Here is a 72089-nt window from a genome sequence, read left to right as displayed (position 1 = left end):
TCTTCCGGACTTTTCTAGAACCTTCTAGAACCTTCCATAGAACCTTCCGCGACATTTTAATTCACATAAAATGACATCCTATATATGAATCTTATTCTCCGGACCATTCCGGAACTCCTCGTGATGTCCGGGATTTCATCCGGGACTCCGAACAAATATTCGAACTCCATTCCATATTCAAGTACTACCATTTCAACATCCAACTTTAAGTGTGTCACCCTACGGTTCGTGAACTATGCGGACATGGTTGAGTACTCACTCCGACCAATAACCAATAGCGGGATCTGGAGATCCATAATGGCTCCCACATATTCAACGATGACTTTAGTGATCGAATGAACCATTCACATACAATACCAATTCCCTTTGTCTCGCGATATTTTACTTGTCCGAGGTTTGATCTTCGGTATCACCCTATACCTTGTTCAACCTTGTCTCCTGACAAGTACTCTTTACTCGTACCGTGGTATGTGGTCTCTTATGAACTCATTCATATGCTTGCAAGACATTAGACGACATTCCACCGAGAGGGCCCAGAGTATATCTATCCGTCATCGGGATGGACAAATCCCACTGTTGATCCATATGCCTCAACTCGTACTTTCCGGATACTTAATCCCACCTTTATAACCACCCATTTACGTAGTGGTGTTTGGTGTAATCAAAGTACCTTTCCGGTATAAGTGATTTACATGATCTCATGGTCATAAGGACTAGGTAACTATGTATCGAAAGCTTATAGCAAATAACTTAATGACGAGATCTTATGCTACGCTTAATTGGGTGTGTCCATTACATCATTCATACAATGACATAACCTTGTTATTAATAACTGTTATCACCAGAATTTGACCGAGTCAGAGGTGGGCCGCGATCAAGATGGATTTGAAGAATATACATGGAAGAAATACGTGAATTGGCCTGTTATGCAAAGTTTGGGCTAGTTGGCCCGTGTATCTGTAATATAGTAGGATACGTGTCGGTTAGGTAGAGTTTGTCTCGTGCACGGTGGGGATTATTCCCACGTTAGAAAGTCCCCTGGACTATAAATATGTATCTAGGGTTTATGAAATAAACAACAACCATCGTTCAACACAAATCAATCTAGGCGCATCGCCAACTCCTTCGTCTCGAGGGTTTCTTCCGGGTAAGCATCATGCTGCCTAGATCGCATCTTGCGATCTAGGCAGTACAAGTTTATTCGTTACCATGCGTTGCTCGTACTGAAGCCTTTTTGATGGCGAGCAACGTAGTTATCTTAGATGTGTTAGGGTTAGCATTGTTCTTCGTATCATATGCTGTCGTAGTGCAACCCTTATACATCTAGCCGCCCTTACACCTGTCTTAGGTGTAGGGGCGGCACCCCGCTTGATCATTATTTAGTAGATCTGATCCGTTACGGTTGCTCCTTGTTCTTCAAGGATTAGTTTAATATCTGCAATAGTTAGGCCTTACAAAGGGTTGGAGGATCCAGCGACGCGTAGGGTGTAGTTTGCTAGCCCTAGACAGGATGTTCCGGGGATCAACCTCGTGTTGGTTTTTAGGCCTTGTCTAGGACCGGCTTACGATCACCGTACGTGACCGCGAGGCCCAATCGTGAGTAGGATGATCCGATTATGCGGTGAAAACCCTAAATCGTCGTAGATCGCTTTAGCTTTATCTTGATCAAGCAGGACCACCATATATTCGTACACCTCGTACGAATCATGGGTGGATCGGCTCTTTGAGCCGATTCACAGGATAACCTGAGAGCCGATCGAGGCTCGTATTTAATGTTTACGTGTATGCCATGCAGGAAACTAAGCGAGGCATCTCCATCACCTTCCTGACCAGGTATAGGTCAGGTGGCACGCCCTTGCACCAGCATCGGACGTGTGTGCCGGAGGCTTTGCGGGCCGTCGCTCGGAGGGACCAGGGCCAGCCGTAGCCCTAAGTTGTTCCCGGCTCTACTGTGTTGCCCGTCGTTGCTCGCCGGTGGGTTTCTGACCGCAACACATTCTGGCACGCCCGGTGGGACGATCTTCGACATCAACCACATCGCCATCTACATCCGAGATGGCGGACGGCACTCCAGTCACGTACGAGGATCTGACCGACGAACTCAAGAAGAGGTATGACGATGTCAAAACGATCCTCGAAGCCAACCTCATCGGCTCTTTTCGCAGAACCCACTCACATGGTATTCACTGAACGGCTTGGGCCTCTCCCATCCAAGAACAAGCAAGCTGACTTCTCTCAGGAAGAAGACCTCGAGGGGATAAAAGATAACTGTGAAAGAGAAGAGGACAGATGCCACCGGCCAAGGTGGTGCCCGGATGGACTCAGCCGTTCCCAAAGACGTAGGGTTCAGCGACGACGTGGTTTAGAGGAAGCTGAAAGTTAATACCTGCACGCGCTAAGGAAGACGCGGCCTGATCTGGCCGCAAAAGTTCGACGAACCCTGGATGAAGAGGGTCGACCACAAAAGGGGAGTATGGCGCCCCAAACGAAGGAAAGCCGGTGATGAGACATCGGCTGGCACAACGAGATGTAAGCCTCTTTTGAGCAATACAATCAGAACAGGGGGCAATTCCAGCAATCACCCCGTATTATCCTTGCCATACGCTTCGCCTGCGTTCAGCGTCGATCTAACAGGTGACGGAAGGCTGGGGTATGGGTTTACATCGGCTTGCGAGTTCAGGGAAATCGGCATTAGTCCTGACTGCAGAGCCGATGTTCAGGTATAATCCTACCGATAACCGCAGAGCCGATATCTGCAGTAACCTGACAGATTCGGCTCGGGGGGCACATGATCAGGTAGACAGACGCATGGGCAATAAAATATTAGGAGCCGATGGAAAATCGGCCAGTAGAAAAAAAATGCAGCAAGTACAGCCGAAGCAGATTCATCGACTTCGGAAGATCAAGTTCAGCGAAACATTTGCTTTGGAAGGCCCTACTGAAGGCCCTACTGAAGAAACGCGCCGAGGGCGTGAAGGGCGTCAACACGGATGCGATCTACCTCGGCGATCTCAGCCTCGTCGTCCTCGTCTTTACCCGTCACCAGCTGACTGCTCAGGGTACGAATTTCAGCCAGATCGGTCTTCAGATCGGCTGTGAGGCCTTTTGCTTCATCTTGAGAATGGGCAATAAGGGCTTCCTTGTCTTGGATAAGCTGCTTGGTCACCCTGACCCTCTCTTCAAGGCTCTCCAGCTCCTTGCGCAGGGTCTCGAGTTCGGCGCGACTGGCAGAAGTGTCCGTCTTGGCGTCCAAAGCAGCCTTCTTCTCGTTGAGCCGTTGACACTTTTCCGCAATATCGGCTCTCAATGGAAGCTGGGTGTGGCGAAGAGTAATCCTTTGTCGAGCCGATTGCACCCTTGACTTGAAGACCGACAGAGTAACAGCTGGCCAGAGCCTCACTTGCAGTGTCATAGGGAGATGGGGCTGGATATCTTCGAGGATTCCTTTGACTTCCTCGGAATTTTCAATTAGGGTCTCAATTGAGGAAGAGAGAAAATCCTTGAGACGCTGGAGTGGACCGTGGACCGTGCTAGGACTCGGCTCTCCACTTGCTTTGGAAGTAGTTGGTGCGATGGATTCCGGATCGAACGTCAGCAAGCTCGAGAGATCACAACCCTGACAGGGCAAACAAAGCGAGTTTAGCATACGACGAAGGAGGTGATAGAGCCAAGGAAAGGGGTATACCTCTCCCAAGGTAGGAGGAGCAGCCGATGTAGTGATGATCGGCTTTTCTGTGGACTTGGCTAGGTCAGCCACTTGGTCAGCCGCGATCGTCGAGGTGGCTAGGTCTAGGGTGGCGGACGGCATCAGTACCTCCTCTACGTCTCCGCTAGAGGTTTCTTCGGTCTGCAGGAGGAAGTGGTTAGCCGATCCAAGACAATGGATTAGCATGAAGTGTGACCGGGAGATAATTACATTTGAGACCTCCTGGCTTGATGGAGAAGCTCGTGGGTTTTTGCGAGCCCTTTTGACGCATCGACGCTTCGTGCGGGACCCCGATTTGGTCGGAGCTTGGGGAGCAGGAGGCTCGGGGATCGACCTTTTCTTAGAAGCCGGCGCTGGTGAAGCCGTCTGGCTCTGGGTGGTGGACCTCTCGGAATTGCTCGAGCTCGAGTCCCCCTGGCTGGTTTCTGCGGCTACGCTGGAGGTTTCTTCGGTGGAAGTCTGTAGAAAAGAATACGAGCGTGTTGTAAAGGACTGGGAAAGCGGATAAATGTGGACAGGGCACGAACCAACTTACGTGCATGCTTTCTTGGGCAGGAGCTTTGCGCTTCAGGGTCTTCCTGGCAGCCACCTTCCTCACTGCCGTCCTCGCCTGAGTCGAGGCTCGGGGGGCAACTGGCCCCGAAGATGCTCTACTCTTGGGAGCCGATTTCGGTGAAATCGGCTGACTCTGCATTATGACTTTCTTCAGGGGTGGTGAGCTCTGGCAGAAGAGAACCACTGGTGCCGGAGGGAGGAATACGAAGGGGGAGCCATCGGCTTGCGTGGGAGCCGGGCCATCTTCTTGATGCCAGGAGATGGAGTCAGGTGACAGACGATCACCATAAGCTGTTAAAAGGAATGTTTAAGTAATGGTACCTGGTCTGCAGGGATGTCATACTCGGCATCAAGTTGTCTCAGCAGCGGTCCTAGAGCCCTTCTGAAGACATGGGTCTTCCACATGGACCACCAAGTCTCGAAACCATCGGTAGTGAAGGAGAAACGGAGGTCGTGGGGAATTGGAATGGCCAAAGCATCAAAGAAGGTATAACACCTTTGGCCAGTAAGGATGTCAGGCAGTTCAGCTCTGCTTGCTGTCAGGTGGTGTAAGAAGAAGTGTGGAGGCACCTGCCCGAGACCAAGCTGTCGGGCTACCACTACCGGTTGGTAACACTCATAACCGGGCTTGATGATTCGGTTCGAGGTACTCATGCCAACAGGGAGGAAGCAAGGACGAATCATGATAGAATACAGATGCTGGGTGCTAGCGTCATCGGCAAAGTCATCCAATCGAAAGGAGACTGGGTTTTCAAAGTTCGCCGATTCAGTATAAGGAAAGAACAGGGGGTTGTCCAAACCTTGGAAGAAAATCTTGAACCACCCTGCTGCTTCCTTAGGGATCAGCTGCTGCACGGGAGACCATACAAAGCTTGGCCATAGCTGGTGCATCGGATATCCTTTCCATTAACATGCGGAAAGGTGCGGGTGGTCAAAGGTGGGAAGTCTGGGATCTGGTTGGAAGTATAGCTGGGCCCTGGCTTGAATAAACCTCCGGGGGCCGCCGGTTTAAGCTTGTCTTTTGAGAGAACGGTTGTGAGACATCAGTTGAAGAGATCGATAGACCTCTCCAAGAAACAGTTTGCCTAGGCCAAGTTGGGTGCCTTTAGCAAGTTCATAGGCCAGGGAAAGGTAATTCTTGGTAGGGGCGAGTGATGGGCCACAGAATATGAAGTGCTCTAACCAGAAGTTCAGGAAGGCTGTGTGTTCTCTCTCTGTCACGGGGCCTTTGTTTTTCATATAACGATTGAGATAGGCACCCCAGCTGGTACACTCTTTTTTAGAGGAAAGAGTGAAAGGGACTTTCGGCAGTTTGAATGCAGAAGGGCTTGGGGATGCAATGTCCAGGCCTGTGATCATGGCCACATCCAGCAGGGTCGGTGTCATAGGGCCATGGCCAAACATGAAGCAGTTCAGTGCATCAGACCAGAAGTAGCCGATGGTTTTCAGAATATTTTCATTCTTCTCAAGGGGAGACAATGATAATGACAAGGCGTCGGCTATCCCTATGGTTTCCCAGGTGGCATAATGGATTTTGGATACTCTATTGTACCATGCCACCCAACCCTCAGGAGGATTAGGCCAGGCTCGCAGGCAGTCGGCCCAGGAAGTCAGATCTAAGTTCTGATTCACGAAGGGGATTCTGTTAGCTTCGCATGAAATTAAGAGGGCGGGACTCTCGGAAGAACGAGGACCGAGGCACATAGAATTTGCGAGAGAAGGATGTGGCAGTAGGATGTCTGAAACCTAAATTAATAGCGGAACAAAACATTAATTCAGGTATTTGCTATTAATCCTATGTCGATTCGAATGGCGAGAGGAGGTTAAGGATTACCTTCAGACCAGAGACCATGGCGTTGGTATTGGATGATTCCGCCATTGGATGCGCTGTAGAAGTTGGGGGCGGCGCGGTCGAGATCTGGGATGCAGGTGGTCGTGAGTTGGAACTGCTCAGGCGGCGATTTGGGGATCTGAGTTTGCTTTCTCAGACGGAGGTCGCAGGTTACCGTTTGGAGGGGCGGCTAGGTCGACCTTACTCATGTTTTTATGGTAGATACTGGTGCGATGCCATCGGCTCTTTTGGGAGATCGTTTGACTTTGACTATCGGCAAAAAAGTTGATTGGAAGTACTTCTTCATTAATAAAAGGAGGGGTTTTTACAATGAAGAGCCGGTTGCTCAAGGAAAGAGGAACAAAAGAAGAGCCGATTGCTCGCGTACTACTGAGCCTATGTTATTAATCCTCACTGCCCTCGTCGTCGGCGTCGTAGCTGCCGCCGGCGCTGCTGCCGGAGAACTCCTCGTCGCTGCTGCCCCAGCCTTCGACCGGAGCTTCTTCCTCTTCGTCATCATCGTCATCTTCACTGTCCGGCCAAGCACGGAGGCGCTTCGCCGGCGGGTACCCAGCGGAGGAGGAGGAATCGTCTTCCTCCTCTTCTTCCTCTACCTCCTCGTCTTCCTCTTCCTCCTCCTTATCGGAGGAAGTGGGGTTCCTCCATGAGTGGAGGTCATCCTCTCTTTCGCTCTCCAGTTCCCCTTCAATGAGGAACTGGAGGTCGCCCTCCCCATCAGTCGGGGGCATGTCGCCATCTGACATGAAGTCAAAGTCCCACTCGGGCTCCGACATCGGCTCGCTCGAGGAAGAAGATTGGAAAGAGAGGCCGGAGGAGACGGAGGAAGAAGAAGACATTACTACAGGGAAAGAGGGCTTTTCGGTGCCGATAGCTAGAACGGAGGAGAGGGATAAAAAGCGAGTCAGTCGGCACAGTTAAATAAGGAGGAGCCTGATGGAGATTTAATGCCATTGCAGTTTCCAAGGAAGTGGTGCTAAAGCTATCAAATTTTGCAGAGAAGTTGAGAAGACAAGGCATCATGATGAAGGATATTGCGATGGTTCTGCTCTGCCACGACATGACCTGACGAAGGAAAAGCAGAGTGATTTTGGAATTATCAATTCCAAAACCAGGGGGGCATGTGTTATCACCAGAATTTGACCGAGTCAGAGGTGGGCCGCGATCAAGATGGATTTGAAGAATATACATGGAAGAAATACGTGAATCGGCCTGTTATGCAAAGTTTGGGCTAGTTGGCCCGTGTATCTGTAATATAGTAGGATACGTGTCGGTTAGGTAGAGTTTGTCTCGTGCACGGTGGGGATTATTCCCACGTTAGAAAGTCCCCTGGACTATAAATATGTATCTAGGGTTTATGAAATAAACAACAACCATCGTTCAACACAAATCAATCTAGGCGCATCGCCAACTCCTTCGTCTCGAGGGTTTCTTCCGGGTAAGCATCATGCTGCCTAGATCGCATCTTGCGATCTAGGCAGTACAAGTTTATTCGTTACCATGCGTTGCTCGTACTGAAGCCTTTTTGATGGCGAGCAACGTAGTTATCTTAGATGTGTTAGGGTTAGCATTGTTCTTCGTATCATATGCTGTCGTAGTGCAACCCTTATACATCTAGCCGCCCTTACACCTGTCTTAGGTGTAGGGGCGGCACCCCGCTTGATCATTATTTAGTAGATCCGATCCGTTACGGTTGCTCCTTGTTCTTCAAGGATTAGTTTAATATCTGCAATAGTTAGGCCTTACAAAGGGTTGGAGGATCCAGCGACGCGTAGGGTGTAGTTTGCTAGCCCTAGATAGGATGTTCCGGGGATCAACCTCGTGTTGGTTTTTAGGCCTTGTCTAGGACCGGCTTACGATCACCGTACGTGACCGCGAGGCCCAATCGTGAGTAGGATGATCCGATTATGCGGTGAAAACCCTAAATCGTCGTAGATCGCTTTAGCTTTATCTTGATCAAGCAGGACCACCATATATTCGTATACCTCGTACGAATCATGGGTGGATCGGCTCTTTGAGCCGATTCACAGGATAACCTGAGAGCCGATCGAGGCTCGTATTTAATGTTTACGTGTATGCCATGCAGGAAACTAAGCGAGGCATCTCCATCACCTTCCTGACCAGGTATAGGTCAGGTGGCACGCCCTTGCACCAGCATCGGACGTGCGTGCCGGAGGCTTTGCGGGCCGTCGCTCGGAGGGACCAGGGCCAGCCGCAACCCTAAGTTGTTCCCGGCTCTACTGTGTTGCCCGTCGTTGCTCGCCGGTGGGTTTCTGACCGCAACAATAACATCCAATGTTCATGATTATGAAACTAATCATCCATTAATCAACAAGCTAGTTTAAGAGGCATACTAGGGACTTCTTGTTTGTCTATATATCACACATGTACTAATGTTTCGGTTAATACAATTATAGCATGATATATAAACATTTATCATAAACATAAAGATATAAATAATAACCACTTTATTATTGCCTCTAGGGCATATCTCCTTCAGTCTCCCACTTGCACTAGAGTCAATAATCTAGATTACATTGTAATATACCTAACACCCATGGCATTCTGGTGTTGGTCATGCTTTGCCCTAGGGAGAGCTTTAGTCAACGGATCTGCTACATTCAGATCAGTGTGTACTTTGCAAATCTTTACTTCTCCATCTTCGATGTACTCGCGAATCGAGTGGTAACACAGCTTGATATGCTTCAGCCTCTTGTGTGACCTTGGCTCTTGTGCATTGGCGATGGCACCCATGTTATCACAGTAAATGATTAATGGGTCCAATGCACTAGGAACCACACCGAGCTCTACAATGAACCTCTTCATCCATACCGCTTCTGATGAAGCCTCTGAAGCCGCTATGTACTCTGATTCTGTTGAAGACTTCGCCACCGTGCACTGCTTCGAGCTTGCCCAGCTTACTGCAGCACCATTCAATATAAACACGTACCCATCGTGACTTAGAGTCATCAGGATCAGTGTTCCAACTTGCATCGGTGTAACCGTTTACAACGAGCTCTTGGTCACCTCCATAACAAAGAAACATATCCTTAGTTCTTTTCAAGTACTTCAGGATATTCTTGACCGCTGTCCAGTGTTCCATTCCTGGATCACTTTGATATCTGCTAGTCAAACTAACAGCATGTGCTATATCCGGTCTAGTACATAGCATGGCATACATGATAGATCCTACTGCCGAGGCATAGGGGATATTACTCATCCTTTCTCTTTCTTCTGCCGTAGCCGGTCCTTGAGTCTTACTCAATACCTTGCCTGGTAACATAGGTAAGAACCCTTTCTTACTTTCGTCCATTCTAAACTTCTTTAGAATCTTGTCCAGATATGTACTCTGTGATAACCCTATTAGGCATCTTGATCTATCTCTATAAATCTTGATGCCTAATATATATGATGCTTCACCAAGGTCTTTCATTGAAAAACTATTATTCAAATAACCTTTAACACTGCTTAATAGTTCTATATCATTCCCGATCAACAAAGTCCATACTTTGTTATCATACATGGATCCCATTTTGGATTTCATGGCTTCTTGCCATTTGTTGGAATCTGGGCTCATCATCGCTTCTTCATACGTCGCAGGGTCCTCATCATTGTTATCCACAATCATGACATTTAGACAAGGATCATACCAATCAGGAGTGGTACGTTCCCTTGTCGATCTGCGAGGTTCGATAGTTTCCTCGTTCGAAGTTTCATGATCATTATCATTAGCTTCCTCTGCTGTTGCGGTGTAGGCGGTACAGTACAACTTCCGATCTTTGCGCTACTACGATCAACGAGTATAGATTCATCAATCTCATCGAGTTCTACTTTTCTTCCAGTCACTTCTTTAGTGAGAAATTCTTTCTCAAGAAAGGTTCCGTTCTTAGCAACAAAGATTTTGCCTTCGGATTTGTGATAGAAAGTGTACCCTATAGTTTCCTTAGGGTATCCTATGAAGACGCATTTCTCCGCTTTGGGTTCTACCTTGTCCGGTTGTAACTTCTTTACATAGGCTTCGCAACCCCAAACTTTCAGGAACGACAGCTTAGGTTTCTTATTAAACCATAATTCATACGGTGTCGTTTCTACGGATTTTGATGGTGCTCTATTTAAAGTGAATGCGGCTGTCTCTAATGCATAACTCCAAAATGATAACGGCAAATCAGTAAGAGACATCATAGAACGAACCATATCTAAGAGAGTTCGATTACGACGTTCGGACACACCGTTACGTTGAGGTGTTCCCGGCGGTGTCAATTGTGAAAGTATTCCGCATTTCTTTAAATGCATGCCAAACTCATAACTCAGATATTCACCTCCATGATCAGATCGTAGAAATTTGATCTTCTTGTTACGTTGATTTTCTACTTCACTTTGGAATTCCTTAAACTTCTCGAAAGTTTCGGATTTATGTTTCATGAAATAGATATACCCATATCTACTCAGATCATCTGTGAAGGTTAGAACATAACGATAACCACCGCGCGATGCTACGCTCATTGGTCCGCACACATCGGTATGTATGATTTCCAATAAGTCAGTAGCTCGCTCCATTATACCAGAAAATGGAGTCTTTGTCATTTTTCCCATTAGACATGCTTCGCATCTATCAAGTGACTCAAAGTCAACTGATTCAAGTAATCCATCAGTATGGAGTTTCTTCATGCGTTTCACTCCAATATGACCAAGGCAGCGATTACCACATATAAGTAGAATTATCATTCAATTTAATTCGCTTAGCATCAATGTTATGTATATGCGTATCACTACTATCGAGATGTAACAGAAATAAGCCATTCTTTTGTGGTGCTCGACCATAAAAGATATTATTCATAAAAATAGAACAACCATTATTCTCAGACTTGAATGAATAACCGTCTTGCATTAAACAAGATCCAGATATAATGTTCATGCTCAACGCAGGTACATAATAGCAATTATTTAGGCTTAAAACTAATCCCGAAGGTAGATGTAGAGGAAGTGTGCCGACTGCGATCACATTGACCTTGGATCCGTTTCCAACGCGCATCGTCACTTCATCTTTCAGCAGTTGTCGTTTATTCTTTAGTTCCTATTTCGAGTTACAAATATGAGCAACCGAACCAGTATCAAATACCCAGGTACTAGAACGAGAACCAGTGAAATGAACATCTATAACATGTATATCAGATATACCTTCTTTCTTCTTCTTGACAAGGCCGCTCTTCAGATCAGCCAGATACTTGGAGCAATTACGCTTCCAGTGTCCCTTCTCCTTGCAGTAATAGCACTCAGCATCAGGCTTAGGGCCGTTCTTAGGTTTCACAGGAGGTGTGGCAGCTTTCTTGCCACCCTTCTTGAATTTTCCCTTAGACTTGCCCTGTTTCTTGAAACTGGTGGTCTTGTTGACCATCAACACTTGGTGCTCTTTCTTGATCTCAATCTCAGCAGCTTTTAGCATGCCAAAGAGTTCAGGTAACTCCTTGTTCATGTTCTGCATATTGTAGTTCATCACGAAGTTCTTGTAACTTGGTGGCAGTGATTGAAGGACACGATTAATCCCCAGTCTGTTAGGAATCACTATTCCCAAGTCACTGAGTTTCTTCGCATGCCCGGTCATGGCGAGCATGTGCTCACTAACGGAGCTGCCTTCTTCCATCATGCAGCTGAAGAAATGTTTCGATGCTTCATAGCATTCCACGACCGCATGAGTCTCGAATATAGCTTTCAGCTCATTCATCAACTCATGAGGATCGTGGTGCTCAAAACGTTTTTGAAGATCGGATTCCAGACTGCACAGGATGGCACACTGAACTTGAGAGTACCGAGTTTTCCGAGTAGCGTAAACCGCTTTTACTTCATCGGTTTCAGTTTCTGCAGGAGGGTCACCTAGCGGTGTATCAAGCACATATTGCAGATTTCCGCCAGAGAGGAAGATCCTCACATGACGGAACCAGTCGGTGAAGTTGCTACCGTTGCTCTTAAGTTTCTCTATCTCTAGGAACTGATTAAAATTGATTGGGGACGCCATCTCTACAACATATATTTGCAAAAGTTTAGACTAAGTTTATGACAAATTGAGTTCAAATTTTAATTCAACATAATTAAAAATCTAGGTGAACTCCCACTCAAAACAATATCCCTCGCATTGTCTTAGTGATCACACGAACCAAATCCACCGCACCTAAACCCGATCATCACGAGAAAAGGTGTGATTTCAATGGCGAACACTCAAAGTGTTCATCATATCAACCATATGATTCATGCTCTACCTTTCGGTATCACGTGTTCCGAGACCATGTCTGTACATGCTAGGCTCGTCAAGGCCACCTTAGTATCCGCATGTGCAAAACTGTCTTGCACCCGTTGTATGCACTTATTGAATCTATCACACCCGATCATCACGAGATGCTTCGAAACGACAAGACTTGGTAACGATGCTACTAAGGATGAACACTTTATTATCTTGAGATTTTAGTGAGAGATCATCTTATAATGCTACCGTCGCGATCTAAGCAAAATAAGATGCATAAAAGGATTAACATCACATGCAGTTCATATGTGATATGATATGGCCCTTTTGTCTTTGCGCCTTTGATCTTCATCTCCAAAGCACGGACATGATCTCCATCATCTTCGGGCATGATCTCCATCATCGTCGGCGTAGCGTCAAGGTCAATGGCACCGTCTTCATGATTGTCCTCCATGTAGCAACTATTACAACTACTTTGAAATACTACTCAACATGAAATTTAAAGACAACCATAAGGCTCCTTCCGGTTGCCACAATACAATAATGATCATCTCATACATATTCATCATCACATTATGGCCATATCACATCACCAAACCCTGCAAAAACAAGTTAGACGTCTCTAATTTGGTTTGCATATTTTACGTGGTTTAGGGTTTTCGAGAGAGATCTAATCTACCTACGAACATGAACCACAACGTTGATACTAATGTTTTCAATAGAAGAGTAAATTGAATCTTCACTATAGTAGGAGAGACAGACACCCGCAAAGCCTCTTATGCAATACAAGTTGCATGTCGAACGAGGAACAAGTCTCATGAACGCGGTCATGTAAAGTTAGTCCGAGCCGCTTCATCCCACTATGCCACAAAGATGCAAAGTACTCAAACTAAAGATAACAAGAGCATCAACGCCCACAAACCATTGTGTTCTACTCGTGCAACCATCTATGCATAGACACGGCTCTGATACCACTGTAGGATAACGTTGCATAGAAAACAAAAATTTTCCTACCGCGAACACGCAATCCAAGCCAAGATGCAATCTAGAAGACGGTAGCAACGAGGGGGTATCGAGTCTCACCCTTGAAGAGATTCCAAAGCCTACAAGAGGAGGCTCTTGTTGCTGCGGTAGACGTTCACTTGCGCTTGCAAAAGCGCGTAGAAGATCTTGATCACGATCGGTTCCGGCGCCACGAACGGGCAGCACCTCCGTACTCGGTCACACGTTCGGTTGTTGATGAAGACGACGTCCACCTCCCGTTCCAGCGGGCAGCGGAAGTAGTAGCTCCTCTTGAACCCGACAGCACGATGGCGTGGTGTCGGTGGTAGTGGAGAAGTCCGGCGGAGCTTCGCTAAAGCTACGCGGGAGTTATGGAGGAGAGGGGGCGGCTAGGGTTTGGGAGGGGGTGGCCGGCCACTTCAAGGGAGGCGGCCAGCTTGTGGTCTTGGGGTGGCCGGCTCCCTCCCTTGGCCCCTCATTATATAGGTGGATCCCCAAGTGTTGGTGTCCAAGTCTTCGAATAAGACCCGAACCAAAAACCTTCCATAAGAGGGGCAAACCTAGCCAAGCTAGGACTCCCACCAAAGGTGGGAGTTCCACCTCCCATATGGGGGGGTGGCCGGCCCCCTAAGGGGGAGTCCACTTGGGACTCCTCCCCCACTAGGGTTGGCCGGCCATGGAGGTGGAGTCCCATGTGGACTCCACCTTCCTTGGTGGTTTCTTCCGGACTTTTCTAGAACCTTCTAGAACCTTCCATAGAACCTTCCGCGACATTTTAATTCACATAAAATGACATCCTATATATGAATCTTATTCTCCGGACCATTCCGGAACTCCTCGTGATGTCCGGGATTTCATCCGGGACTCCGAACAAATATTCGAACTCCATTCCATATTCAAGTACTACCATTTCAACATCCAACTTTAAGTGTGTCACCCTACGGTTCGTGAACTATGCGGACATGGTTGAGTACTCACTCCGACCAATAACCAATAGCGGGATCTGGAGATCCATAATGGCTCCCACATATTCAACGATGACTTTAGTGATCGAATGAACCATTCACATACAATACCAATTCCCTTTGTCTCGCGATATTTTACTTGTCCGAGGTTTGATCTTCGGTATCACTCTATACCTTGTTCAACCTCGTCTCCTGACAAGTACTCTTTACTCGTACCGTGGTATGTGGTCTCTTATGAACTCATTCATATGCTTGCAAGACATTAGACGACATTCCACCGAGAGGGCCCAGAGTATATCTATCCGTCATCGGGATGGACAAATCCCACTGTTGATCCATATGCCTCAACTCATACTTTCCGGATACTTAATTCCACCTTTATAACCACCCATTTACGCAGTGGTGTTTGGTGTAATCAAAGTACCTTTCCGGTATAAGTGATTTACATGATCTCATGGTTATAAGGACTAGGTAACTATGTATCGAAAGCTTATAGCAAATAACTTAATGACGAGATCTTATGCTACGCTTAATTGGGTGTGTCCATTACATCATTCATACAATGACATAACCTTGTTATTAATAACATCCAATGTTCATGATTATGAAACTAATCATCCATTAATCAACAAGCTAGTTTAAGAGGCATACTAGGGACTTCTTGTTTGTCTACATATCACACATGTACTAATGTTTCGGTTAATACAATTATAGCATGATATATAAAAATTTATCATAAACATAAAGATATAAATAATAACCACTTTATTATTGCCTCTAGGGCATATCTCCTTCAGTTTTGCTCACGGGAGAGGTTTTAGTCAACGGATCTGACACGCTCAGAAACATATGTATTTTGTAATTCATTTGCGTCTCAACGCATCACTCATTTCCAAATGATTCGGCATTAAATATGTTTGGTCTTCTGGTGGAACCTTAATTCCGCGGTCTGAAATATGTCACTAATATTGTCACACACAATATAGCTTCAAAGTTCTGACTCTGTCGGAACTACACCAAGTTCTCAAAGAATCTCTTGACTTTAACATCCTTTGTCATTGTCAAAACAATGACATACTCTGCATTCTTTTGTAGAATACGTCACAATATTTAGAACTCTTCTAAATCTAGCATAGTCAACTTCTATCTCATTGTGCTACCTTTTAAACAACACTTAGCCTAATTGAGATTAAAATTTATTTTTATATGCGACCAAACTAATATCGGTGCAACACATTACATCGATTTGTTTGTCATTACACCATATAAAATTATATATATATCCTTGGATCTTCTAAAGTACTCAAGGATATTCCTACTGTTTGTCCAATAATCATCACATGAATTATTCTGGTATATGCTCCTAACTCTTTAGAGCACAGGACATCTGATTTTGTACATATTCTTCGTGATCTAAAATCACTCATGTGTTTTTACTCATCGAGTGTCAAATACACTCAAGTCTTGTTAAACCTTCACATGAAAAGAACACCTTCTTAATATTTCTATATTGAACTACTTCAATATCCATTGTATGTACTTTGACTTAAACTTATTATGTATTCCAATCTATCTTCATAGATCTTGACACTAAATATGTTTCAGTCCATATTCTTTCATTGAAGTTAATTTCTCAATGAAACCTTTTAATCAAGTATATAATTACATCATTTATAACCAACTATATGTCATCTACATAAAGTATTATAAATATGTCTCAGCGCTCCCACTTAATTTCTTGCAAATGCAAGCCTCTTCATCATCTCTGATGAAATCAAAAAAACTCTTTGATTATTTCATCTGGTGAAGATTCCAACTCCGTGATACTCACTTCATCCAATTGAAGTTTGTATACCTATCTAGTATTCCATGGCCAGCAAAACTCTTGGTTGTATCTTTGTATACACCTTTAATACACACTTCTGATAAGTAATGTATTTTGCCATCCTACTAACATATCTCATAAAAGAAATATGTAGTGATTACTAGAATAATCCACATAGACTATAAGAATTGCTACGGAAGATCTAATCTTATCGTAGTCAACTCTTTGAACTTTGTTGTAAACAACTTTTCGACAAGTCGAGCTTCTTCAAGGATATTTCATCCAAGTCCATCAATTTTATAGATCCATTTACTTTCAAAAATTATTCATCTATCTTGGATTTCATGGCGTATAGCCATTTTAACGGAGTCAGGGCCCATCATAACTTCTTTGTTTGTAGTTTGGTTTATCATTGTTCAAAATCAATCCTTTGTCCACAAATCATTTATTTGATCACAAAGTAAACCATACCTACAAGGTTCAATATGTACTTCGATCTCCATGGCTAAAACACTTTGTAGTCATTGGAGCCATGATCGTCGTGGCCGCTTCCGGAACCATTTCCGATGCTGCGCTACTCTGATCATTATGCTCAGGTTCATAAACCTTATCAAGTTCTATTGTCCTCCCACTCAAATATTTCGCTAGAAACAATTTCTCAGAAATAAGAAACATTGACAAAAACTTTTTTCATTGTCTCGTGGGAAGAATTCCCAATCAAATTTCTGGGATAACCAACAAAGACTTTTATCCGATTTTGGTTGTAAACTTATTTACTTATGATATATATACCAAAATTTAAGAAAAGACTATCAGGGTTTATACCCATGCCATAACTCGTATGGTGTCATTTCAACGGATCATGATGATGCTCTATTTAGTGTAAAAGCGGTAGTCACTAAAGCATAATCCACAAAAATATAATGGCATCAATATTTTATCTCATCATTGATCCAACAAGGTTTGGATACATCTCTTGGATACTTCATCATCACTATGATACTCCAAGAAACGTGAGTTGTAGAACAATTTCATAACTCTCTTAGATGTTCGCTAAAAACTCGTAATTCAAATATTTCCACCATGATCCAATCATATATATTTGGCTTTTCTATTACGATGATTTCCACTTCATGCTGAAATTTATTTGAATCCATTCAAATGTTTCAAATTTCTTCCTTATCGAATATATCCACATATATATACTCAATTCATTGCTGAAAGTTTTCATGAAGTAGAAGAATCTCCCGCACACAACTATGCCCAGTGAACCACATACATCATCATGTATTTTTCCACTAAGTTAGTTGCCCGTTCAACTCTTGGCCTATGAACGGTATTTCAGTCATTTACTTTTAGAAAAGATTTTGCAAGCGCCAAACGATTCAAAAATCAAATGACTCCAAAAAATCCATTTGCATGGATTTCCTTCATGCGTTCCTTTCCAACATGACCTAAATGGCGGTTCCACAAATAAGTGGAATTCAAATCATTTGCCTAATGGCATTTTAGCGTCAGTGTTATGTATGTGTGTTTCACCATTAAGATTTATAATAACTTATCCATCGTACATGGATTAATGTCATAATTTGAACAACTCATTGTTTTCATTTGACCAGAGCAAAATAACAATTATTAAGTTCTTTATTATAAATTCTAAGGGCTAGATAGAATGCCAACAACGAACATAATAACACTTATTTTTGTTCCAGACGTGCATTCCTATCATATTCCTTGTCAGTCACTTAGGCTATTGTATTCTTGTATTGCATTGTTTTTGTATGACACTTCATACCAACCAATATGGTACTAATACCCAAGAATTTTTATTGTGTGACCAAACAAGGAATACATCCATAACATGTATATCTTTTATATACACCTGAGCTGGACTTTCTAGTCTTTTCTTTTCTTTCTGCCAAAATATCTTTTGTAGTTTCTCTTTTAGCTTTCCTCATTATTCAGAAAAACACTTTAACATCATTAACTTCTAGGTTTGTTGGTCAAATACCAATAACCTTGAGGTTCTTACTTTGAAGTTGATCATCATATGACAAGTGTTTCAGATTTCACTATTAGTAACTTTGTAATATGATGAACAATTTCACTCATAATTTTATCCATCATATCATGACGACTTTCCGAGACCATGTCTGTACATGCTAGGCTCGTAAAGTTTTAACCTTGGTATTTGCATGTGCAAATCTAGCTTGCACCCGTTGTATGCACACGTAGAATCTATCACACCCGATCATCACGTGATGCTTCGAAACGACGAGTCTTAGCAACGGTGCATATTAAGGATGGTCATTTCATGGATATGTGAATATCGTTAGTGCCCCAATAGTTGGAGGATTGTGACACCTGGCGTCTTCAATCTTCATACATTCCCATAAAACTTATGAGTTTATGTAGTCTCACCAAATTATATTCTATCATCTTGCAATAAGGTTTTAGATATCACATATATCTCATACCTTGATTATTTCTGAAAACTAAATTTTCAGCTCCTTACTTTTCAAACAGATTTGAACTTCAAGTTTCACGGAGACAAGATAACTTTAGGTACTAATTGAAACCATAGCTCATTGAATCAACAATATGAGGTTTACTAAAAGTTTGCAATATGACTTAATTAATCCTTGATTCTTTAACAATACGGTACCAATCCGTAAAGTTTCTTATCAGATTTTAACAGTATTTCTATCTCAATTACAAGACTAGCGCATAGTAGTAAACGGATGCCAATACTATAAAATTAATTCAAAATACTACTCAGACTATGTTTATGATAATTAGTTCATGTTTTAATCTAATTACTAATGAACTCCCACTTAATACAACATCCCTCATAGTTGTTAAGTGGTACACGATCCACATCCACTACACCAAAAACCGATCATCACGTGAGATGATGTAGCTTCAATGGTGAACATCAACATGTTGATCATATCATCCATATGACTCGTGTTCAACCTTTCGGTTTCCGTTGTCCCGAGGCCATGTCTGTACATGCTAGGCTCGTCAAGCAAACCCAAGTATTCCGCGTGTGCAACATTGCTTACACCCGTTGTATGTGAACGTTGAGTCTATCACATCCGATCATCACGAGATGCTTCGAAACGACGAACTGTTACAACGGTGCATACGAGGGGAGAACACTTTATTATCTTGATATTAATGTGAGGGATCATCTTATAATGCTACCGTCACGTTCTAAGCAAAATAAGATGCATAAAGGATTAACATCACATGCAGTTCATATGTGATATGATATGGCCCTTTTGTCTTTGTGCCTTTGATCTTCATCTCCAAAGCACGGACATGATCTCCATCATCAACGGGCATGATCTCCATCATCGTCGGCGTGGCGTCAAGGTCCATGGCGCCGTCTTCATGGTTGTTCACCTCATGTAGCAACTATTACAACTACTTTGAAATACTACTCAACATGAAATTTAAAGACAACCATAAGGCTCCTGCCGGTTGCCACAATCACTGTTCAAAAAATCGTCCGAATCAACGATTAATCGCCCAATTAATCCCTATTCAGTGGTCACCGATTAGCCGATAAATTCATTTATCGTTCGATTAACTCATTTATCGCCCGATTAATTGTCCGATTTGCCTATTAATCGCTAATCGTCAGCCGACCGAGTTGAACCCGATAAGAGATTTTCTCAACATTGGCCACAATACAATAATTATCATCTCATACATATTCATCATCACATCATGGCCATATCACATCACCAAACCCTGCAAAAACAAGTTAGACGTCTCCAATTTGGTTTGCATATTTTACGTGGTTTAGGGTTTTCGAGTGAGATCTAATCTACCTACGAACATGAACCACAACGGTGATACTAGTGTTGTCAATAGAAGAGTAAATTGGATCTTCACTATAGTAGGAGAGACAGACACCCGCAAAGCCTCTTATGCAATACAAGTTGCATGTCGAACGAGGAGCAAGTCTCATGAACGCGGTCATGTAAAGTTAGCCCGAGCCGCTTCATCCCACTATGCCACAAAGATGCAAAGTACTCAAACTAAAGACAACATAAGCATCAACGCCCACAATAACCATTGTGTTCTACTCGTGAAACCATCTATGCATAGACACGGCTCTGATACCACTGTAGGGATTCGTTGCATAGAAAACAAAAAAATTCCTACCGCGAGAACGCAATCCAAGCCAAGATGCAATCTAGAAGACGGGAGCAACAAGGGGATGATCAAGACTCACCCTTGAAGATTTCCAAAGCCTATAAGAGTAGGCTCTTATTGCTGCGGTAGACGATCACTTGCCGCTTGCAAAAGCGCGTAGAAGATCTTGATCACGGTGCCACGATCGGGCAGCACCTCTGTACTCGGTCACACGTTCGGTGTTGATGAAGACGACGTCCTTCTCCCCGTTCCAGCGGGCAGCGGAAGTAGTAGATCCTCCTCGGAATCCCGGCAGCACGACGGCGTGGTGGCGGTGTTGATGGAGAACTCCGGCAGGGCTTCGCCTAAGCGTATGCGGGAGTTGTATGTGGAGGAGGGGTGCTAGGGTTTGGGGAGTGTCAACACCCGGATTTTTAAGTCCGGATGCCTATTATGTCATACATCGCAATCCCAGGAAATTGTTGTTGCGAGGCATAATAGTTAAGTATCACAGTCATCATTCATTACAAACCATAATGTCTTACAAATTGGAATCACATGATCCATATTACACGAATAGTTGATCTAATGATCAACGAACAAACACAAGTTCATAGCGGAAGCGTAAGATACAAGGACTCTCTAGTCCACATGCCAACGCTTGACGTTAGAAGCTCCTAGTTGTGGTAGACGTCCTGCTGATCGTCATCCTCGTACTGCTGCTCGGCTTCATATTCTGGCCATTTGAATAGCCAGGGACAAAGCCGTGAGTACTTTAAGTACTCGCAATCTAATACTAAAGTAAGTACTAACATTACTATTGAGAGTGTTCTAAGCTCTAAGTTTATTTGCATAAAGCCAATTTCAGTTGATAAACCTTTTCGTAAACAACTCCTCATGCTGCTAACTAACTCAAGTGGGAACATTAGTGTCATTCCCACAACTCTGTGGTGTTTCAAATAAACAAGTCACCATTCACCATTCATTTCATCAACATGTTCAAAATCTAACACTGGAAACTGTATGGCCTTTCCAACCATCCGTAACCGTGGACACGGCTATTCGAATAGATTTACACTCTGCAGAGGTTGCACACTTGTGCCACAACATTTGATTTCATCCGTCGGGATTAACCCGAATCATCGTAACACAGTACGCGGATCATCAACCATAACCTTTCATTTACTAATCCTAGTATGAGCACCTCTCCCCATGAGCTTGGCCTCCCAGTGAAGACCAACTGTCAACCTGGGAACTGCACAGGGCTTGGCCGTACAATTCACTTCAATTCACATCATTTCTCAACAACGGAGGCAGCCTTGGCATAACCCCTATGATGTGTGTTCAGAGGGAACCCATACTAAGATACATAAACTTCTAGTTAAGCCCTTACCCATAATCAGGTATTGTGGGGGTACTCAAGAATTGGAAAGGTATCGCATCCAAACCAATATTAGTTTTTAATCAAAAATCACTATCTTCTCTTGGTCATATTCACCTTCAAAATCTTTCAATGGAAATGATTCATCATTCCAAGGTTTTCAACATCATCATTTCATAAACACATGTTCCCATCTAGAGTAGTCATTTTTAATTTAGCACTAGCATCTAGGTATGAGGGGTGCTAAGTACTTTGCTTTGCTTCTAGGCTAACCTTGATACTCTTGTACTAATCCAATACTAATCAAGTGAATCATAAATCAAAAGTACTTTGATAAAACAAAAGTAAATAAAGCTTGTACAGTAAAACTGGGAAATAGGATCATAAGCATGAAGTAAATGGGGTAATGCCTTGCTCATGGTGAGCTTTGCACTTTGCAAGAGTATTATCTTGCCTTGGTTGGGGAATTGGTCAAAGTGGTCTTCTTCTTCTTGGAAGTAGACCTCCTCCTCCTCCTGGTACTCCTCGGTACTAGCGTCTAAAATACGAATACGGGGTACACAATCATCATACCAAACTAATTTACTAAACTAGGCACACTTATGAGCTACACACTTTAAACTAGCATCATACATTAATATTGAGTTGGTGGGTGTGTTCTTCTTATCATTTTAAGTAAAATAATTTCCTCTCATTATCTTATTAAGATTTAATTTCTCTTATGCATAATATGTGACCTAGTGTAATATCCCAGGTTTAGAGGCTATAAAATGAGAGAACACCAAAGTGTGCATTGCATTCATGCATAGAAAATCCGGGGAATTTTCGCGCTTTCAAATAAAACTTACCACAGTAACTGAAGTTTCACTTGACTTGCTGGAATTGAAGTAGATCATCAAGTCAAGCGCTATAAACTTCAATGTGATCTTTGCTAAAACCTTATTTTGGGTAGAGATGATTTGATATGTGGTTTAGATCAAATGGAGTTAGCTTTAAAGCAACACATTCATTAAGAATCAAATCTTAACTTATTAACACTTAAAAGTTAGCAACTACCTTTGGGTGTAAATTAATTCACTTCTAAACTTATTACCAAATAAAGTAAACCACAGGGTCTAAAGTGCATAAAAGCCACACATTCTTATTTAAATCATAACTTAATAAGTACATGGAATATCATAAAACTAAATCCGTTTACATTACGAATTATAGTTCAAACTATTTGAATAAAACTAACTATGAGTATTTTGAAACTCATATGATCATGCCTTGATGAAAGCAAACCCAACTATCCAAATTTGAGGAATAACCTTCAACCTTGATCTTTTGATCAATATTATAATATAAATCCAATCCAATATGATATAGTGACTCATCCACAATAATAAAACCATCCACAAGATATTTAGTAACAAATGCCACTTGGCTATCCAAAAATAAATCATATGAGAGGATAATGATCTTGCCACATAGGATGAAAATATCTACATGACTTGCTTTCCAAGCTATGCCACCTCATGCTCAAAGGATTGCTATGGATGAGGGCATGACACCCAAGCACCTTAGTCATTTAACCAACACAAGAGTCACCACCTATGTGTCATGATGCTAGAGCTTGCCCAAGCCTATAAATAGAGCCACACCCTTCATCCATTTGCTCATCAAGTACCATGATACATGGGAACAAACACATAGAGCCACTCCATGTGAATTAGCTAGGATCAAGATGAAGAAGCTAGGAGGTGGAGGCATACCACAAGATGTAGGTTTATCAGATTTCCTGAAGAACAAGCTTCAGAAGATACCAAGGTAGAATCACTAGGCAAACCATGTATTTAGAGGATCATAACATCATATCTTGAGTAGGACCTTAGGCTATTACAAGACATTTAGAAGTGAGAGAGATTATAGATGCTAACCATAGCCATGTCTATCCTAGAGAATTTTAGAGTAGTATTACATCTTACTTGTTTAAACCAACCTTTAATCTTGTAGATGAGAGCCATGTTCCATTAGTGAAACATAACCCAAGCTTATGCCCATATCCTAATTCTAGTTGTGTATCATATTGGTGATCACTACTTAAACCCTAAACTACATGTGAATTCCAACCCATGGATTACTTTGGATTATAATTAGAACCATGCCATACCTCATGCCTATTTTATACTTCAATTAGTAAAGCATCACTAAAGCTCTAAACCTTTTCACATATGATCCAATCCACATAAAATAATATGTTCTAACTTGTGTATCATGGATCACAAGTATAAACCAAGCCATAGATACTTAGAACTAAATACCATGTGGTGAGTAGAGTGAACCAATATTCAATTCTATTTTGCTTCCCAAGTACTTGTTTTGGATACCAAATGAAATAGTAGTTTATAAAACAGAATCACCACAAGAGCAATTGAATTAATCATGAGGAATATAGGATTCATCCTAAATAATTTAAGTCAAAGCTGGATTGATGATTATAGAGGTTATATCACCACTCTTCTTAAACCCTAAGAACTATCATACACATAAAATCATAAACCAATCCCATTTACTTTACCATTTGTTAAATCCTAGCCATAATTAATTTATATGTGAATGATCACTATGGTTAAGCACTAGAAAAATAGAATGTGTTAACCATGCACATGTTCTTAATTTCAAAGCATTTTTACAGATTTGATTCTAATTAAAAAGGCAATTGAGATGAACCCTAAGATCATATCTATTTTAAATTTTTAATACACCTCATAAGAACCCCAAGTTAATCATACATTAGTTACACCACAAAACTATGCAGTAAGTAATAGTATTAAGTTATCTTGATACTCAAATAATTTAGAACCTACAAAAAGAAACTAAATTCAAATTTGGATTCAAATAACAAAACACAAAACAGAAAATATAAATAGAAAAATTTGAAAAGAGAAAGAGAGGGAAACCTACCTGTGCAGCCCAGCAGCTGAGCCCAAGACCAACCCACACCACGGCCCAGGAGCAGTCCAGCCCGAACCAAATACCGTTTCAGTCGCTTTAATATTCGTGCGAAGAGGAAATACTCGTCGTCGTCGTCTCCGAGCACCACAGCGCGGTGAAGCCAGTAGGCCACGACCTCGTCGACGATAAGGACGCCGCCGGACGTTGCCAGACACTCAGAACCACACCCAACCTCTCTCGCGTCCGAGCTTATCCGCGGACGAGGAGATCCTTGCCAGCTAGAAGTTTCCAGAGACCGCCACCTCTCCGACCATGGCCGTCACCGTGTCGAGGCCACAGGGCTTCCCTTGGCCTATAAATAGGAGGAAGACATCGCCGTGCACTCCTTGTTCACCTCCACCACTCCATTGTTGCTCAGACACCTTCCATCTCTCACACACATCCACTCTCTGTCGCCGGAGTCGAAGACGAAGCCGACGGAGGAGGCCACCCTAGCCTCCGACGCGTGGTCCAGGAGGAGCGCCTGGACTCAAGGAGCATCTTGGAGGAGCCCAGCATCCAGGGGAACCGTGTGGAGGATCAATTTCCTTGTTCCCTTCTGCAGCACATCGTCGGGAGATCTCCAATCGCCGCCGTCTCCGTCAACCATCGCCGGAGCCGACCACACCTTGAGCTTCAGGGTGAGCATACGCGTCTATAGCACATACTCTCGCTTCCTGGCATCGCCTGTAGCCCTAGTTCGCATGTTGGCCGGAGTAGCACCACCGCAGCACCCATCGCCGACGATGCTCCGGTGATCCCCTCGCTAAACCATCATCACCATTCGATTCGCCTCGTTGTACTCGTTCAGTAGAGCCTAGCCGCGCATCTCGGGAGGCCGTAAATCGGCGGCGCCACTAGCTACTGACCGCCGGCGTTTAACCGCCGGTGAGGTCAAGGGTCCTGGTCAACTTTGACCGGTCCTCGCTTGCGTGGCAGCCGACGTGGAGACAAGCCCCACCAGTCAGTGTCTAGGGCTAGATCTGTCCCGGTACATTTAGCATTTGTTATTTAATTTAAAAACCAGTAAATTGCTGAAACTTTGTAAAACCATGTAAAATCCATTTCAACTCAGAAAAATATAAATAATATATCAAAATGCTCACAAAAATAAACTCTATTCAAATAAAATATAAAACAAAAATGTGTGTCAAAATAAAAATTCACTTATTTTTTAACCTTATTAATTATGCCATTTCAATTATTTAAAATACAACTTGAATTCAATAACTAGTAAAGTTATAAAAATTAAATTTTAACTATTCAGTAACTAAGTAAAATGTTAGGATTAATTTTATTTACCATATTTGCATTAACTTAATTATTAGTAGTAATTCATAAACCCTAATTGCAAATTACTATTTCCTACCTTCTTTAAATAGCAATAACTCAAGAAAATATTATAAGCCAATATTATTTTGGTAAATCAAAACTTATTTACTTAAACATCTTTAGTGAACAAGTTAATTATTTTAAACCCTAATAACAATTATTAAACCCTGATTCTTAATTAAACTAAAATAGGAGTTACTCTAATTATTAAGTCTTGTGAAGATTAATAAAATGCCAAACCATTACTAATTATGCTTCAAAGTAATTAGTTACCACACTTATATTTCCAATCATCATTTTAGGAGATGTACCATAATACAGAAACCCTAGTTTCAATTTAGTAAGACATTGATCTCATTATTTCAGGTGTTCATCCCTAGTAGTTGCAAACCTAAGGTTTTAATCCATGTGATCATTACACTTTAGAAGCAACTCTAAAACCCTAATTTTGTGTCACATGTGATCATGTGAGATTCACTTAACATATAGAACCCTAATAAGCAACAATTGAATGCATGCTTATGATCCACTAGCATAAAAACCAAGTCACATGAGATTATCATTTCATGTCCCTATTCTTAATTAAAACCTATATGATCCACTAGTGCCACATAGATGTAAACCCTAACTTGATACCACATGTTAGCACCATTGATCACCACTCCTATATACCATACCATTAAGATCAACCTCAATCATCAAACCCTAGTATAACTATAATGATAAACCCTAGTACCAACCTTGTGTAGCAATTCACATCACATGCCCCTATTCCACTAAACCCTACTTAGGAAATGATAAGCCATTTAGCTTAGAAGCAATTAGATATTACTTAGTGAAGCAATGGTGAAACCATAGTAAACCCTAATAGCTAATTTATAGAACCATCTTGATAACCATCCTTTGATATGATGCTTAGAAGAAACCATAGCAATAAACCTACCAATACTTGCTATACAGAAACCCATTCCAAGTTAAGAACCAACTAGTTCCTATTAGTGAAACTAAATGAACTCAATGGTAAACCCTAGAGTTACATAGCACCTATTCTTATTTAACCTGTTCTTCAAAAGTTATTCATATTCTTATTTAACCTGTTCTTCAAAAGTTATTCTTTTGAAGTACAAATGTCAATCAAACCTTAGAAGCCTTAATCCTTATTTGAAATACTCCTTATTTCTTAAACACCATGTTCTTCAAAAGTTATTCTTTTGAAGTATAGTATAAGTAATCATCAACCATGTTCTGTAGAACTTAAAATTGACAACTGTTCTTTACATATTATTCCATCACCATTCTTTATGTCTATGATTGTTATGATGTCTTATATCACTTGGTTATGATGCTAATATAACCAAACCCTAATAAGAACCTTGTTTGAGAACCATTCTAAAAGTGCAACCAACCCTAAAGAAATCTTTACAACTCATACATCCTTAATCATCGACGTTAAGTTACGCTCGGGACGATTGCATCTCATACTATGCATTATAGCATCTTTGCCAGTTCTTTAAACATTGTCCTTACCGGACGATGATGGTATTTCAGCATTTGGAGTTCTCACGTATCGAAGCTTTTGCCTGCATAATCTTGCAGTCAAGAAAGGCAAGTTCATCGCTTGCTCATGTCATTTGATTATTTGTATCAAACTATATGCAAAGTACTATACTTATCACTCATGCATTGAAAAGCAAAGTATTATTTTACAATTATGAATATGACTATGTGGTGGGCAATGGAACCATGGTATGTGTTGATATGGTGGAGGTTCCATTGCATGGGTACTACTCATCTAGGACTAAGTACCAATGCCGTCCAGTGATTCTAGCGCCGTACATATCGCGTTATCCATAAGATCTATAATGGCTCTGGGGAAGTCAGCTGTATCTTTTCCCTTCTGCACGCCAACGGATCGGAGAGCCGGTGGGGTGTTGGAGGCACTACCGCAATAGGTTGGGAAATCCTTTTAAATCCCCATCCATTAGTGATGATAAGCTCTACGATCTATGATGGATTGTCCGGAGTACACCATGAGTAAAGCCGTATTATCGGGGGAAGTCTACTGGAGGTGTACGGTTGGACAAAAGGGTGGGTTTGCAGGGTCGCGGAGAAGGCAGTGATTGGCTTGGATCTTATACTGGGCCTCACACCAAAGGAAGTGTGGACGGGGACATACTCTCGGCCGGCAACATGGTTAAGATCTCTTGTGGGGTAAAGTAATGCACCTCTGCAGAGGGTATCAAGAATTGTGACTGTCACTCCCTGTTCCAGGAAGGGAACTGCGAACGCGGCAGGAAAGGAACTCCACGAAGTTCTGTTCAACCTGTGAAGACTGACGGGCATAGTTTTCAGAATAAAATAAACCTTTTGAAGAAATGTTTACAAAAACTTGCATTGGCCTATGACTTTCTGGTCTATGGCTGTAGCTAGTGCATGATACACATATTTCCTAATATGAACTTGCTGAGTACGCTCGTACTCATTCTATCTCGTTTGAACCCCCTTCTTAGAGCAATGCACCGAAGGAGAAACTACCGTGGAACTCGAAGACAAAGGAGTCAACTGCAACGAGATGAAGAATCCAATCAAAGAAGTCAATGGAGTCAACTTCTGCATCAGCTATAATGGAAACCTAGACTAGTAATAGAAGGGAACCTTTCCCTAATCCTAGCACCTAAGTAGCTAGATTTCTATAGCAAGCCAAGTAGCTCTTGAACTTGAGTTAGCAATAAGATAGATTACGAGTCGTTCTTCTGGAGCTTTATTTGAAGTTTTACCTCACTGTAAAGTAGGAGGTTGTGTTGATCTTATGTAAACAGCTCGTGTGTACTTCTATAGACATACCTTGGACTCGCATATGTTTCTGTTGTACCACTCTGAGAGATGTAATATGGGTGGAACGGTGTTTCACTTGTGTTATGTCAACGACTTGTGAACTACACCATGCAGTGGTACGCTGGGTCACCACAGCTGGTATCAGAGCAAATGCTTTGACCCTAGGATTAAAACCCTTTAAAGGAGACCTATAGGTTTTGGTAGTGTCTATAGGAAGTGTTTTAGCTAAGCCAACTATGCTAAACCAACTATTCTTTTGACTTGAGATGGGTATTCACTTGAGAATAATCCTGACACACTTGAGTCAATCTTTCTTATCTATCTTTCTTAAGTAAAGTTAGTTAGTAATATGGCTTCATTCTAAATAACTAGAACACCATTGAAGCTTAAGATAATGTGTGGTAGTAGACCACAGTTGGTATACAACACATGGTAGTCCAAAGAGAGGATACAACCATAAGGAAGATATCCTATTGGAAGAAGTATACCAATGCAAGTTATAGTTAAGTAAGAGTCATTTAAAATGTCAAATGACTGATGTTAAGTAAGGGAGATAAGTTATATAAGGTAGTATATACCTATGATGAGTCAATCATAGGAGGTAAGGAAGAGTGGTAGGAGTCATATAAGTCTACTTTTCATGGTAAAGTTGATAATCATATATGATTCACTTGAGAATCATGATGTGATGGAGTAGAACATCATAAGTACGATAACAGAAGTATGATGAGGAGTAGGATTTAAGGAATAGTTCGAAAGCTTAGGCCTTAAAATCCTAATAACTGTACCAAGTATGTTAGAACCATAGTCCTTAATTTGAAGAAGGCTTATTTAGAGCATATCACATAGAGAAATCCTAGAGTTATATGTGGTATATTCTAAACAATCATGTGTTTAGGATAAACATGTTAGAACTAATTGTATTATAGGAAGTAGTCCTCAATAGCACATATAAATGGTATCCTATTTTGTTAGTACTTCCAAAGAAAACTAGGTTAACTCCAACTATCCTAGGCCATTTTGTTTCAAGTTTGCCTCATTGCAAATATGCAATTAAGATAAATGTTGAGACCACTAGTAGAAATTCACGTATTGTGCTAAGTATCACAACCTAAACCTATCTTATGTGGTGTTATATACTACACATCTGATCCTGATATTTAGGGATGTCTTACCCAATTATTATATTCAGGCATATAAGGATGTGTATTATAAGCACAAAGCTGGATTTTCTTGGATTTTCTTGAATCTTCATTGATTGACTAGATCCATACATGAAGTTTGACTTTGATATGCAAATGCATGTTGCAATATCAAGCTCTTACTTGATGTTATAGGTCTAGAGGGTAAAGGTATTCGTGTGAGGAAGTGACGAATTATGAAGATTTTTGGAAGACAAGATGAAGGTTCACTTGAAGAAGGAAGTAAAATTGTGGGAAGCAACCACAATACTCTAAAGGAAAGACCAATCAAAACTCACTTTTATCCTTAATCAAGGAGTACTTCAATATGGAAGTACCATGGAAGGGAGAAAAATAGTGAATATGGAGCAGAAGAAGTAGAGCTGTATTCATTCTGGAAGAAGGGAATGCAAGTGAAGTCACTTACAATACTATTTTTATAGTGTCAACAAGTGGTTATCTCGCAAAACAAAACTAGAAGAAGGAAAATAGACAAGTGAAGTCGCAGCTAGCATCATATGACCGCAGCTGATATAGGATAACCATGAAGAGAAAGAATGTGAAATGAGGTATATCTTAACTAAAAATATGTAAGTAGCCACAGCTAGTAGGTAGATATTGCCTAAAACCATAACATAGCCACAGCTGCAGCTGGTACCAGATAGCTCACAGCCTGAACATTTCTTTACCCTAAAAGAAAGGGGGATTCCGCAGCTAGTATTTCACAGCTGGTATCTCGTAGTTGGTAAATATTTAGTCGGAGGATTCATAATGGATACCCACAACTGTGTGGATACACCGCAAAGAATTCTTCGTGAGACTTTAGAAAGGTACAAAATATAAACCAGACTTAAACCAACTACCTAACCTTGGAGTTTAATGATTAGAAGAAAGGAAGTTGGAAGATCATTAGTAAACTCCAAGGGGGAGAGGAAGGCTGAATGAGAAGTATTAAGATATAATATCTGGAGAATGATGTACCAAGAAGAAGGTCTGAATTGAGAGGAAGTCCGATCTTATTTTTATATAAGATTGTTGGGAACTACCCATATAAAAGTACTCTCAGGAGGTTGTCAGACCAGAAGCCGAGGTTCATATCTCGAGGAAGTAAGAGTTAGACCTTAACTTGAGTGGGTAATTGTAATTACTCGAAACCAAGAGAGCTCAAGTAAGTCTAAGATAATGAAGTTGGATGAAGAAGATGTCGAAGGACATGCAAAGCTTAAGAAGGCTTAAGACCGAAGGGTTTGACCAAACCAAAACTAATGTACAGTAGAAAGATTCCTTTCATGGAACCTAAAGAAACCAAAAGGAAGATAACTAGTATAAACTAGAAGCCATGATGGGATGGACTAAATGAGTCTAATCCATTCGTAGGACTAAACAACTAGGACCATGCCTATTATAAATACCTTACTAGGTACCATCACTTTCGTTATGGTAGTAAGGGACAACAATACCTTACTTTAAACAAATCCTTTAGAATTAAGGTTTGGACACCGCAGCTGGATTATCGCAGCTGGTAGAACCAAGTTTTAAGTACCCAAATAGGAAGATGTCACCACAGCCATTAGTAAAGCCCATTAACACAATAAGATGTCCTAATCCAAGAATCTTTGGATAGTAAGCCTATAAGCTTAGAGTGTTGGAAGAAATCATAGAATAGAAGGCAGTATCAGTGCCAGACATCAGAAGACTCCAGGAAGGATCTAGACAAGGGATATATTCCACTATATCTAGTGTGATCACCATGGAGTTGAAGGATGGTGATCTGTTCAAGACATTTCAACGTTCCGAAACATGAGAGCGTTCGAACTTCGGGACGAAGTTCAGTTTAAGGGGGAGAGGCTGTAATATCCCAGGTTTAGAGGCTATAAAATGAGAGAACACCAAAGTGTGCATTGCATTCATGCATAGAAAATCCGGGGAATTTTCGCGCTTTCAAATAAAACTTACCACAGTAACTGAAGTTTCACTTGACTTGCTGGAATTGAAGTAGATCATCAAGTCAAGCGCTATAAACTTCAATGTGATCTTTGCTAAAACCTTATTTTGGGTAGAGATGATTTGATATGTGGTTTAGATCAAATGGAGTTAGCTTTAAAGCAACACATTCATTAAGAATCAAATCTTAACTTATTAACACTTAAAAGTTAGCAACTACCTTTGGGTGTAAGTTAATTCACTTCTAAACTTATTACCAAATAAAGTAAACCACAGGGTCTAAAGTGCATAAAAGCCACACATTCTTATTTAAATCATAACTTAATAAGTACATGGAATATCATAAAACTAAATCCGTTTACATTACGAATTATAGTTCAAACTATTTGAATAAAACTAACTATGAGTATTTTGAAACTCATATGATCATGCCTTGATGAAAGCAAACCCAACTATCCAAATTTGAGGAATAACCTTCAACCTTGATCTTTTGATCAATATTATAATATAAATCCAATCCAATATGATATAGTGACTCATCCACAATAATAAAACCATCCACAAGATATTTAGTAACAAATGCCACTTGGCTATCCAAAAATAAATCATATGAGAGGATAATGATCTTGCCACATAGGATGAAAATATCTACATGACTTGCTTTCCAAGCTATGCCACCTCATGCTCAAAGGATTGCTATGGATGAGGGCATGACACCCAAGCACCTTAGTCATTTAACCAACACAAGAGTCACCACCTATGTGTCATGATGCTAGAGCTTGCCAAGCCTATAAATAGAGCCACACCCTTCATCCATTTGCTCATCAAGTACCATGATACATGGGAACAAACACATAGAGCCACTCCATGTGAATTAGCTAGGATCAAGATGAAGAAGCTAGGAGGTGGAGGCATACCACAAGATGTAGGTTTATCAGATTTCCTGAAGAACAAGCTTCAGAAGATACCAAGGTAGAATCACTAGGCAAACCATGTATTTAGAGGATCATATCATCATATCTTGAGTAGGACCTTAGGCTATTACAAGACATTTAGAAGTGAGAGAGATTATAGATGCTAACCATAGCCATGTCTATCCTAGAGAATTTTAGAGTAGTATTACATCTTACTTGTTTAAACCAACCTTTAATCTTGTAGATGAGAGCCATGTTCCATTAGTGAAACATAACCCAAGCTTATGCCCATATCCTAATTCTAGTTGTGTATCATATTGGTGATCACTACTTAAACCCTAAACTACATGTGAATTCCAACCCATGGATTACTTTGGATTATAATTAGAACCATGCCATACCTCATGCCTATTTTATACTTCAATTAGTAAAGCATCACTAAAGCTCTAAACCTTTTCACATATGATCCAATCCACATAAAATAATATGTTCTAACTTGTGTATCATGGATCACAAGTATAAACCAAGCCATAGATACTTAGAACTAAATACCATGTGGTGAGTAGAGTGAACCAATATTCAATTCTATTTTGCTTCCCAAGTACTTGTTTTGGATACCAAATGAAATAGTAGTTTATAAAACAGAATCACCACAAGAGCAATTGAATTAATCATGAGGAATATAGGATTCATCCTAAATAATTTAAGTCAAAGCTGGATTGATGATTATAGAGGTTATATCACCACTCTTCTTAAACCCTAAGAACTATCATACACATAAAATCATAAACCAATCCCATTTACTTTACCATTTGTCAAACCCTAGCCATAATTAATTTATATGTGAAACATCACTATGGTTAAGCACTAGAAAAATAGAATGTGTTAACCATGCACATGTTCTTAATTTCAAAGCATTTTTACAGATTTGATTCTAATTAAAAAGGCAATTGAGATGAACCCTAAGATCATATCTATTTTAAATTTTTAATACACCTCATAAGAACCCCAAGTTAATCATACATTAGTTACACCACAAAACTATGCAGTAAGTAATAGTATTAAGTTATCTTGATACTCAAATAATTTAGAACCTACAAAAAGAAACTAAATTCAAATTTGGATTCAAATAACAAAACACAAAACAGAAAATATAAATAGAAAATTTTGAAAAGAGAAAGAGAGGGAAACCTACCTGTGCAGCCCAGCAGCTGAGCCCAAGACCAACCCACACCACGGCCCAGGAGCAGTCCAGCCCGAACCAAATACCGTTTCAGTCGCTTTAATATTCGTGCGAAGAGGAAATACTCGTCGTCGTCGTCTCCGAGCACGACAGCGCGGTGAAGCCAGTAGGCCACGACCTCGTCGACGATAAGGACGCCGCCGGACGTTGCCAGACACTCAGAACCACACCCAACCTCTCTCGCGTCCGAGCTTATCCGCGGACGAGGAGATCCTTGCGCCTAGAAGTTTCCAGAGACCGCCACCTCTCCGACCATGGCCGTCACCGTGTCGAGGCCACAGGGCTTCCCTTGGCCTATAAATAGGAGGAAGACATCGCCGTGCACTCCTTGTTCACCTCCACCACTCCATTGTTGCTCAGACACCTTCCATCTCTCACACACATCCACTCTCTGTCGCCGGAGTCGAAGACGAAGCCGACGGAGGAGGCCACCCTAGCCTCCGACGCGTGGTCCAGGAGGAGCGCCTGGACTCAAGGAGCATCTTGGAGGAGCCCAGCATCCAGGGGAACTGTGTGGAGGATCAATTTCCTTGTTCCCTTCTGCAGCACATCGTCGGGAGATCTCCAATCGCCGCCGTCTCCGTCAACCATCGCCGGAGCCGACCACACCTTGAGCTTCAGGGTGAGCATACGCGTCTATAGCACATACTCTCGCTTCCTGGCATCGCCTGTAGCCCTAGTTCGCATGTTGGCCGGAGTAGCACCACCGCAGCACCCATCGCCGACGATGCTCCGGTGATCCCCTCGCTAAACCATCATCACCATTCGATTCGCCTCGTTGTACTCGTTCAGTAGAGCCTAGCCGCGCATCTCGGGAGGCCGTAAATCGGCGGCGCCACTAGCTACTGACCGCCGACGTTTAACCGCCGGTGAGGTCAAGGGTCCTGGTCAACTTTGACCGGTCCTCGCTTGCGTGGCAGCCGACGTGGAGACAAGCCCCACCAGTCAGTGTCTAGGGCTAGATGCGTCCGGTACATTTAGCATTTGTTATTTAATTTAAAAACCAGTAAATTGCTGAAACTTTGTAAAACCATATAAAATCCATTTCAACTCAGAAAAATATAAATAATATATCAAAATGCTCACAAAAATAAACTCTATTCAAATAAAATATAAAACAAAAATGTGTGTCAAAATAAAAATTCACTTATTTTTTAACCTTATTAATTATGCCATTTCAATTATTTAAAATACAACTTGAATTCAATAACTAGTAAAGTTATAAAAATTAAATTTTAACTATTCAGTAACTAAGTAAAATGTTAGGATTAATTTTATTTACCATATTTGCATTAACTTAATTATTAGTAGTAATTCATAAACCCTAATTGCAAATTACTATTTCCTATCTTCTTTAAATAGCAATAACTCAAGAAAATATTATAAGCCAATATTATTTTGGTAAATCAAAACTTATTTACTTAAACATCTTTAGTGAACAAGTTAATTATTTTAAACCCTAATAACAATTATTAAACCCTGATTCTTAATTAAACTAAAATAGGAGTTACTCTAATTATTAAGTCTTGTGAAGATTAATAAAATGCCAAACCATTACTAATTATGCTTCAAAGTAATTAGTTACCACACTTATATTTCCAATCATCATTTTAGGAGATGTACCATAATTTAGAAACCCTAGTTTCAATTTAGTAAGACATTGATCTCATTATTTCAGGTGTTCATCCCTAGTAGTTGCAAACCTAAGGTTTTAATCCATGTGATCATTACACTTTAGAAGCAACTCTAAAACCCTAATTTTGCGTCACATGTGATCATGTGAGATTCACTTAACATATAGAACCCTAATAAGCAACAATTGAATGCATGCTTATGATCCACTAGCATAAAAACCAAGTCACATGAGATTATCATTTCATGTCCCTATTCTTAATTAAAACCTATATGATCCACTAGTGCCACATAGATATAAACCCTAACTTGATACCACATGTTAGCACCATTGATCACCACTCCTATATACCATACCATTAAGATCAACCTCAATCATCAAACCCTAGTATAACTATAATGATAAACCCTAGTACCAACCTTGTGTAGCAATTCACATCACATGCCCCTATTCCACTAAACCCTACTTAGGAAATGATAAGCCATTTAGCTTAGAAGCAATTAGATATTACTTAGTGAAGCAATGGTGAAACCATAGTAAACCCTAATAGCTAATTTATAGAACCATCTTGATAACCATCCTTTGATATGATGCTTAGAAGAAACCATAGCAATAAACCTACCAATACTTGCTATACAGAAACCCATTCCAAGTTAAGAACCAACTAGTTCCTATTAGTGAAACTAAATGAACTCAATGGTAAACCCTAGAGTTACATAGCACCTATTCTTATTTAACCTGTTCTTCAAAAGTTATTCATATTCTTATTTAACCTGTTCTTCAAAAGTTATTCTTTTGAAGTACAAATGTCAATCAAACCTTAGAAGCCTTAATCCTTATTTGAAATACTCCTTATTTCTTAAACACCATGTTCTTCAAAAGTTATTCTTTTGAAGTATAGTATAAGTAATCATCAACCATGTTCTGTAGAACTTAAAATTGACAACTGTTCTTTACATATTATTCCATCACCATTCTTTATGTCTATGATTGTTATGATGTCTTATATCACTTGGTTATGATGCTAATATAACCAAACCCTAATAAGAACCTTGTTTGAGAACCATTCTAAAAGTGCAACCAACCCTAAAGAAATCTTTACAACTCATACATCCTTAATCATCGAGGTTAAGTTACGCTCGGGACGATTGCATCTCATACTATGCATTATAGCATCTTTGCCAATTCTTTAAACATTGTCCTTACCGGACGAAGATGGTATTTCAGTATTTGGAGTTCTCACGTATCGAAGCTTTTGCCTGCATAATCTTGCAGTCAAGAAAGGCAAGTTCATCGCTTGCTCATGTCATTTGATTATTTGTATCAAACTATATGCAAAGTACTATACTTATCACTCATGCATTGAAAAGCAAAGTATTATTTTACAATTATGAATATGACTATGTGGTGGGCAATGGAACCATGGTATGTGTTGATATGGTGGAGGTTCCATTGCATGGGTACTACTCATCTAGGACTAAGTACCAATGCCGTCCAGTGATTCTAGCGCCGTACATATCGCGTTATCCATAAGATCTATAATGGCTCTGGGAAGTCACCGTATCTTTTCCCTTCTGCACGCCAACGGATCGGAGAGCCGGTGGGGTGTTGGAGGCACTACCGCAATAGGTTGGGAAATCCTTTTAAATCCCCATCCATTAGTGATGATAAGCTCTACGATCTATGATGGATTGTCCGGAGTACACCATGAGTAAAGCCGTATTATCGGGGGAAGTCTACTGGAGGTGTACGGTTGGACAAAAGGGTGGGTTTGCAGGGTCGCGGAGAAGGCAGTGATTGGCTTGGATCTTATACTGGGCCTCACACCAAAGGAAGTGTGGACGGGGACATACTCTCGGCCGGCAACATGGTTAAGATCTCTTGTGGGGTAAAGTAACGCACCTCTGCAGAGGGTATCAAGAATTGTGACTGTCACTCCCTGTTCCGGGAAGGGAACTGCGAACGCGGCAGGAAAGGAACTCCACGAAGTTCTGTTCAACCTGTGAAGACTGACGGGCATAGTTTTCAGAATAAAATAAACCTTTTGAAGAAATGTTTACAAAAACTTGCATTGGCCTATGACTTTCTGGTCTATGGCTGTAGCTAGTGCATGATACACATATTTCCTAATATGAACTTGCTGAGTACGCTCGTACTCATTCTATCTCGTTTGAACCCCCTTCTTAGAGCAATGCACCGAAGGAGAAACTACCGTGGAACTCGAAGACAAAGGAGTCAACTGCAACGAGATGAAGAATCCAATCAAAGAAGTCAATGGAGTCAACTTCTGCATCAGCTATAATGGAAACCTAGACTAGTAATAGAAGGGAACCTTTCCCTAATCCTAGCACCTAAGTAGCTAGATTTCTATAGCAAGCCAAGTAGCTCTTGAACTTGAGTTAGCAATAAGATAGATTACGAGTCGTTCTTCTGGAGCTTTATTTGAAGTTTTACCTCACTGTAAAGTAGGAGGTTGTGTTGATCTTATGTAAACAGCTCGTGTGTACTTCTATAGACATACCTTGGACTCGCATATGTTTCTGTTGTACCACTCTGAGAGATGTAATATGGGTGGAACGGTGTTTCACTTGTGTTATGTCAACGACTTGTGTACTACACCATGCAGTGGTACGCTGGGTCACCACAGCTAGGTTGACCCAAGTCAACCTCTTCACACTTATCATTTTGAGAAAATGATTTAAATGAGGTGAGCACCTCATACAATTTAATTCTAGCATAGCAAAGATTTAATATCACCAACAATTCCTATAAGACCTAAGTGACCAGAGTCTCTACTTCATTGGCAATTGGTGGTGACAAGATTTAAATGAGAGAAACTCTCTCATAAGATTTCTTAATAGTTTTGGACAATATCTTTCACTAGAAATAGCCATAAAGTCCTTTAATTCAACTAGGCCATGATCATTTAAAGTAAGCATGACATATTTTTGTAGAAACAATTAGTATAAGTGAAATGTGAATTATTGGAGGTGGAATTAACTGAAAATCATTTATGGTTGATTTTTAAGAATTATTATGAGGCGGAAAAGTCCCTGCCTTGTTTATTTTGTCACTTTAATTCTACAATAGATCTAGGGCTCTAACCAGTGGAATTGTGTAGATAATTTCCTAAGGTTTCCAAAAATATTAAATTTGCAAATTTTGGCCTACTGGATTTTTCCCTATTAAATTTCAAAGATTGCATCAGATTGGGGTATTTCTCCATTTTTCAATTTTGAATTCAAAACTTGGGCTGGCGGGAGATCTTAACGGGCTAGGCAGAGAGAGAGGGAGTTGGGCCGGCCCAGCTTCACAGCGGGCCAGCTGACATGGTGGGGGCCACCTGTCAGCGGGTTTCGGCCAGCGAAACGGTACGAGGAAAGCTGGCCGTGCGATTAGGCAGCAGATCGACGGCCCAGAGAGGTCGTCGTCTCCGGCGGGATGGTCACTTACGGGCGGCGGTAGTAGGGGGTCGGAGGGCGCGTCGGAGCTCCGGCGGTCGTCGAAGATGTGCGCAGGGACGTTGTCGACGACGAGGATCTCCCTGGTAGCAGCAGCTCGTCCTGGGGTGGCCTCCTGCTCCGGCGTGGTCCGTGTACTAGCGGCGGCGGCGAGCTTGCGATTGGGGCGATGGAGGGGCTAATCGATGCAATTGGAGTGGCGAGGAGTGCTGTGGTGAGGAGGGGAAGGAGTTGGCGTGCTCAGATCAGCGGGAGGAGCTCTCCATTTATAGTGGCGAGGCAGTGCCGAAGGGCGGAGCTAGGTCGTCGTCGTCGTCGCCGTTCCAATGTCGCGAAGGGGCAAGGCGTGGGCGCTACGGGTTGCTGGTGTCCTGGCGAGGCTGACGCGCGTGATGGCGGTGAAGACGAGGGTCTACAGTGGCGGTGAGCTTGACGGGAGCGCGCAGGTCATGGCGGTCGGTCGTGGATGCGCTCGTCACCTGTGGCGTTCCCGCGGGCAGGTGACCGTGTCCAGGAGCATCAGGGTGGTGTCGCGCGTCGACTGGCGCTGAGAGCGAAGGCGGAGGTGACGCGAGGCGGTGGGCGTCGTCACGCTCTGGCGCGTCCAGGGCTGGCGCCATGCGCGCTCTGGCGCGTGCATGGGCATGCACAGGCGTGTGCAGGCACGTCGATGCCCGCGTGTGCATGCGTCGTGGTGAGCAAAGGAAGGCACGGGCTGGCTCAGGAGAGTACCGAGAACGTCCAGGACATGGTGGAGCAAGTTGGAGGTGAGAGGTGAGGGAGATGGCACGATGGTGGCATGCCATGCCACGGCATGGCATGGTTTTGATGATTTGATCAAACAATGGTCAGTGCAAGTGGTGCTACTGGTGTGGTGAAGTGAGAGGAGGTGCCAGGGGTGCAGTGGTGGCTCAGGTTGGACCAAGTCCAAGTAAAAAAATCAGTATGGGCTCAAGGTTTAACCTTGCCTGCAAGGTGTTTGTGGTAATGCCCGAAAGAAAAATAATTTCGAAATTTGCAATCTTTTTGGTGGGTTGTAAACATATTTAAAAAGGAGTAGAATGGTGGTGGTTTGGTTCAATTTGGAGTTGGTTTGCAAAATCTCAAATTGCATATGATCTTGCATATGCAACTTTGTTCCAACTTTGCTTGATCCTCATTTGAATTTGAGAAGGAATTTGGGTGGGTGGTTTTGGGCAAAGTTGAAGTCCTTGATGTTGTCTTGGATGAGGTGCAAAGAGTTGACAAAGTGTAGAAGTAAAAATTTAAAAACCAGGGGCTCAAAGTGAGCCTCGGGCTAAAAATGGCACATATGACCATAATCATATGTGAGCTCAATTTTGATTCAAGTTTGATTTGAATTGAGTTTGATTGATTTCAAAAGTGTTAATAAGTGTTTAGTATCCATTGACAACTAATGGTGCAAACCAAAATGGCCTAGATCAAAGATTTGTAAAAATGGCATAGGCCATATGTGGGTGTGAAGTTGATTTTTAGAATTTCTTTTCTATTTTATTTTTATTTGACTTTGGATGATCAAGTGATCATTGCTAGGGTTTTAGAATGAGAGTAACACATAAACAAGCATCATGGCAAAAGCACACTCAAATAAATTAATAAGGTGAGCTATATGCATAGTCCTATATGATGAGAAAAAGTTTTTGTTGGCTCTGATTTTTGGATTCTTGAATTCTCTCTCTTGTTCCTTTTATTGAAACTTGGGATGTTACAAACCCTTCCCCCTTACAAAAGATCTCGTCCCGAGATCTAGAGAAAACTAGGTACTAAAGAGATCTGGGTATTCCTTCTTCATGTCTTCCTCGCGTTCCCAAGTTGCTTCTTCTTCGGTGTGATTACTCCATTGTATCTTCAGGAACTTGATACTTCTGGTGCGGGTGGTCCTAAATGCTTCTTCAAGGATGCGAATCGGCACTTCGCGGTAGGTTAGATCCTTGTTGATATCAATGGCTCTGCGGTCGATGTTCTTGAATACTTCGGTCTTCTCCGGCACTTCTAGGCACTTCCGAAGCAGTGAGATGTGAAACACATTGTGTACGGCGGACATCTCTTTCGGCAGTTCCAGCTGATATGAGACTTCTCCTCGGCGACTCAGAATTTTGAATGGTCCGACATATCTGGGGGCGAGCTTTCCTTTGAGTTGGAATCTCTGCATTCCTTTGAGGGGTGAGACTTTGAGATACACAAAATCTCCGATCTTGAATGTCATCTCTCGGCGTCTCTTGTCGGCGTAGCTCTTCTGTCTTGACTGGGCGGTCTTGAGGTACTCGCGGATCTTGTGCACCTTCTCTTCGGCTTCGCAGAGAACATCGGGGCCGAAGACTTGACTATCTCCGACTTCCGACCAGTTCAGAGGGGTACGGCATTTCCTTCCGTACAGGGCTTCAAAGGGGGCCATCTGTAAGCTGGCTTGGTAGCTGTTGTTGTAGGAGAATTCTGCATATGGTAGGCAGTCTTCCCATTTGGATCCGTACTCTAGCACACAGGCTCTCAACATATCTTCTAGTATCTGGTTGACTCTCTCGGTCTGTCCGTCAGTCTGTGGGTGGTAAGCTGTGCTGAAATTCAGACGGGTTCCTAGTCCTTCATGCACTTTCTGCCAGAATCTTGAGGTGAATTGTGATCCTCTATCTGACACAATTGACTTCGGGGTTCCGTGCAGGCTGACTATTCTGGATATGTATAACTCTGCGAGCTTTGGGCCTTGGTATGTGGTCTTGACGGGGATGAAATGTGCCACTTTGGTCAACCTATCGATGACTACCCAAATGGAGTCATTTCCTCGGCTAGATTTGGGCAATCCTGTGATAAAGTCCATACCGACAGAATCCCATTTCCACTCCGGAATCTGTAAGGGTTGCAACAGTCCTGCGGGGCGTTGATGTTCTGCCTTGACTCGTTGACAGATATCACACTTGGCGATGTAGCTTCCTATCTCTCGCTTCATTCCGTGCCACCAGAATTGTTCCTTCAGGACTTGGTACATCTTGGTTCCTCTGGGATGAATGGAATACAGTGTATCATGAGCTTCCTTCAAAATGACTTGCTTCAACTCCGAATCTGACGGTACACACAGGCGTTCGTTGTACCAAAGAACTCCTTCTTCATCTACGGTGAATCCTGGTGCCTTTCCGGCGGCTATTTGGTTCTTGATTCCGTCAATGCTGGCATTTCCCTTCTGGGCTTCCTTTATCTGGCTCATCAAAGTGGGTTGGAGCTCAATGCTAGCGAGGAATCCTTCGCTCACTAGCTCTAGTCTAAATTGTTCAAACTCTTGGTACAGGCTTGGTTGCTCTATTGCGATCATGGAGTTTAACTGACATGGCAGTCTGCTCAAAGCATCCGCTACCACATTGGCCTTGCCGGGGTGGTAGTGAATTTCCATGTCGTAATCTTTGATTAATTCAATCCATCTCACATTTGTCTCATGTTCAGCTCCTTCTGGGTGAAAATGTACTTCAGGCTCTTGTGATCTGAATATATCTCGCATCGATTTCCCATGAGGTAATGACGCCAAACCTTCAGGGCTAAAACTACGGCTGCTAACTCCAAGTCATGAGTTGGATAGTTCTGTTCATGTTGCTTCAGTTGCCTTGATAGGTAAGATATCACTTTGCCTCCTTGCATCAACACACATCCAAGACCAGTCTTGGATGCATCACAATAGACATCGAATGGCTTGGTGACATCGGGCATGATCAATATTGGGGCTGTGGTTAATCTGAGTTTGAGTAGCTGGAAGCTTTCTTCACATTGGTCATTCCAGTCAAATTTCCTGTCCTTCTTTAGCAGTTGAGTCATTGGTCTTGCGATGCTTGAAAATCCTTCAACGAATCAGCGGTAATATCCTGCTAATCCCAAAAATGCTCGGACTTCAGTCTGGGTGGTTGGGGCTTTCCATTCCTCAACGGTTTTGATTTTTGCGGGATCTACATCAATTCCTCCTGCAGACAAGATGTGTCCCAGGAATCCTACTTCTTTCAACCAAAACTCACATTTGCTAAACTTGGCGTACAACTTGTGCTTCCTCAAGGTTTCTAGGACCACTTCCAAATGTTGCTCATGTTCTTCTTCTGATTTGGAGTAGATAAGAATGTCGTCGATGAAGACAACTACAAACTTATCCAGGAATTCCATAAAGATCTTATTCATGAGGTTCATGAAATAAGCGGGGGCATTGGTCAGTCCAAAGGACATGACATTGTACTCATATAGTCCATATCTGGTGGTAAAGGCAGTCTTGGGAATATCTGTTGCTCGGATCTTCAGTTGATGGTAACCTGTCCTCAGATCAATCTTCGAGAATACTTGGGCACCGGTTAGCTGGTCAAACAGATCTTCTATCTTTGGCAAGGGATATTTGTTCTTGATGGTGACATCGTTAAGCTTACGATAATCCGTAACCAAACGAGTGGCACCGTCCTTTTTATCCACAAACAAAACTGGTGATCTCCAAGGCGACGCACTTGGTCGAATCAGACCTTTGTACAGCATATCATCCAGTTGCTTCTTCAGTTCCACTAACTCTGCGGGGTTCATGCTATAGGCTCTCTGGGCTATAGGTCCTGTTCCAGGGATTAACTCGATGATAAACTCGATATCCCGATCCGGGGGCATACCGGGTAGATCATCCGGAAACACATCAGGGTATCGACAAACGACCCTGATTTGATCCAGAGTTGGCTTGGCTACACTTTGGTTGCAGGCGAAATTTCTGGGTAGCTTTTCAGACAAGTGTTCTATTATTATTCCGGTGCTACTAGTCATGGTGATGGCCTTCTTGGTGCAGTCTATCAATCCATGATGTTTCGCCATCCAATCCATACCTAGGACTACTTCCAATCCTTTTGTTCCCAGAACAATCAAGTTTGCAAAAAAGTCTATTTCATGAATTCTGATGGGCACATCTTTGCAAAATTTTCTAGCTTTAGTTGTTGATCCAGGTATTTGAACTATCATGACATGTTTCAAGCTGATTGGTTGAATCTTACTAGTGCACACAAAATCTTCTGTAACAAACGAATGCGATGCTCCAGAATCAAACAGCACTCTTGCTGGTATTGAGTTAACAGAGAACATACCCAGCACCACGTCAGGTGCTTCCTGGGCTTCCTCGGCGTTCATGTGGTAGAGGCGACCTCCGCGGTTGTTCGGGTTGTTGGGGGCGAACTTCTTGCCGGTGGAGACACGGCGTTGCTGCTGAGCTGGTGGCGCGGGGTTGCCTGCGAGCTTGGCGAGCCTCTTGGGACACTCATTGGAGTAATGCCCCACTACACCACACTCATAGCAAGTGATGGTGGTCTTGTCCTGCTTGTTCGCGACGGGGATTCCATTGCTCCCGGTCCTTGGTGCGGTGTTGGTGTTGTTGTTGCTGTTGTTGTGGTTGGGGGCTCTCGGCGGAGCGCGGTTGTAGTTGTGGTTGTTGTTGTTGTTGTAGTGGCCTCCTGGCCTCGAGTTTCCTCCACTCCGGTTCTGATAACCGGGGCGCGAGTTCTGCATCGGTGGCTTGTTGTTCCTCGGAGGGAAACCTCCGCTTGAGCTAGGGCGATACTTCTGGGGGTGGCTTGATCCACTCTGGTTCATCATGCGGCGCTTGCGGTTCTCGCTGGCTTGGTGCGGTTGCCCTCCATTTGGATGGCGGAGTCAACAAGGGCTTCGAGGTCGGCGAAGGGGATGTTGATCAACACAGTCTGCATCTCATCATGCAGTCCGTTCAGGAACCTTTCCTTCCTCTTCTCCGTAGTGTCGGTCTCATCCGGGGCGTACCTTGACAGTGTGAGAAACTTGTCGCGGTATTCCACCACGGACATCCGGCCTTGCTTTAGTTCACGGAATTCATCTCTCATCTTCTTTATCAGACCCGGGGGCACATGGTACTTGCTGAACTTGAGCTTGAAATCAGTCCAAGTCATAAACTGTCCCGCGTTCATGGCACGGGTGCTTGTCCACCAAGCTCTTGCTGGTCCTGCTAAGTAGTGCGTGGAAAACAACACTTTCTCATTCTCTTCAACTCCAGCTACTTCTAGATTGTTCTCCATAGTTTGGAGCCAATCATCTGCATCAAGTGGTTCCTCAGTCTTGCTGAAAACTGGCGGGTTGGTATTCTGGAAGTTCTTGAGCTTGGATCCTGGATGATCATGGTGGCCTTGATTGTTGTTGGCAAGCTGTTGAAGTGCTGCAAGGTTGGCTTGCCTTTCGGCTCTTTCGGCTTCTCTACCTTCCAGCATAGTTTGCAACATCTGCATCATTGCTTCTTGAGTCGCGTTGCGAACCGGAGGGGCCATCTGAGCATTGAGATAGGTCATGAGATAAGAGGGAAATTCTCTATGGCTTGTTTTGTGTTTTAAGTTCAAAAAGTTTAAAACTTGAGTCTCTTCATGATAACACAAACATACATTCATTCATGACAAACAACACACATTACAAGCTAACACACTAAGGGTTTTAAGAACCCTTCTTCTCCAAGCTACGATACATGGGGCGGGATACAACTCACACCTACGATAGTGCACAAATGAACTACTCCTCATCCTCATCTACATCTATGGCGACATGGTCATCTTCTCCAGCGTCGAGGAACTCGTAGTCTTCCTCCTCGGTGTTCTCATCCTCCTCGAAGTCGTCGTCGTCACTCAGGAAGGCACTTCCTCCCTGAATGTCATCTCCATCTTCCTGCATCTTCTTCATCTGTTCCTCCTGGTCCTTGACAGTGGCCTCAAGCGCTGCTATCTTTGCACGGAGGCGGGTGATGGTGGCATCCTTCTTTGCTCGCTGCTGGCGGAGAGTCTTGCGGTCGTTGTTGAGGAGCTTGATGGCTTCACCTTGCTTGATGATGTGGGCGTGAGTCTGGTTGGCGTACTCACGCGCGTGGTCGAGGTCCTGCTGAGTGTGGTACAGGATGAAGTCCAGGTGCTCCACATGGTGCTTCAGCTCCGGGTGGGGAGACATGTCCATGGGCTCTCCAGCGGAGTTACGCCTCGCGAGGTGAGAAAAGCGAGGGCTCCTGAGTGCTTCCCCGCTCATCCCGCACAAGCGTGCGAGGGCCTCCTGAAGTGCGCGGGCGAGTCCGTCCAGCCAGTTGCTCTCCCTAAAGGAGAAGAGGATCCTCTCAGAAGTGGGAGTCTCCATCTTGCCCCTCAAGTCAGCGGTGATGATCCACTGCAACTCGCCTCCTGGCTGGTCATTGACCTGCACTCCATGGAACTCCAGGTGCGGGCGACCAAGGTGGTCGGAAAGGGCGTTGAGGTCGTGCTCAAAGACCAAGCTTCCCCCGTTCCCGAGCTGGTAAAACTTCGTGTTCATGGGCTCCATCTGAAAGTGAAGGATTAAGTTAGAGAAGTGAACAAGTGTGGCAAAATTTTAGTGATCTTTCTAAGGAAGAGCATGACTTCTTATTTTTCCAAAGAGCACAAAGAGAAGACAAGACTAAGTTTTTCAGAAATACTTCATTCATTTTTTTGAAACTAATCTTTCAGAACGTCCATTTCTAACTAGGGTTTCCTAAGGTCAAACAATGGCTCTGATACCAACTTGTCAACACCCGGATTTTTAAGTCCGGATGCCTATTATGTCATACATCGCAATCCCAGGAAATTGTTGTTGCGAGGCATAATAGTTAAGTATCACAGTCATCATTCATTACAAACCATAATGTCTTACAAATTGGAATCACATGATCCATATTACACGAATAGTTGATCTAATGATCAACGAACAAACACAAGTTCATAGCGGAAGCGTAAGATACAAGGACTCTCTAGTCCACAGGCCAACACTTGACGTTAGAAGCTCCTAGTTGTGGTAGACGTCCTGCTGATCGTCATCCTCGTCTTTGCTCGGCTTCATATTCTGGCCATTTGAATAGCCAGGGACAAAGCCGTGAGTACTTTAAGTACTCGCAATCTAATACTAAAGTAAGTACTAACATTACTATTGAGAGTGTTCTAAGCTCTAAGTTTATTTGCATAAAGCCAATTTTAGTTGATAAACCTTTTCGTAAACAACTCCTCATGCTGCTAACTAACTCAAGTGGGAACATTAGTGTCATTCCCACAACTCTGTGGTGTTTCAAATAAACAAGTCACCATTCACCATTCATTTCATCAACATGTTCAAAATCTAACACTGGAAACTGTATGGCCTTTCCAACCGTCCGTAACCGTGGACACGGCTATTCGAATAGATTTACACTCTGCAGAGGTTGCACACTTGTGCCACAACATTTGATTTCATCCGTCGGGATTAACCCGAATCATCGTAACACAGTACGCGGATCATCAACCATAACCTTTCATTTACTAATCCTAGTATGAGCACCTCTCCCCATGAGCTTGGCCTCCCAGTGAAGACCAACTGTCAACACGGGAGCGCACGAGGGCTTGGCCGTACAATTCACTTCAATTCACATCATTTCTCAACAACGGAGGCAGCCTTGGCATAACCCCTATGATGTGTGTTCAGAGGGAACCCATACTAAGATACATAAACTTCTAGTTAAGCCCTTACCCATAATCAGGTATTGTGGGGGTACTCAAGAATTGGAAAGGTATCGCATCCAAACCAATATTAGTTTTTAATCAAAAATCACTATCTTCTCTTGGTCATATTCACCTTCAAAATCTTTCAATGGAAATGATTCATCATTCCAAGGTTTTCAACATCATCATTTCATAAACACATGTTCCCATCTAGAGTAGTCATTTTTAATTTAGCACTAGCATCTAGGTATGAGGGGTGCTAAGTACTTTGCTTTGCTTCTAGGCTAACCTTGATACTCTTGTACTAATCCAATACTAATCAAGTGAATCATAAATCAAAAGTACTTTGATAAAACAAAAGTAAATAAAGCTTGTACAGTAAAACTGGGAAATAGGATCATAAGCATGAAGTAAATGGGGTAATGCCTTGCTCATGGTGAGCTTTGCACTTTGCAAGAGTATTATCTTGCCTTGGTTGGGGAATTGGTCAAAGTGGTCTTCTTCTCCTTGGAAGTAGACCTCCTCCTCCTCCTGGTACTCCTCGGTACTAGCGTCTAAAATATGAATACGGGGTACACAATCATCATACCAAACTAATTTACTAAACTAGGCACACTCATGAGCTACACACTTTAAACTAGCATCATACATTAATATTGAGTTGGTGGGTGTGTTCTTCTTATCATTTTAAGAAAAATAATTTCCTCTCATTATCTTATTAAGATTTAATTTCTCTTATGCATAATATGTGACCTAGGTTGACCCAAGTCAACCTCTTCACACTTATCATTTTGAGAAAATGATTTAAATGAGGTGAGCACCTCATACAATTTAATTCTAGCATAGCAAAGATTTAATATCACCAACAATTCCTATAAGACCTAAGTGACCAGAGTCTCTACTTCATTGGCAATTGGTGGTGACAAGATTTAAATGAGAGAAACTCTCTCATAAGATTTCTTAATAGTTTTGGACAATATCTTTCACTAGAAATAGCCATAAAGTCCTTTAATTCAACTAGGCCATGATCATTCAAAGTAAGCATGACATATTTTTGTAGAAACAATTAGTATAAGTGAAATGTGAATTATTGGAGGTGGAATTAACTGAAAAGCATTTATGGTTGATTTTTAAGAATTATTATGAGGCGGAAAAGTCCCTGCCTTGTTTATTTTGTCACTTTAATTCTACAATAGATCTAGGGTTCTAACCAGTGGCATTGTGTAGATAATTTCCTAAGGTTTCCAAAAATATAAAATTTACAAATTTTGGCCTAGTGGATTTTTCCCTATTAAATTTCAAAGATTGCATCAGATTGGGGTATTTCTCCATTTTTCAATTTTGGATTCAAAACTTGGGCTGGCGGGAGATCTTAACGGGCTAGGCAGAGAGAGAGGGAGTTGGGCCAGCCCAGCTTCGCAGCGGGCCAGCTGACATGGTGGGGGCCACCTGTCAGCGGGTTTCGGCCAGCGAAACGGTACGAGGAAAGCTGGCCGTGCGATTAGGCAGCAGATCGACGGCCCAGAGAGGTCGTCGTCTCCGGCGGGATGGTCACTTACGGGCGGCGGCAGTAGGGGGTCGGAGGGCGCGTCGGAGCTCTGGCGGTCGTCGGAGATGTGCGCAGGGATGTTGTCGACGACGAGGATCTCCCTGGTAGCAGCAGCTCGTCCTGGGGTGGCCTCCTGCTCCGGCGTGGTCCGTGTACTAGCGGCGGCGGCGAGCTTGCGATTGGGGCGATGGAGGGGCTAATCGATGCAATTGGAGTGGCGAGGAGTGCTGTGGTGAGGAGGGGAAGGAGTTGGCGTGCTCAGATCAGCGGGAGGAGCTCTCCATTTATAGTGGCGAGGCAGTGCCGAAGGGCGGAGCTAGGTCGTCGTCGTCGTCGCCGTTCCAATGTCGCGAAGGGGCAAGGCGTGGGCGCTACGGGTTGCTGGTGTCCTGGCGAGGCTGACGCGCGTGATGGCGGTGAAGACGAGGGTCTACAGCGGCGGTGAGCTTGACGGGAGCGCGCAGGTCATGGCGGTCGGTCGTGGATGCGCTCGTCACCTGTGGAGTTCCAGCGGTCAGGTGACCGTGTCCAGGAGCGTCAGGGTGGTGTCGCGCGTCGACTGGCGCTGAGAGCGAAGGCGGAGGTGACGCGAGGCGGTGGGCGTCGTCACGCTCTGGCGCGTCCAGGGCTGGCGCCATGCGCGCTCTGGCGCGTGCATGGGCATGCCTGGGCGTGTCTGGGCACGTCGATGCCCGCGTGTGCATGCGTCGTGGTGAGCAAAGGAAGGCACGGGCTGGCTCAGGAGAGTACCGAGAACGTCCAGGACATGGTGGAGCAAGTTGGAGGTGAGAGGTGAGGGAGATGGCACGATGGTGGCATGCCATGCCACGGCATGGCATGGTTTTGATGATTTGATCAAACAATGGTCAGTGCAAGTGGTGCTACTGGTGTGGTGAAGTGAGAGGAGGTGCCAGGGGTGCAGTGGTGGCTCAGGTTGGACCAAGTCCAAGTAAAAAAATCGGTATGGGCTCAAGGTTTAACCTTGCCTGCAAGGTGTTTGTGGTAATGCCCGAAAGAAAAATAATTTCGAAATTTGCAAATCTTTTTGGTGGGTTGTAAACATATTTAAAAAGGAGTAGAATGGTGGTGGTTTGGTTCAATTTGGAGTTGGTTTGCAAAATCTCAAATTGCATATGATCTTGCATATGCAACTTTGTTCCAACTTTGCTTGATCCTCATTTGAATTTGAGAAGGAATTTGGGTGGGTGGTTTTGGGCAAAGTTGAAGTCCTTGATGTTGTCTTGGATGAGGTGCAAAGAGTTGACAAAGTGTAGAAGTAAAAATTTAAAAACCAGGGGCTCAAAGTGAGCCTCGGGCTAAAAATGGCACATATGACCATAATCATATGTGAGCTCAATTTTGATTCAAGTTTGATTTGAATTGAGTTTGATTGATTTCAAAAGTGTTAATAAGTGTTTAGTATCCATTGACAACTAATGGTGCAAACCAAAATGGCCTAGATCAAAGATTTGTAAAAATGGCATAGGCCATATGTGGGTGTGAAGTTGATTTTTAGAATTTCTTTTCTATTTTATTTTTATTTGACTTTGGATGATCAAGTGATCATTGCTAGGGTTTTAGAATGAGAGTAACACATAAACAAGCATCATGGCAAAAGCACACTCAAATAAATTAATAAGGTGAGCTATATGCATAGTCCTATATGATGAGAAAAAGTTTTTGTTGGCTCTGATTTTTGGATTCTTGAATTCTCTCTCTTGTTCCTTTTATTGAAACTTGGGATGTTACAGGGAGAGGGGTGCCTTGGGCGCCGGCCATGAAGGGGGCAGCCAAGGTTGGTGGCAAGAGTGGCCGGCCACCCTCCCCTTGTCCCTCATTATATAGGTGGAAGCCCCAAGAGTTGTAGTCCAAGTCTTCGAATAAGACCCCAACACTAAAACTTCCCAAAGGTGGGAAACCTACTCAAGGGGGGAGTCCTACTCAAGGTGGGTCTCCCACCTTTCCTTGAGGTGGGGCTGGCCGGCCACCAAGGTGGAGCCCACCTGGGACTCCTCCCCCTTAGGGTTTGGCCGGCCATGCTAGTGGAGTCCCTCCGGGACTCCACCTTCCATAGTGCCTTTCTTCCGGACTTTTCTAGAACCTTCTAGAACCGGCCATAAATGCACCGGATCATTTCCAAACTTGGAATATGACTTCCTATATATGAATCTTATTCTCCGGACCATTCCGGAACTCCTCGTGATGTCCTGGATCCCATCCGAGACTCCGAACAAAACTTCGAACTCCATTCCATATTCCATATCTACTTAAACGACATCAAACCTTAAGTGTGTCACCCTACGGTTCGCGAACTATGTAGACATGGTTGAGACTTCTCTCCGACCAATAACCAATAGCGGGATCTGGAGATCCATAATGGCTCCCACATATTCAACGATGACTTAGTGATCGAATGAACCATTCACATACGATACCAATTCCCTTTGTCACGCGATATTTTACTTGTCCGAGGTTTGATCATCGGTATCACTCTATACCTTGTTCAACCTCGTCTTCTGACAAGTACTCTTTACTCGTACCGTGGTATGTGGTCTCTTGTGAACTTATTCATATGCTTTCAAGACATTTAGACGACATTCCACCGAGAGGGCCCAGAGTATATCTATCCGTCATCGGGATGGACAAATCCCACTGTTGATCCATATGCCTCAACTCATACTTTCCGGATACTTAATCCCACCTTTATAACCACCCATTTACGCAGTGGCGTTTGATGTAATCAAAGTACCTTTCCGGTATAAGTGATTTACATGATCTCATGGTCATAAGGACTAGGTAAATATGTATCGAAAGCTTATAGCAAATAACTTAATGACGTGATCTTATGCTACGCTTAATTGGGTGTGTCCATTACATCATTTATATAATGACATAACCTTGTTATTAATAACATCCAATGTTCACGATCACGAAACCATGATCATCTATTAATCAACAAGCTAGTTATACAAGAGGCTTACTAGGGACTCCTTGTTGTTCACATAACACACATGTATCAATGTTTTGGTTAATACAATTATAGCATGGTATGTAAACATTATCATAAACATAAAGATATATTATAACCATTTTATTATTGCCTCTTGGGCATATCTCCAACACCAAGCGTTTGCATGGTGTGCCAGTACATGATGTTTATGCTGCTACCATTGTCCACCAGCACCTTGCTGAACCGGACTCGCGATGATGGCCCGTGCATGATCGGATCCACAACCAGAGCATATCCGCCCGGATTTGGCATCACTTTCGGATGATCCTTAAACGACCAAGTCATTTCCTGATCTGACCACAACATGTACTTCGGTACTGTCGGTATCACCGCGTTCACTTCCATGGAACGGCGATGCACACTCTGCCGGTCCATCGGTTCTGTTACGAACACAACACAACATAAATCCGGATCGTGGTAAACATTCCGGCCCAAAGGTGCCGGCGGTGGAGCTTGGTTATTGCCATGTGCCACTTGGTGAACTTCTTGCTGCTGCTGCGGCCGGTTTGGGTGGGCGTAAACCGGTTGCGCATTTTCCCCGGTTAGCGGTGGCGGTGGCGGCAACTTTTCGAAACCTTGGTCTCTGGCATCTTTCACCATGCCCCTCTCCATAAACCTCTTGGTCCAGGAGCAATCTCTTGTCAAATGGTTCGCCGGCCTAACCGGATTCGGTGTGTGCCAATGGCATGGCTGATCCATAGCGGATTCCATGGTGTATTTTTCTTGGTCTTGCTACGGTTTCTTTTCAACCCACTGCTTCTTCGGACCCGCCCACGGCTGCAATCCAGTTTTCTGCCTTTGGCTTTCCTCGGCGCTGGAATTGTCCTGTACTGCGGCCACTTGTTGCATTCTGTATCTCCTATCCGAAAAGTTTTCCCTTCTTTTGTTATGGTGGTTGTTCCGGTGCTGATCCGGGCACGGTGGGTATTTTGACAAAGGGTCACCCGCAATTGCCGGTTGCATTGGATCTCCCAACACATAGCTATCAGGCACCCGAATCATCTCAGTCAAAGTGGTTGGCATGCTTCTCTGTAGCTTTTGCCACATTGGTGAACCTCTCCGGCACCCATTACAGAACCAAGCAATTGCTTGCGCTTCTATCACGCCTTCACAAGAATTTCTTGTGGAGTTCCACCGGGTTAGATAATCCCAGTTTGTTTCATTTTCATGCTGCTGGCACATGGCGAGCTGTTGCGGCCTGTTTGGCCTCCGGTACGTGCTGCTGAACTTGCTCAAAAATGCTTCTTCGAAATCAAGCCAGCCGTTTATGCTTCCCTTTGGCAAATTGTTAAGCCAAATGCGTGCCAGCCTTACTAGAAAGGATGGTATGATTCTCACCGCCCAATGCCGGTTTCCTCCGCCTGCCGCGGTTCCTCCACTTTCAGCGACGTATACCGCTGTGACATAGTCTGCAAGCCAATCTTCCGGCTTAGTGACGCCATCGTATGTTTTCGTGTCACGGCGCAACAGAAAGTTGCGCAGTGGTGGTTCTTCCCTCATGATCTGCGGGCCAAAACATTGTGGACTCGGCGGACCCTCAGCATCGATCATTTCGGACAAATATACCCTATCCAGCCTATGTCGCGCATCTCTATCCGGCAAGCATCTTTATCCCACACGCTCCCCCAAAGGGTTCCGGTATCTTTCTGCCTGTTCCCATCCGGAATCGGCTTCATCGTACCGGTTGGGTGCAACCGGCGCACCCCTGTGGTATCTCTGTGGTGGTGCCTCTTGTGCGGCATACCCCGCTCTTTGCGGGCAATAATTTTGCCCGGTTTCACCATTTCCGGAACCATCATTACCGGCATAACCGTTTTCCGGCATTGCTTGCCCCTTGGCTTCTCTCTGCTTTCCGGCCAAAACCGGATCATACACAGTCATCTGTTGCGCATTCGCATCTTTTTCTCTTCTTTTGCTCGGATGAGGGGACGAAGCCTGCCCATGCAACTTGCTTCCGACATTTCTTGCCGAATGCACCGATTGCGACGCAGCAGCTGCCTTGGTGTTTCTGGCCAGCTTTGCATTTTGTGCCTCAATCATATCTAGCAGTTCTCTTACCCTAGCTTGCTGCTTTGCTAAGGCATCTCCTGACAACGAATCACATGCTTCTACTGCAGCTCTAGCGGCTTACAAAGTTTTATCCGGACTGCTGTACTTAGGATTTTCTATCCGGCTTACAAAGTTTTATCCGGACGCGCTCTTACCAAAAAGAACTTCCCGGCGCAGATCCTTATCTAGGTTGCGACTTCTAAGCCGGTTTCCCGCTATTCTAGCAGGGTTTGCACTAACAGAAGCAAAGCCATGGGCAGCGTTACACTCACGTAGGATCAGGTTGACCTCTTGCTGGGCCTTGACGCTGCCTTCTGCACTGGAGAGCAGCTTCTGCCGCTGTGCCTCCAGTTCGGCCTGGGTAGCCGCGGCATCGGCGTTGTGCGCGATGGGCGTGACCAACACGCTCATGGCCTCTTGCAACGGGGTTGCTGGTGGCGCAGTAGAGGTACCGGCGACGACGTCGTCGCGCTTGGTCGGGGGCTTGGCCGTGCGCGTGGACTGTGTTTGCACAGCGGCCTCCCCTGCAGCTTCTTTGCCGGTGCCTCCTGTGCCAGCCATCATCACCTCGACGCTGCCAGCGGCACGGTCGGAGCGCAGCCCGCAAGTTGTTGAAGACCTTGGCGGATCCGGCGCCACCAGCGTCGGGTACTGGCGCTCCTTCACGGTAACAAAGTAGACGCGGTGGGAGCCGAACTCGATGATGCGGCCATTCTTGGGGAAGCGGCCGCCGTTGGTGAAGCAGCCCGCGCTGTCGTCGATGAAGTCTAGCGAGCCGAGGCGGTAGACGAGGCCAGTGACCACGCGCTCGCCGGAGATGGTGAGGAGGCCGCCCGGATATGAACTCCAGCAAGCACAACTGCTGGCCCCATGGTGGGCGCCAACTGTCGTCGTGGGGAAACAACAGATGCCATAGGATGGCTTAAGTTGGGGCTGAATGTGCGCTAGAGGATCCGGGGGAGGGTTTGGTTAACAGGGAAAGAGATAAAAGAAACCGCTATGTATTGATGAACTTGGCCCTTGGCCAGAGGTTGAAGATGTACAGTACAAGATGCCCAGGCTTGAACCTGGCGCGTCCATATATGGTTCACACATGTGTGACACCGTAAGGGCATCTCCAGTGGCGCGACGCATTTTGGACGCCCAAATTGTCCGGTGGCGTCCGTTTGTGTCGCCTGGCGGACGCCAAAATGACCGCCAGGGGCGAAATGTCCGTTTGCGTCGGGGGCTACCTCCTGCGGTCCGACGCATTTTGGACATGCAAGTGTTTTTTTTTGTGCTACTTATTTTCAATTTTGTTGAAGGATAAAGTTTAAACGCGAAAAAGTGGTACTCAATGATGTCATGTTGCTCCAATCGAATAGATTATATCCTAAACAATTAACCGGATACTTCAATCGACTAGATTCAAACATATTTAACATATAAAGAAGAACAAATTTAAAAACATATAAACTATTTTTTGGCCTTCTTGTTAGAAGGCCATGCCTCGTCGTCGAAACTCCTGCGCCTCTTGCTTGTCACCTACTCGTCGGAACTGGAGGACGACGCGCCCGTCGAGGAGTTGAAACTGGAAGAAATGGCTTCTTCGTCGTCGTCGTCGGTGAACGAACGACGACGCGCCGCCCGCGCCCTTGCCCGGGTCCTGGACTTCTTCCTTGCCGCCGCCTTGTCATCCGCCGCCTCCTGCGCCTCCAACCGGGCGAACTTGGTGTCGGAGTCCTCCTCCTCCTGGCCCTCCTCCCCGTCATCGGCGTCGCTGGCAGCACCGCCTCCGTCCTCCGCATGGCCTTCGCTGCCATTGCCGCCTCCGTCCTCCTCCTCCTCACTCGGCGTGGAGGCAGGGTCGCTGGGTGTGGAGCCCGGATCGCTTGGCGTCGCAGGGGATTCCCACCAATGCAGAAATCCCGGCGACTTGCCCTCGCTCTCCGAGTCAGACGATAGTGTGTAGTCGCTCATGGCGTGCCGGTGTTGGAGAAGAAGAACAAGAGGAGGTTGAACTTGAATTACCGTAGACGCGGGGGTTATAATGTGCGGGGATTAACAGCGGCGCGTATAACGAAGAGGCCGGCGGTTGCTCTTCCGCGGTGGTTCGGCGCTCCATTGCGGCGGTCTCGGCGCGGTTGCCACACCGGCGTGCGTTGTGAATTCGAGGCCGATCGAGCCTGGGTCGCTGCCATGAGGACCCGTGGGGAAACGAGCGAACGTTATTCGCGACCGCCGAGTGTCCGCGGAGACGCAAACCTAACGCATATTTGGGCCAGGATTGCGTCTCCGCGGACGGTCCGGTCACTTTGCATCGCCCCGCTGGAGGTGGTGCCAGACACATTTCCGGTCCGTGCGAACGCAAACGGTCGCTGGAGATGCCCTAACACAGACGGAGTGAATGAGCATTGTGTGGCGGCGGCGTGAGTGATCGTTGCGAATTGTCCCATCATCCCGGTCTACGGTCAAAAGCTGCAAGCTAGGCGACGTGTACAGCAGCCGTCTGAAATCTTTGGCGCAAATCACACACTACCCGAGTTATATCCCCACCATGTTTCGTCCATGGAGGAAAGTGCAGCTGCCATCGAGTCTAGTCCTTGTAGACATGACAAGGTTGACGGATATTGTTTTGTATTTCCACGCTGGACGTATAATCTGCTGTAAGCAAGTCTAATTCTCTTTTAACATGTCGGAATTACGATTGTTTTCGAAATTTCACTTCTTAAAAAAATTAACATTCATTTTTTAACCTTCCAAATAAAAAACAAAATTCCAAATTTAGAAAAAGTAATACTCGTAACTTTTGTTGAGAGGGGTTAGGGCACCTCCAACGGGGGCGGTGAAAACGGACGCGGAGCGCCTGTTTGCAACCGCGCGGTTAAAAAAATGCGTCTGCACCACATCCCATCGGCCCGATTCATAGTGACCAGGCTGTCCGTGAAGACTCAAACGCGGCCCAAATATGTGTCTCGAATGCGTGGTTTTGGTAATTAATGATAACCCATATGGACTAATGTTTGTATTGACTTTATATGAAGGAATATTTTATAGGTAACACTTGTAGTCCATGTGTTGGATTCAAGTATGGATGTCATGAAGATAAAAGATATACCTTAAATATTGGCATCAAGATCATCGATTTAAAGACATATATATGATATGATCAAGAAGAAGAAATGAAGATGGAGTTCGTATGTGGAACTCAATATTAGACATGATCTAACTTATGTGTTAGGCAATGAATGATCAAAATCTTGAGTCCTTGATTCCAAGTGAAGAATTCAAGACATGGCTCTAAGTCGGTGTCATGATAGTCTCATAAGTTGAGCTATGGTTGACTAAGATTTAGAAGATGCAAGCAAATGAAGAGTTCTTTATACACTTCAAGATAGTATGATAAATCATGAGAAGATACAAGGTTGAACAATATAAAGAGTGACGAATAGATTCAAGTTCGGTCAACACATGAAGCATGAAGAATGTGCCATGTGAAGTCATGTGGTATGGTAAGCCTTGTCAATTATGCTTTATGAACTAACCCATTATATATGTGCTCTTGTGTTGTCTATGTGGGTTGGGTATCTTTCCATGGGCATGCATCAAAAGTGAGATCTCATATAGCCCATGAAAGGATGACATCAAGTGGTGATCGTCATCAAGGTTGAGTTGGGCAAGTTCAAGTTGAGCATCTTAAGAGGATAACATGCCTGAAGCTTTTCGTCCATTTAGTGATAATGGACATGTGAAGATGTGCTTAATGAAGCTATCCCATAATGGCGTATGGGGGAGCAAATCATAAGCCTTCACGAAACAACAATAATCAAGTAATGCACTTCAGCTTGATGGAACTTGAAGCGTTGTCATCTAGATCAAGAGGGTTGCGCAAGGCAAAGTTATGGCCTTGCTAGATTTCCCTTTTACTGGTCGCAAGGTGGTTGTTGGGAGACCAGGTTATAGAATAGATAGCCGCACTATCGAGAGGTGCTTTCGGTTGGGTAGCTTGATCACATCATCTTTGGGAGCTCAATCCTTTGCATACTTTGCATATTTCTATTGCTTCTTGGTACTTCTCTGTGTGACGTTCTTGAGCTTGTTGCTAGCTTTTCAACAAGCACAAATTCATCAAAAACGGAATCTGCATGCATCCTCTATTGTGTTTTCGAGTTTGGACGTCTTTACCGTTTCTTGACGGTGGGAGACTCCCTCTCTAAGATCATCTAAAAATATTCTGTGAGGAGTCTCAATATTTCCATCGAAAACGGAATCCGCACGCATCCATATTGCGTTTTTGTTGGGGTTCTATTTATCGTTATCTTTCCAACAAAATTGGTTTCATGTCAATCGAAGTTCGGGAGCATTTTTTGTTTTAAAAGAAAAACAAAAGGTTTTGGGATGAAACAATTTATGGCCCACCACCCGTCAGACCGAGTGCTGCTACCGAGCAGTCCGGCACCCATCCCGGCATGCCGAGTGCTACTGTTGGGTGGGCCAACATCTGGCTCGGCCCACTGGGTGTGGCGCCGACCGGCCCAGCCTCCTAGTCTACCCGGCCTCTAGCCCGGCCTGCCGGGTGTTGCTATCGGTTTGCCCGGCCCCTAGCCGGGCCTACCGAGTGTGCTGCCGAGTGGCCCGACACCTCGTCCGGCCATGCCGAGCTGTATGCCGAGTTGCCCGAATCTATCCCCAAACGGCTAGTTTTTACTCTTGGACTATATATATCCCTTCTTCCTCCTTAAGGAGGTAAGGTCAACCATTCCATTTGCTCTCTCTCTCCTACTCCATTGTTGAATTTCAAAAGCTTGCTTCCTCTTCATCCCTCCTGTGATTCTTGCATATCCTTGAGCGATTTTAAAGAGGAGATCTAGATCTACAACTCCACCAATCCATTTCTCCTCTAAGTGAGGGGAACCCATTGGATCAAGATCTTGGATTCATTTGTTGATTTCCTCCATTGTTCTTCCTCTCTAATCTCAGCATTTGTTGCTTTGGTGGGATTTGAGTGTGAAGGATTTGAACACCTTTGGTGTTTTTTCTTTTGCATCCTTGCATTAGTGTTGAGCTCTCCACCGTGATTTGTTCGAGTGAGAGACCATGAGCTTGTTACTCTTGGACGGTGACCTCCTAGTTGGTTTAGTTGGTGTCCCGGTGACCTCTTTGTGGAAGCTTGTGAAGTGGTTGTGGAGCTTGCCATCTCCGGAGTGGAGGAAATGCTAGCCATAAGGAAAGGGCTATTCCTTCGTGGGATAGGCTCGGAGAAGAATGTGAGGCTTCCTAGCATTGGGAAATCCTTCGTGGGATCCCCACCTCTCCAAACGTGACGTACCTTTTTGCAAAGGAAGGGAACACGGGAATACATCTTCGTCTCCGCGTGCCTCGGTTATTTCTATATCCGAGCTTACTTTCCTTTGTAATAGCCATCGAGTTTGAAGTATATATTATATCTTGCTATTAATTGTTGTTCATATATATATATATATATATTGTGCTTATCTTGCTTAGCTCTACTGTTTATCACACTTAGTTGAGCCTAGCATATATAGAGTTTGTGTTTGTAAAATAAACATTAGTTTAATTCTGCATTCTAACAAGCCAAATCCGTAAGATTTTTTAAACCCCTATTCACCTCCTTTAGGGGACATCTCGTCCTTTCAGTCATCAATGTGTTCAAGAAGACATCCTGCCGCAGGCACTACCACACGGACGAGTCCGACAAGGATATCGATAACTAGTGTTGTCTGAGTGTTCTTTCTTTGCAGCGAAGATGACAACCGGCCAATTGAAGCAACCAGTGTAGGATTCTGGAAGTTCTTCCTACACATATAAGAACATAGCATACATAACTCAGCTGGATTTTCTAGTTTGGGCGACTGGGTGTCTGAGAGTATTCTTTTTTTTTCACAGAAAGAACGAAACAAAGGAGTCCAACACTAGTTAGGTTTTCTTATTTTACAATTTTGAAACAATGTTCCAAACTATGTAGTGGTTTGTGTGGCGTTTCTATCTACGGTTAAATGAAAAAAGGAAAAAATAGGTCAAAATATATTTAAGCGTCAGCCCGCCTGAGGCATCTCAGGTGCAAACGCACGCGCGATAAAAATAACCAATTTCATGTCCACGATCCAACGCAAACATAAGCGCATGGACATTTTAAACGTTCAAGGTCAAAATAGATCAGCTGTTGGAGACGATCTTACTCAGGGCATCTCCAGCGGCGCGACGCATTTCAGCGTCCGAAAATATTCGCGCGCGTCCGTTTACGTCAGCAGAAATGCTCGAAATCGACCGCGCGTCCGTTTGCGTCGGGGGTGGCTCCAGCGTCACGACGCATTTTTCGCGAGAATCATTTTTTATAACATGAAAACATAATTTATATAGTTTAACACATGAAAATAAACCCTAAACGCCTGCGCCTACTGCTTCTCCTCGTCGCCATCGAGCACGATGAGCTCCGGTACCGTCCACAGCCAGTTGGGAACTGGTGGAACGTACGCCGGGCGCGCCGGCGGTGCTGGAGGTGGAGGCGCCAATGGCTGTGGCTGTGGCGAAGGTGGAGGCGCCCAGGGTTGTGGCTGTGGCGGCGGTGGAGGCGCCCAGGGATGTGGCGGTGGAGGAGGAGCCCAGGTGTTGTACGAGGGCGGTTGTGGCACAGCCGAGTCCTGTAGCGCCAGTCGTAGGGCTTCATCCTCCGACAAGCCCGACGGCATGAAGCCGGTGGCGTACCGGGGCAGCGGCGGCTGCACAGGTCGGTCATTCTCGGAGACGAGGACGTCGAGCTTCGCCATCTCGTCGTTCGTCATGTTATCCGGGAACTCAAACTCGCGGCCCTCCGCCATGGCCAGCTGCCAGTCCTGGAAGACGACCGTGACGTAGTCGTCGCTTTCGTCCTTGACCTCTTCATTGTGGTACGCCAGTGCCTCGATGTAATCGTCATCGTATTTGTCAAAGTCATCATCGTACTGCGTCGGCGTCGGCGCCTCGTGCGCACGCGTCGGCGCCTGCTGTCTTCGAGGACGACGTGACGATGGACGGTCGAAGGGAAAGTCCCTGTCGCCCATGAAGTCCGCCCTCCTCCTCTGATCCCTCTCGGACACGAGATACGTGCGCCAGCTATCGGAGTTGATGACGTACGTCGGATCGGCGCGGAGGTCCGGCGGCAGGTACCGCCTCCTGGGTGTAGGCGAGGACAAGAACTGTGCCGATCGACTTTTAAGGCCGGCCGCGCGCAGGATATGATGACATTGAAGGTGGCGCAGAAGCCTAGCAGCCGCCCACCAGTGCGCGCGCAGAACAGACAACCGCGACATTGAAGGCGAAGGCTGCAGCGCAAACGCGGAAGCGTAGACCGCGTAAGCGCTGGCCGCGGAAACGATGTCCTTGATACAGGGTCTCTTCCAGGCAGGCCCGTGAGGAAAGCGAGCGGAGCAGCGCCCGCGGAGACGCAAACGTGCCGTATATTTGCGCCGCGTTTGCGTCGCTGTGGACGCTGCGAACGCCTCGAACACGATACATCGTCTCGCTGGAACTAGGTGTACACGCATTTCATCCGTGCGGATGCAAACGGTTGGACGTCCCGCCGGTGGAGAAGACCTCAGTCAGTCTGTAGAGATGGAAAGTATAGGGTGAGAGAAGTGGAAAGGTCTATCACGTGGTGGATCCTAGCGGACAGAGAAACAGGAGTGGACGGGTGTTTTTCTAAGAGGCCAGAGGCACCAGTGGAGAGAGAAGAATCCGGTGCAGCAGGCTGTGGACAGTAGAGCAAAGGCTACACTAGGCGTGGAAAGGAAACGCAGCTGTGTGTGCAGGTACATGCATCCTCGCCCTGCCCCTGCTCGTCCTGATCTCGTGCTATCTTCCGCGGATCGACGAATGCCTCAAGGGCACACAGCTAAAAAAAAGAAGTTACGCCAGAGCCGTGCAGTCGTGGGCGTACGGTAGACCCGTAGAGACAGGCTACCGATCTACCCCATCTCCACCGGCGCGCTCTATAACGGTTCAGATAGTGTTTTGGGTGCCGACAACGAAAATAGGCTCACACCAGCGTGCCCCAAAGAGCGTCGGCGCTTTTTCGAGCTTAATAGAAGCGCCAGAAACCCAGTGCCGGCACCTTGATGAAGGGCACGAATCGGGCGCGCCGGCGGCTCGTGGGGCAGAAAATTTTGGGCGTGGGAGCCGCCTGTCAGTGACGCCAGAGCGCCGCGCGGGAGATTTTACCGCCACGACGCCGGGTTGGAAACTCTCCCGCCATGATGCAGCGCGGGAAACTCTCCCGCCACGACGCCGCGCGGGAGGTTTCCCGCCTCACAGCGGGTCTATATTATCCCCCTCCCCCGCTTTATTCGTGCAAAAATCTAAACCCTAAAAAATACCACAATGTTCGATTCGTGGGAGGAGACGGCGCTAGAGGCGGCCGTAGAATTCGTGGAGGAGGACCCGCATCTCACATAGTACGAGGCGTGGGAGGAGGCGGCGCTAGCGGTGACTGTAGATGACTTTGTCGCAGACAAGCGACAGGACCAGGAGGCGGAGCGGCGACACCTGGAGGAGGCGCGGCGGCAGCAGCAGCGCCGGTCGGAGGTGCGCCAGCAGCAGGGGCGGGAGCAGCTTGCGCTGCGGTGGTTGATGCGGGAGGAGCAGCAGCGTCATGATGAAGTCTACGAGCGACGACGTTTGGCGGAGATGCAGCTGCGGCTACGGAGGCAGGAGGTGGAGCACCGTCGGCGGTGGGAGGAGCTGGAGCAGCAGCTGCGTCAGGAGGCGGCGGCCGTGGATAGAGCCGCCTACTTGACGTTCGTAGCGGAGAGAGCAACGGGGGATCGAGGATGGAGGAGCAACGGAGAGAGCATCGGAGAGAGCAGCGGGCGATCTTCCACCTCCATAGAGCCGGGTGGCCAGTAGGTAGTAGGCTAGAGATGAAGCAAGTTTCACATGTCATCCGGGATCGAGAAGTGAATAATGTTTTACTCAGATTTGCCCTATAACATTATTCATTCGTCGATCCTGAATGATATGAAAATGAAACTACAAGAATATATTTACTTTGTCTAAAAAACCTCCTATCGGGGCCACCGGTTTGGGGGTGCCGGCGTGGGAATAGCACCCCCAAATAGAGGATGTAGTGCTGGCGCCCCTATACGGCAGTGTCGGCGCCCCTGCCGGTGACTATTTTGGGGCCGCCGGTGGAGATGCTCTTAGTGGTATAGGGTTTAGCACATCTCTAGTAGATCTCTTAAATTAGAAATTCTAAAACGTGTTTGAAGTGCATCAATGGAGCAGATCATATACTTTAAACGAACCGGTAAAATTTTAAAAACAATTTTTTGATGGCATTCACATACAACAACAACATTCCATCATCACGTTGACGCGCTCAAGATCGGTGTCGTTGATGTAGTTGGTGGGACCAATCCCCGCGCGCCTCCCGGCGATCTTCGTGACCGCATTGACCTCCATCTTGACCGCGAGCGGCCCATGCAAGCTTGTCGTCATGGTGTAACAACAGATGTCATAGGATGTTTTAAGTTGGGGCCGAATGTGCGCTAGAGGATCTGGGGGAGGGTTTGGTTAACAGAGAAAGGAGATGGAAAGAAACCGGTATGTATTCCTTAACTTGACCCTTGACCAGAGGTAGAATACGTACAGTACAAATTTCCTCCTATCTGCTGATGAACAGCCTAATTTCTTTATTGATTGATTCGATCGTCCCGCGCAGGGGTGTGCTCCCTCTCCTTATATAGGGGAGATGGTGGTTTACAAGGCAAGAAACCCTAATGGAATCTAGGATGAGCTAAGCTACTTTATAAAGTTACTTTAGCCCAGCTGGCTCCGGTTATGACTTTAATCAAGGAGCAGTGACCTCCGCCGGTATCTTTAAGATCATCATCTTGCTTTGGCGCCAGGGATTCGTTTAAACCTGATTTGCTTCGCTCATCCTTGTCCTCTAGCTCCCGAAGGAATCTTTGACCGCAGTGCTGACAGCCTACAGTAACCCCTGGTTCCGGTTTGCCAGTACATTTACCTCTGGTTCCGGTACCCTCGCACTTAGCCACACTGCCTCCTAGAGCCAGTACTTTGGTATACCCCTCTGGGGATACCAGTTTGTACCAACTCCGGTTAGCTGAACTTAACTTTAGATTCCGGATCACTCTGTGATCCGGTTTAACATTACCAAAACATGGCGAACTTGCCATACTCTTGGCCTACCGGGGGCCATCCCCCGACAAAGCTCAAGGCGAAGGTGGTGGCATGCGAGCTTAGCGAAGGCGGTGCCACGCGAGCTTGAACGCGGGCGGCGGCATGAGCCCGGACTTCGTGTATCTATTGGAGCCGCGGATGCGCACCACATCGGATTGCCTCTTTCGCGCCTCATTGTCATCGCGGGCACCAGGGCTTCAGCAGCCGCGCGATCAATCTGGCTGACCCCGAGTCCGATTGAGGACCTCCCCAACACCATGGCGATGTAGTGCTACATGATCTGTCGGTAGCGCTCGCGGATTTGGTTGCCGACGCTAGATTGGAGGTCGACAGTGTGGCGGAGACGGAGAGGATGCGGTGGAAGGGGTCCATGGTTGCAGCCTATATCGGTCATTCCGAACGGGATATATAGCCACCATTACGGTGTGTAAAAAGGACCCTTTAAATAATTTACGGCCAAAACACGCATACTGAGTCTGATCTAGCCCAAAAGAACCGTTGCAAACCTTATATCGGTCAGATTTGAGGGCTGCTACATGTCCTTAAAAACCGCTGCAAACCTTATAAGTACTGAGAAATGGAAAAAATAAGTTTGAAAATTGGTGCGACGAAACGGCCACATAAAGCAACAAAACTAACCGTAAAGGATTAGACGGTACTACCACAACTAACCATGGAGCTGCGTACACGGGCACGAGACGACGAAGAAACGGTCAATCTCCTCTCTGCAAAGCTGTGAAGATTAAAGTAGCACTGACCGTGAGCAATTGTGAAAAAAAGTGACCGATAGTGATTCGAACGAGAGTTAATACGTAGTCCTCTGTACTCCAACTTTCAAATACGGAGTATGCAAAACAACAACTGTGCACGCGTTCCGCCATGCGTTTGGATCGCTACCAAACCATGCCTTCTAACTTTTTTATCATGACAAAAAAATTGATTCTTGTTTAAATAGTTGCCAATTTTTAAATACATCAACCAAAATATTGGCTAGCCAAAATTTTAAGGGATTTCTATTTTCGTGCCTTGGTTCCTTAGTTGTGCTCAGTTTTTCCCAGCTCTTTAGTTTTTCCTCAGTTTTCCCCAAGATCTTGTCTGAAACCATCGCAGGTGCTGTAACGACCGGTTGCCCGACGGTTAACCGTTATCTTCTGACTAGTGGGCCACGTATAGCCCGCAAAGACACGTCAGACCATCCATCTCTGTTTGATCGTAAGCATCGCTGTATCCCTGACCAAAACGCGCACGAGTGGGGCTTCGGTATATCGAATGACAAGTGGGGCCATGATGCTGATACAAGGGGCAATACACGGGTAGGAATAGATTTTTAAACGGAGCTCTACAGCGATGGCACGGAGGAGGTGGCCTGCGGGGTGCCGAGATGAGATCGACGTCCACAAAGAACTGCTTGAGGCGAGACCAGACGCATTAGATAGATATGAACTAAGCGCGTTTAACCATGCAAAGAAGAGAAGAAATGGTCGAGGACATCGACGACTACCTCAATACTTTGACTGTCCGTGTTCGACACGAACGCGAGCAATGTAGAGACAGCCCACATCTCGGGAGGCGCTTAGGCAAGCCTTGGCAACGGGGGCAAGGACTTGTTGGCAAGGACTTGACTGGTTTCTCTTATCTCAGAAATACTAGTGGAATCAAACCTAACAAAAGTTAGGATCTACTAACAGCTTGCTTTCCCTATTTTAGGAATTCCTCCCGAGGTCGGATACTAGTTATTTATCTACCCCATCCCCTTAGCAAAGGGGCCCAGCAAATAGACTAGACCTGCCAAACCTAAATAGAGTGAACGAATTGAAAGCATATTAGAAAACTAGTGTCTCTCCTTTCTGGCGTGTATAGATGGGTGCTAGAAGAGTGTGGTGGCGAAGGGAAAGACCTCACAGTGGTCTGTGGCATCCAGCATAGCGGGGCGGCGTGGCCGTGCCCACACCGGCGTGCATGCATGTTCGGCATTGGCATCAGCATGTACATCCGGCATTGGCCTCAGCGGTATCTCTGGTATGTCAGTGATCGAATGAGGGGACGGGATTGAGGGTGCATCCCGACGGTGACCTAGCAGTGGCGGCGAGCATAGCCGTTCTGACCATGCCGATATCGGCATCGGCATCGTTTGGAGGCTGTGGTGCTCGAATCAAGGTGAGATTTGTTTCTTGTACGCTAAAAGTGATTTGAAACAAGTTTCGTGTTGAAGGTTAGGTAACGAAAGTTTGTAACTAAGCCCAAAATTATACTAGCGCCATGGTGAGGTTCTTTTTGATAGAGCTATACGGTTGGGCAAACTTTTTTTGACACTTTTTAGATAGGGTTCCTTGTTGTTACACGTATGACATCATGTATGGCAAATTTGGGGTCAGATGTTCGAAAAAATCACTTTGCTTAAACGCATGCTGTTTCGTCTCACTGAAACCGGCTTTTCTAACAAGGTGATTTATTCTACCTTCTCTAAATGACCTCAAATTTCATACAGCTGATCTTCTATACATAGATAGATAGATTGTTTCGTTTTTACATTTTTTGAACTTTTTATTTCCCTTTATAATACCCAATTGATTTTCAGGTCAAAACCTCGAAAAACAGCATCATGTATGGCATCATTTTCGCCCTAAATTTCAAATTTTGTGAAACTTTCCCTTTTAGATATTCCTTGTTGTTATAGATATGGCATAATGTATGCCAAATTTGGTTAGGTCTCACTGAAACCAACTTTTGTAACAAGTTAGGTTTTTTCGACCTTCTCAAAAGGGATTTTTTTCTACCTTCTCTAAATGACCTCAAAAATCATATAGACGATCTTCTATACAAAGATAGGTAGATTGTTTCATTTTTACATTTTTTTTGAACTTTTATTTCCCTTTATAATACTCATTTGTTTTCAGGTCAAAACCTCGAAAGTTAACATAAGTAGATGGTGAACCCTTCCAAACTTCAAATACAGAGATAGATAGATTGGTTCGTTTATCATTTTTACCGTGAATAGTAAGGGCTACAAGAAATCGGTGATGGTTTATCATTTTTTGCGTGAAAAGTAATGGATACAACAAATCGGTGATGGTTTATCTTTTTTTCGTGAAAATTAATGGCTACAACAAATCGGTGATGGTTTATCATTTTTTGCATGAAAATTAATGGCTACAACAAATCGGTGATGGTTTATCATTTTTTGCGTGAAAAGTAATGTCTAAAAGAGTTTATAATTTTTAGCGCGTGAAAATGAATACATAAAACCGCCCTTTAGCATAATTAGAGAGTGGAAGGTAACCGCCGACAGAGAGAGAGAGAGAGAGGGGTTATCCTGCCCGTTAGATCATACAATCAACGGTCGGCGGGCACGATCCGCGTGACATGGGCTAGACCAATCAGGGCAATGTTGCACGTGTGCGAGAATTTGTGGAGGGAGAGGGCAAAACTGAGTAGTATCAAGAAACCAAGGGCACATGTGTAATAAACAGACTAAGGGATTCAAATATGAGATTTAAAAAATGTAAAATGCGTGTTTTGTACAATGAAACCCATCTTGGCCTATCTCAAACTATTTGCAATACAAATATACATGAGTGTGAGAATTGTGGTCTCATTTAGACAAAGTATGTTTTGGGGAAAGTTGTTTTGGGAAGGGCTTATTGTGGAAAATCATGCACCTTCATAGCTACTAGGTGATTTGAGAAGGCCTTTGAGAAGTGGTAATTTGTGGTAAAACTTGATTTATCTATGACTTATCTATGTTTTGAGAACTGACAATTTGTGGTAAAGACTCCATGAGTATGTGCCACTATTTTCGGAATTTTATGCACATTAAATGACTCATTTAACTAGTTAATCTCATTTGTTGACTGTCTGTTGACCAGCCACTTGAGGGTAAAACTGAGCATATTGCACTAGCCAGTATTAGCACTCAAGGGTTAAACTGAGCACACAAAAAAATGCTAGTATAATACTCGAGGTTATATCTGAGTATATCTAAATTTCCAGGGTTAGACTCGAGGACACATGTTGCGGTGCAGAAATGGAAGACGTGCAATTGTTGACGCGTAGACGTGTGTCGCATTGCAAAAGTCCAAGACGTGCAGACGTGCAGCGGTGGATGCGTAGGACGCGGGTCGCATTAACCACCCCTCGCCTTTATAGACGCCTCCTCCCACTATCTCTGTCACTCTCACTCGCCCACGCAACGCCGTCTCTCTCACGTCCCATCATCTTCTCCAAAGCAAAAAAAACCCTCTCCCTCTCCTCTGCCGGCGAGATGGACAAGGAGAATGCCAATCCCATCGTCCACGGCGTCGTCGCCTCCAAGCACGACGCCTCCCTCTTAGATGCCGTCCCCTTAATGGACGTCGCCATCGTCCCCTCAACGGACGTCGCCGCCTCCTCCGTCGGTGCATCGGAGGCTGCTGTCGCCGGTCGCGGTCGGATCCCGCCGGGATATGACCCCTACGAGTATGTGCCGTACGTCCCGCCCCCGAACCCCTACGACACCTCCATGGAGGATGCATGGAGCGAGGTAACTACGGTTTGCTTCCTTTTTTGTTCCCCATTCCTTTTTGAACCCTATTTTTGCTGGTGTAGATGGATATGTAGATGGATGAGTATAGGGCTAATATTTGCGCGGATTTTATTCCATTTTGCTTTGATCCCTTCTTGATTTCGTTTAAGATTTGGGGTTCGGCCGTTCGGTTAATTTATGCAAGTAATAATGGGATCTCAATCAATTAATTTATGCAAGTAATCATAGGATCTCAATCAGTTATTTTATGCACGAATCAAAAGATATCAACCGTTTAATTTTGCAAATAATCTGGAATGTGTTCAAGTTCATATCTGGAATTTGTTTCTTTGCCTATGATGAATCGGTGGGCACTAATAGTTCCCGTTTGATATGGATCAGCTGTCTGGCAGCGACGTCGGCAGCGACGACGAGCACCATGACATTAAGACTCGCCAGGTGCTGCGGAGGCTGCAGGTCGGCCAGTACGTCTCCTACTTCGCCAAGGGTGTCTACAGGTGCCCCTTCTGCACTAGGAGTCTCGGTTGCACTGATTTCAACTGCCTCCTCACGCATGCCGAGAACATCGGCAACACCTTCCCCAAGGTCAACGCGTCGGTGAACCCCCACTCGTTCCGCGCCAAGCACATGGCGCTCGGCATGCACCTCCGCAGCTTCCAGCAGGTGGAGATCTCCGCCGGGCGCATGCCTCCGCTCAAGCCCAAGGCTCCCAAGGGGAGCAACAAGTGGAGGCAGAGGCAAATGGGGCAGGCGGAGTCCTGGACCTGTGCTGCTGCTGCCTCCTATTTTGTTGTTAGCTAGGGATCCCTTGTTGTTATGTTGTTAGTATGATGGTGCTGTGAAGAATCTCGAACCTGTTACTATGTTTGGCTGATGTATGCAACTTACTATCTAGGGAGGGATCCCTATTATCTATCCCTATTCTACTATATGACCGTGTGAATTTATCGTACATTCCCTGTAGATTTGCTTCTAGATTTAACTACATACATATGGACTGGATGGAGTACTAGACTGGGCTCCCTACTAGATTTGCTGTCATATTGGGCAAACAACGAGGGCCAAAAGGCACAAATAATAATTAAAGAAAGACAGAAATGCAAGCTTCTCTAGATTTGATACTAATTAGGTGAAAAAAGGCAGAGAGAAGGAGGCGGAAAAGGTACTCTTAAAAGGGAAAATATCAATTTGGGTCGAGAGAGACAAAACCCAGCTCCTGCTCACATGCAACCAAACGCTATCTCGTCCTGTCCCACGCGGTCCCTTTCTACCAGCCCCACGCGACGTGAGCTCACACAACACGGCCCCACACTTCAGCACAGAATAGTCAACTAAACGGGAATCATGCCGTTTGAGCTGCTTCTGCGCGTTTCAAACAAGGACTTAGGGAAAACTGAGGAAAAACTAAGAAGCTGGAGAAAAGTGAGCACAACTAAGGACCCGAGGGCACAGAAATAGAAATCCCAAATTTTAATAGGGTGATATTGGGCACAAACCAAACAAACACCGAGTTGTCCCTTAGCCATCGTGTCAGGGCCAAAATATTGCTAATCTTTGGTGCATCTTATAGACCCATTTCGACCACCAAATGTGTCTATTTTAATTTATTTGGGTCAGGCCGGGATTGCCTTCACCCCTTGCACATTCAGGTCGGGGGCAAACCCACTCCGCAGGCTTTTCTCGAAGTCGTCCACTTCCCGCACTCATCCTATCATTACCCGCGCCCGCCCTGGTGTTTTTACTGTTTCATCCCTATAAGAGGGGTGACACCGCCGGGGCGAACGATGAAACCATATATAAAGCATCCATAGGCAAACGCACCAACACTTGGATCCATCTGAGCAAGATGGTCGCGCCCGCTTCACGAACGACCCGGCCAGAGAGCTCGCGCCGAGGGAGGCGTTTGAGGCGGAGGAGACCGCCGAGCAAGCGTTCGGGCAGTACCGCGAGGGGCTAAGGGAGGAGGTGGAGGCCGCATCACGCCAGGTCGTGGAGATGGAGGAAGCCGATGTGAAGACAACGCCGAAGATGTTGGCGGAGGCGGTGGCGCTAAGGGCGGAGACTGGTGTGAACCTCGTGGAGGCCCAGACATCGGTGGCCAAGGCACGTGCAATGTTGGCGGAGGCGCGTGTAGGAATGGTTAACGTGCAGCAGCCCACGGCCACATTGACCTCGACTAGCTCTTGGGCTTGACGACGATGGAAACATGTCGGACATCAACGACAAGCAGTGGGCTCTGCTCGCCTCGTTCCAAACTGTCCAACATAGAGTTCGCTCACAAGCTCATGGCTATACCTAGGCATAGTTCGGGCCGGGCCTAACAACGCCCGACGCAAAAAACCCAGGCCTAGGCCCTTCCCGGTCCGACCATCGGGCCTAGAATTTCGGCCCAAGCTTGGCCCATCGCAACAAATACCCATCGAGCCTCGGGCCTCTGGTCGTGCCTCTTCCTTATTTAGCACATTTCTTAGGCCCAGGCCCGACCATCAGGTTTGAATCTTCGGCCCAGGCGCGGCCCACACGCATGCTCGGGCTGGCCCAAGCCCGGGAATTTTGGGTCGGGCTTCCCATGGCTAGGTTATACTCATGGCCAGCTAGCGGCTTAGTCTTGTGGACAAGAGGATGGCCAGGCGCAGTGCCATCAGAGGCTCCTTGGCGGCAGCCTACCGCACGGCACACAGGGCGGTGGTGGAGGCGACGTGGTGGGCACGGAGAACCGCGAGATGTAAAAGGCAGCAACGACAACGAGAAACAAAGCTCACTATTGTTGTGAAGTGTATATGTGGATTGCCTAGCCCTTTCCATCAGTTCGAACTTTTGGTTCAACTGACTAGTGCATGAAGCTTAACATGGTATCAGAGCCCCGGGTCTTAAGTTCAAATCCTGGCTTTCACATGGTTTTCACAATTAAGCCTAAAAATTGTTGTTGCCACCCTCTTTAGCCACCGCTGTTTCAGTGTGCTCTTCTTCTTTCACGTGTTGACTTTCTCTTCTCCCGTTACACGCGAGTGGGGGTGTTGTGAAGTGTATATGTGGATTGTCTAGCCCTTTTCATCATTTCAGACTTTTGGTTCAAATGGCTAGTGCATGAAGCTTAACAACTAT

Source organism: Lolium perenne, chromosome 4 (assembly GCF_019359855.2).
Source record: "Lolium perenne isolate Kyuss_39 chromosome 4, Kyuss_2.0, whole genome shotgun sequence".
Lineage (NCBI taxonomy): Eukaryota > Viridiplantae > Streptophyta > Magnoliopsida > Poales > Poaceae > Lolium > Lolium perenne.
The sequence above is the reverse complement of the archived record's forward strand: the minus strand, read 5'-3'. Positions refer to the sequence as shown.